Source organism: Sceloporus occidentalis, unplaced genomic scaffold, assembly GCF_023333645.1.
Source record: "Sceloporus occidentalis isolate IW3139 unplaced genomic scaffold, rSceOcc1.0.p SCAF_9, whole genome shotgun sequence".
NCBI lineage: Eukaryota > Metazoa > Chordata > Lepidosauria > Squamata > Phrynosomatidae > Sceloporus > Sceloporus occidentalis.
In genome coordinates, this window is record NW_028316989.1 from 34,273,655 (window position 1) to 34,338,331 (window position 64,677).

Sequence of the window (64,677 nt, forward strand, 5' to 3'; positions counted from 1 at the left end):
AGAAGGGCGGTATATAAATAAATTTTTTATTATTATTATTATTATTATTAAGTAAATTAAGGCAGTCCAAAGCCTTAACCCATAGCCATGTTTTTACTTGGCACCCAAAGAGAGGTCATTCCACAGTCAGGGTGCCAGAGCTGAGAAGGTACTCTCCCACATCCTCACACAATGTACTGACCTCATTGGTGAGACACATGGAATAGTCCTTGCCAGAAGACCCCAGTCATCGGCCAAGTACATTTAATCAAACACACCGGGGAACAATCAAATGTTCTTGGAAACACAGGCAGGCATTCACAGTTTTTTTGTTTTTGAAAGATGTCCAGGTTGATCTTTGCAAGACCAGCCTAACAATACTGTCTCGGAAAGCACACCTGTAGCTCTGGACAAAAAAAGCCGTTTCTCTGCCATTATACACGTCTGCTGGAATTAAGCCAGCTAAAGACTGTTGGACAGAGTTTCTGGCTGAACCAACCCACAAAAGATTTCCTATCTGTTAAATGGAACTGATTTATTCATTATGCGCCGGAAGCCAATTCCTGCTGCCTCGCTTACAAAAACTTCAAGCTGAATTTGCAAAGGGCAATGTGACATCTGGAAAGAAGGACTCCTCCTTGATATGAATGGTACTTTTTGGAGTCGTTTCCCCACCACCCTTTGCTTCAGTCAACAATGATGCTAAATCACCACATTTGCATTTAATACACATGTGTTGCAAATGGCTACAGCTGAAAGAAATCTTTTTTTAAAAGAATATGGGTTTACTGAGTAATATTCCTGATAGCTTCAGCAGCAAGAAAGTAAAGCATTGGAAGAATGCCAACTCTAAATGGAGAGTCTAATGTAGCTCTCACAACAGGAGGACCTTCTAGATAAGTGATTCCCAAACTTTAGTCCTCCAGAAGTTTTGAACTTGAGCTCCCAGAATTCCTAACTGTTGACCAAGCTGGTTGGGGATTCTGGGGACTGATGTCCAAAATACATGGAAGACCAAAGTTTGGGAATCATTGGTCTAGATGGTTTAGATGCTGACTCCCTGAAGCTCTAGGTGACACAGGAATATTCTGGGTAGGAGTCCAAGACATCTGGAGAGCACCTTCTTGAGAAGAGATTTTGAAAGGTTATGTTCTGGAAATGTTAAATGCTGGAAAAGGTCAATTTGCTTCTCACTATGAAAAACAAATTACCAGTATTCTACACTGGCTGCTTAGTTGCATACACATAATGCCTTATCAGCAGAATCGGAGCTGGAGAGTAGTGGCTTTCTCTGTGACTTACAGAGAACACTTCAGTTCTCTTCCCATGGGAGACAAAAGTGCATCTTTTGTCTAGCTGGAAAAATCCGTTTGACAAAAGGCCCATTTTTATAACCATCTTGAGTAAAAGAAAAAACTAAAACCTGAGGCCTTTCTGCCCACTGAGCCTTGTCCCACTCATGCCTTCTTTTCTGCAGAGCTCCAGCATTTTAAAGGGATGCGGGCAAATCTCACATCCCATTTCTGCCAAAAGGCACACATTTTGGGAACAGTGGTATTACCCTCCCTTAGCATGTCACCTGGTATGCTCCACACTCCCCTAATGACACCCCTGTTGATATGCTACTCTGGTTATGTTATTGTATATCTACAACAATTGTGCATGTGGAAATAGATCTTGCTACCGTCAGCTGGAGGCAAATTTCCCTGGAGACAAAGATGACTAAACTGAGGTTGTACTTTGGTCATATCGTGAGAGGACACGACTCATTAGAGAAGACAGTAATGTTGGGAAAAGTAGAAGGAATTAGGAAGAGAGAAAGACCACATGTTAGATGGATGGACTCAATTAAGGAGATCATGGAGATGAATCTGCAGAAACTGGGAAGGGTAATGGAGGATAGGGGGTCTTCAAGATGTCTTATCTCCAGGGTTGCCATGAGTCAAGATTGACTCAAGGGTGGTTAACAACAGCAACCATCAGCTGGATGTGTCTGTTCCGCTTTCTCTTCTTTAAAAAAGTAGCGCAACTTACAACTTTGTATTTCACCACCAAGATTCTCACCAAGCTCTGGTCCAATACATCTCTCCTTTGTTCCTCATCCAGTTAAACAAAACCCCGCTTCCTGATGCCGTTTCTTCTTGTGCAGTGGCTGATGAAAACAAAAATTGCTCTAATTGCTCAGAGTTTTAGATGCTCCCCATTCTAATGATACTTCATTAAGATTTCTTGTAGGTATCGGTTGGGTTTTTATTAAGTACTTTGGCGTTTCAGCACCTAGGCACTTTAATATTTTTTATGGCTACTCTACAGGAAGTATTGATTTGCTGCCTGCTAATCTTGGCTGGTTTTACAACAGGCTTGGGCAATCAGATAAACAACTGGGGAGAAAGGGAGAGGATGATTGCTTCTTTAGAACTCATCATCGGAAGATGGGGTGGGTTGAATACTCCTGATAAAGGGGAGACGGGAATTCAGGAGTAGGCTTCTTTAGGAAGCATGGTGTAGTGCCTTGAGTATTGGACTAGGATCCCAGGACCCCTTCACACTACACAATTATAGCACTATGACTTTAACTACCATAGCTGCATCCTATGGAATCATGGGCTTTGCAGTTTGGAGAGGGACTATAGAGTTCTCTGGTTGAAAATTCCAAATATTCTATCCCTAAACTGCAAATCTCAGGATTCCATAGGGCATTGTCATGGCAGTTAAAGTGGAATCAAAGTGCTATAATTGTGTCCTGTATAAGGACATCAGTAGACCAAGGCTGAAATCCCCACTCAGCCTTGGAAATCCACTGGGTGACCTTGGGCAAGTCACACGCTTTCATTCTTAGAGGAAAGAGATAGTAAGTCTCCTCTGAGTCAATTGTGCCAAGAAAACCCTATATTAGAGTCACCATAATTTGGGAGAGCCAGCGTGACATAGTGATTTGAGTGTTGGACTATGACCCTGGAGATCAGGGTTTGATTTCCAGCTTGGTCATAAAACCCACTGATACGACTGACCTTGGGCAAGTCACATGCTCTCAGCCTCAGGGGAAGGCAATGGCAAACCTCCTCTGAACAAATCTTGCCAAGAAAACCTTGTGATAGGATTGCAATGAGTCCGAAACAACTTGAAGGCACACAACACCAACAACAAAGTCAGAGTTGCCTTGAAGGCATTGAAAAACAACTTACACCATCACTTTATTTATCTCAAGTGCCATAGCCCAGGACTGCAAATATATTGGGGGGGGGGGGTGTCAAAATTAGAGGAATATTTTTAGACTTTGACTGAAGGACATACACTGTATTTCTGTTGATGGATTGGTCTGGTCCATTTTTACACTTGCATTTGGAGGGCCACAAAAAGAGTCATGGGGGGTGCATTTTGTTCACCCCTGTGGTTTGAGTGTTGGACAAAGGACTATGGGAGACCAGGATTCAAATTGTGGCTCAGCTATAGAAACCCGCTGGATGACTTTGGACAAATCACATTCTCTGAGCTTTAGAGAAAGGTAGCAATAAACCTCCTCTGGAGAAAGCTTGCCACAGGGTCCCTGTAAGTCAGAGTTTACTTGAAGGCAAATGATGAATAAAGCAAACATTCCCCCCCCCAAAAAAAACCCTGAATTTTATTAGTTATTATTATTATTATTATTATTATTAAACTTTATTTCTAAAGCGCTGTAATTATATAGTTCTCCAAAGGCACCAAGGACTCCAAATACTAAAACATAAATAGCTATCTCATTTGAAAAGCTCAGATTTGGGAAAGAGAACAAGTGTACAGCTCCACTGAAATACCTGAAAGAAGAGATGCTCGGGGAGAGGCATGTAGCAGTCCACAATTCAGTATAGCACAATTCATTCCCATTGACCTTCAAACCCTATCTCAGTTTCTTTATGCAACTATTTTCTTTGGCTCTAAATCAAATGTTAGTCTGGATCCCACTCTTCTGGCCCATTTTTTACAGTAGCAGCACCATCACCATCTGACAACCTCCAGACAGCAACGCACATCATCCCCAGCAATTCTCTCCAGTTATGAACAAGGATGGAGGCTAGCAGATTGAAGAAGGCCATTTTTAAGGGGTAGGCTTTAGAGGGAAAGCTTAACTGCCCACCCAGTCCTCTGCAAATGTATATTTCCCAGTACTGAATGCTAAACCTGTTGACTCTTTTTTTTTTTTTACTGCATATAGAAATGAAAGAAACTGTATGTACTCTTTAGTTCAAACTACAAGTACAGTATGTACCTTAGAGCATCATGAAAGACATAGGATCTATATGGCCAGCAGATTTCTCCCAGCTAGCCCCAGGAAGAGCTGCACATATTCAGTCTGGTATTTTTTAAAAACAAGAGGTGCAACAGAGGAATTTTTCACCTCTCCTTCTCAAAGTCAACAGGCAAACCCAATCAGAATTAATGCTCTCAGTTTCAGTGCTTACATACCAGGAATGTAAGTTATGGTAGAATGAGATGGCAACTCCACACTCTGTCTCAATGTATAATAAAGCAGAATATTAAATCTGTCACTAGAGCATTCAGTCTCAGCATCGGGTCTAATGTTGGACTATAATCCCCAACATCCCCAGCCAACACTGCCAATGATCAGGGATTATGGAAGACACAGTCCAACATCATCTGTGAACCCATCTGTCAGTTTTCTGTCATGAACTAGGGACTACATCAAGGATGGGGACTGGACTGCAACTCCCATGAACCCTGACCACTAACTGTGCCCAGCTACAGCTGTTGGGAATTACAATTTGACAACATTTGGAGAGCTGCATGATTCCCACCCTGGGCTAAATCAAATGTTAGTCTGACCAGAATACACCCATCAATAGTATTGGAATTTTCTAGACACTATATACGTTATCTTAGATTGATTTCAATGGGTCTACTCTAGTTGGGAACAAGATTGGTTTTAGCTCCAGATATCCTCCTTTTGCAGTCATTCTTCACCATAAACCAATGAGGAGTGTTTCCCTCTTTTGAATCTATCCCTCCCTGCAGTCCTGCCACTTGCAACTGGAAATATGAGGGGCTGAACCTGGGATCTTCTGCATTCAAAGCAGTTGTTCTGCCACTAAGCTGTTACCATTGTTGGTATCTAATTTTGCTGTTCCTTGCAGCAAAACCGTAACCTTAAACTTAACCCTTGATTCTGCATTTGCTCCCTGTCTTGTCACACAATCATTGAAGGCTGCTGTGATGCCCTAGAATTCATAATGAAAGAGCAGCTGACACTTCAAGACACTCCTAGCTTTTTCCACAAAGAGAAACTCTGAACAAAGAAGAAAGGACAAGTGATTCAAGAATGCTTCCCACTGCACAGAATACAAGCTTCATGTTATAGTTAGGGGTCAGACCTGGAAGAGGGTAGCAGATTCCTGACCATGTGCAGAGGGCATATCTGCTACCTTATGCACATTAACTGAAAAGTAAGTTCCGTACAACCAAGGAGGATAAATTCTGAGAAAATAGGCATAGGACTGGAAGGAGCTACACAAATGCCTGTTGCAGCTAAAATGAGCCAAAAGCAGTGATCTTTTTGTTTTTAGAAAACCACTGCGAAATGGAGCAAGTGGGAAGAAAAGACTGATGGCAAAACATTATGTTTCTTAGTGTCACGTTTTAGCCTTTTCAATCAGAAAAGTATAATGCCAGTACACTATGAGGGGGTTACAATTTGTCTTAAGAAGTCTTTTAAAAATACAACTCATTTGCCTATCTTTCTCAGTGCTATCTCCCATACGACAACTCCCCTCTTAATTCAAAATACAAGAAAAGGGATTCTACCTAAACATGAGGAAGAACATCTTGACTGTAAGAACTGTGTGAAGGTGGTGGAGTTTCCTTCTGTGGAGATCTTTAAACAGAGGCTGGATGTACATCTATCAGGAATTCTGTGATTGTGTATTCCTGCATGGCAGAGAGTTGAACTCGATGGACCTTGTGTCCCCTTCCAACTATTAAGATTCTATTATTCTAGAATGGAAACCTTTTCTGTTGTTGCTACCCTGATGATAATAATAGTTAGAAACGTCAGCTTGAGTTCCCACATCAGGGTTGGATTGTGCAGTGTAAATCTCCACATGTGGAGTTATACACTGGTTCTGCTATGCAGCCCTTGTGCTGAATGGCAATACTGTAATGCAATTAGCAATTAGGTAGCCTTCTATTGGAGCAAAGGTTCTTTTATTGCAAATTGTCATTACCTTGATGATAGATATACAGTGCAACAATGTAAGTAAAATAAGAGTGAATATTTCATAGATCGGTACTCCAGTTTCTCTTCAGATCGTATAAATCTTTCACAACAATGTAATTATAACCACCTGTAACCTATTTAACATTATAAATACAATGTATATCTTTAAGGGACTAGTTCACATGTAACTATGAAGGAGTACAGTGCACCCTTGCCTTACACGGGGGATCCGTTCCGGACCCCTCTGCATAAGGCAAAATAGTGCGTATGCTCGAGCCCCATCGAAAATAATGGGGCTCATGCATGACGCGCGATTCACGCACCATTGCAACCCTGTTGTGCAGCTTTCAGCATAAGCTGAAAGCCACATAAAAGGCGCCCGCATATGACGCGGGCACACTGTAGTACAAAGACTACCTGATTGCTAATTGCATTATAGTTACCAAACCTATACTGGTTTGTTGAATGGCAAGGCTACACAGTTAGATGTGCACTCAAATGCCCAATCCCATGTGCATCCACACACACAACAGCATTGCATCCACCACTCCAGTTCCACAACCTTGAACTGTATGTAGAAGTTCCACGTTGGACACTAATGCCCACCCTCTTTCACTTGGAGATTTATGCATGAGTAAGGCGGGCTATATTTCAGAAGAAGGAACTGGCAAAACCACCACTGGCCAAAAAAAACTTTATGAAATTCATGGGGTTGCCATAATAGGCAACTTGAAGGCACATATACACCAACGGAATCCTAGTCATCACAAACTGAATTTGAGATCTTCTGCCTGAAAAGTCTGCCACCCTGCCATTGAGCTATGGATTTTTCCTAGTTTCTGGAAGGGCCAGCCCTACCATTAAATAAAGTGAGGCAGCTGTTTCAGATGGCAAAAGGTGGGACGAAGTGTTAGAAGGAAAAGCCATGTACTCAAGCATCACGTAAGCTCAATTGCTGCTTTCAGATATAGTACAGGATGCTGTTCCATCATCTCCGATGTTGGAAGTATAGTTGTCTTTTCTACAAGGAAGCAGGGGCTCAGCATCTTGCTCTTAGCCTCAGCCAGTGAAATGGGTTGCAGGGGATTTTTTGGAAACACTTGTGGCTATGTTATAAAAAGTAGCAATGTGGGGAAAATACTCATCCCAGCCTTCAAAAGGGGGGGGGGGGGGGGCGGGATTCAAGTCATACTAGTTTGGAGAGGTGGAAATCTCTACACACAAATCCAACAAATGCTGAAGCAGTTCCAACCACTATGTTCCCTCTCCTTGGCATGACAGTTGTGGAGAGCATCTGGCTGGCCCACAGTGCCTCCTCCCCTTGAACAGTATGTCCAAAATTGCTGCTATTTATGTGCCCACACTGACAGCATGGCACCAAATCTGCAAAAAGGGACTTTCTGTGTCCCAACTCTGGGTGGGGGTAACAGAAGGAAGGAATCAGCTAAAAAGCACACTGGAGTCTTCCCTGATTCTAAGTCCATGATGGGAGTCCCAAGCTGATACAACCAGAACTATCCAGAGTCTATATTTAGGAATATGAATAAGGGGGAAATGGGGTGACTGAATCCAGCAAGCTGAAGCTGAGAGAGGTCTGTGCAGGGCTCTCCCATGTTTTCGACAGTCCATTGCTGAAAGAAGAGTCCATAGGGCAGAACCTGATTTGTCTCCAAGATAATCTCATTGATCTCCTGCTGTTCTTGTCAGTCAATTTCCTCTCCCATGTCTGGAAAGAAGAGAAAGGGAAAAAAGATGAAAACCACACAAATACAAAACAGATCAATGTCCTGCAGCCCAGAACAAGATGGGGTGGCAGAGGTATTTTCCAAAGTACAGACATAGAGCTTGAAAAAATTACTTTTTTGATGGGGGCGACAGTTCCTGGAATCCCCCAGTCCAGCATGGACACTGGGCATGTTGGCTGGGTAATTCTGCAAGTTGTTGAGTAAGCTCTGCCTAGCATTGATCCTTAATTTACTGATGAGGCTTGCCGGGGGGAAAATCTGGATTAGACAGATGGGGCTATGGAGCCCTAGTGAGTCAGTGGTTAAATGCCTGTACTGCAGCCACTCACTCACAAACCACAGTGTTGTGAGTTCAGTCCCAGCCAGGGGCTCCGGGTCGACTCAGCTTGGCATCTTTACGTAGGTTGCTAAAATGAGTTCCCAACTTATACTTTGTAAACCACTTAGTACATTGGTAAGTATAGAAATGTGCCTGCTAATATACTTGCCAATAGGTTTCAGCTATATTTTGTTTTAATTTTTGGTGAGTCACCTCGGGTCCAATACTGGGAGAAAGGCTAAGCTATTCTGCTTTCTAAGATAGACAGCTGCTTTCAAGCATGATGAAGTCTGCTCCTCTAGCATCCGTGCTGAAGAAAGACTCTAAAGAAAGAAGTATAATATTTCTTCAGCACTGTTGCCAGAGAAGCATCCTCCATCATACTTGAAGACAGAAGGTTTGCTTAGGATGCTTACCACAGGCTGTATGTCTTGCAGCTCCCAACTCCAAACCCTTACTGCCAACTTCCATCACTTGATGCCCAAAGCAACCACCTCACTCTTTTCTATGGCGAAGCTGGGCCTGCCCAAGCATGTCTTCTCCCCCAGAGTTGTAGCCCCATCTCTAGAGTTAGCTCAGGACCTGTAGAAACAACCATCCATCCATTTGCTGCAATGCAGAAGCCCAGCATGCAGATAACCACTCTTGGGAGGAAATGCCCCTCACCTTCTTTGATGTCCACACTCTTCAGAGGCTGCAGAGCTGTCAGGAGGGAAAAGAAACAGAAAGGCCATGAAGGCAAGGAAATGGACTGAAGAGAGCAACATGAAATTTTGGAGGATCTGAATTTCAAGGCACAAGCTTTAGACTTGACCACTGCAGGCAGATTTCCTACATAGCTGAAAGGGTCTGTCTCAGCAAGCACAGCAATGCCTCCTTCTGGACACTCCTAACTATAGCAAGTCAAGGGAATACCAACTTTGATTACCATTTCTTTTTATGGGCTGTCTGAGAGGACTTATGGCAGGTTATGATGCGACCCACGTGACATTTATTCTTCCTCCAATCTTCTGCACTCCATCAGGTAAATAAAAGGACCCAAGGCTGTCATCCAGAGAAGCACATGATGCTTAAATTACATAACTAAAAGAGGGGAATTGGACAAATGGATGAATGAACAGTCTGATCCGCAGCTGTCTGATCTGCTGGAACTGAGTGTAGTTCCAGGCCTCCCCAAGACTTTGCTTGGTACCAAACACAGATGCACATTAGTGCTCTAAGATAAGATTTATTGGTGGTAAAGGATGCAGCATATGGTACATAACACAAAAGCATTCCAGCCCTTTTGCTGAAGGGATCAAGCATCCCCTTAAATTCAGTGGTTGGATTGGGACCTTAAACAACTAATTCTACCCAAACTATCCCAAGCCAGACATCCAGTTTCCTCAGGGCTAGCTAAACAGGGAGCTGGGGATGCAAACCCCACCATCACAACCACCAGATGTAAGATGGATGCCCTAGCGCAATGGTTCTCAAATGTTTTACCCTTGGAATCCCCCTTTACATCTTCATGTCACCCACCCGCCCCACTCAACATCGTATATAAATAAAAATATTTTGTTTATTTAGTGTGCATATTTTCATGTATATTCATATTTTAACATTTTATAAGGAAAGAATGTAGTTCAAATGAGAACAGTTTTATTTAAATAAATTCAGCATTAAACTCAAGACATGTGTAAATTTTATATATTAAAAAAATTGGAAAGAAGAGGCAAAAGACGGATCAGGGCTTCCAAGTCTTGCATCCCCTTAGAGCAAGTCTTGTGACCCCCTGGGGGCCCTGCCTCACAGTTGGAGAACCACTGCCCTAAGGTTATATAGTGCAGAGGCAAACAAAGAAAATCAAAGTGCGCAAGCATGACTCATTTCCTCTTCTTTACCAGAACTGTGCAAACAGGTTATTAGCAGAGGAAAATTCACTCCCACAATCCATTCTTAGCCTTCCTAGCCTCAGATTGCTAAGCTAACGCAAAAGGGAGACCTTTGTTTTTCAAGAACACTCATCCAAATTAACCTTTTCTATACCACTGGACAGCTGTCAACATGTGATCATGATGCCAACAAGGACTCTAAAGCCCATCTACCTAGTGGCAGAGGCACAACTCACTACACCTCAGAACCATCCCAAGATACCTAAGGCAAAGAACAAGATGGTGGCATCTTCCACTCCATGTATAAAAGTCAGTTGGGCTGGCAGCAGAATCTTTCCTCAGCACTGTGGGAATGTAGGACTTCCCAAAGATGCATAACTGAATTACAAAGCTGACCAATTTGATTGACTTTCAAGGGAGATCAGCCAAATCCATGGAGAGTGGGGGGATATGGGACTTCCCAAAGATGCATATCTGAATTACAAACTTGTTTGTAATTCAGCTTTCTCCTTCAACAGCCTGTTGCCACCTCCCAGATGATGGTCTCACTTTGCCTACAGGTAGAGCTCATCCTGATTTACTTCATCCAGCATCCTTTTTTCCCCAGTGGCTAGCCAACAGGGTCTAATGAAGCCCACAAGCAACTTAGGAAGACAACCAATCTTCCTTTGTGTGCTCCACCCACCAGCAAAGGTACATTGCCCTTGAGTATGGAGGGTCCATCTAGGCATCAATGGCATAGTCACTGAGAGTCCCACTCTCCATAGATTTGGTTGATCTCCCTTGCAAGTCAATCCAACTGGTCAACTTTGTAATTCAGCTATGCATCTTTGCGAAGTCCTACAGTGGACTTTCTTTGCACAGAAAACAAAATGTTCTACTTGTTGTTGTCAGCTGCCCTTGAGTCAACAAAGTTAAAACAAGATACAATAAAAATATGATATAAAAGGGTTTGTTTTTTTTTAAAAAAAAACAAAACACTGTTGTGTTCTGAAATCACACTAACCTGTTTTGGATCCATCTCCTTCATCTTGTTCCTCTATCCCTGGAAGCATGAAGTAGGAACACAGAAAGATGGACAATAATAAATTAGACACACTGACTACCCATAGACTTTCTGTGATGGTTTATTAGTCCCACTTCTGCATCAGAGTAGATGGAATGCAGTACCATTGCATACATTCAGACTGTCAACATTTAGGTAGTCCCAATCATCAAATAAACACCCCGGACATATGAATGAGGAATCCCATATTTATTTCTGCTCTCCTGATTTTGGTGGGCAGTTGAAGTGAGGAGTCACTTGCAGATGTGGGGAACCCACTGACAGCTGGTGGCTCCCATGTAAGTGGATGGTGAAACCAATCTGAATTTTCCTTAGAATTTTAAAGGAGCTATCCAAGGAGGAACAAGAATCCTGCACCTTGAAAAACTTTACTGAAATCCAAAACAAGATTCAGTACTTCATTGACATGGAAGGCATCAACCACGATTGGGGCAGGTCACTGTATTTCTGCAAATATAAAAGCTATAGTGGTGGGGCAGAGCTTTTGGGCCATGAATCCTAGAATCCCCAACCAGCATAACTAGCCAGGATGTAAACTGTATTCAAGCATGGAAAATTTAATACACGTCTTCTCACAAATGGAGATTTGCAGCCCCAACTCCTGATGCCCCATTGCAGATACATCATTCCCCCTTCTGACTTCTGCTCACAAAATTATTATTATTAGTAGTAGTAGTAGTAGTAGTAGTAGTTAAGACATTTGAGACTAGGCTTGCAGCTCTCCGTGGAAGCCCAAAAGTTTGGGTTTCTGGTTTACATAGAACTTTATTAATGGATACCTATGTTTATAGAGGTTTATATACCATTGTCCTGCAGACCTCTACACTGCACTCACAGATGGAGAAAAAAGGATGAGATCATGTGCACAAAACTGGAAATAACACCACTGTGGCTCTGGTCTCATGTAGAGATAAGTAAGATTTGCACTCTGAAATGGGGTGATAGTGACAATCCAGTGCATTAAAGAAGGAAAATGAACAGCAGGTGCCAAGAGGCACCTTACGACAAGAGCCAACAAGGAGTCAGAAGTAGAACAACATTGCCTAAGGCAAAGGGATGGAAATAATATTTTAAAGAATATTTAGAAAACAGTTGAAAACACATGTTTTAAACATGTTGAGAAACCACCAACAGAAGAATCTTTAATTGACAAGAAGCTTCATATTTCTAAACTTTTTCTGTGCAAAACTTGCAAGCCATTGATTTGCACAAAAAATAGCATTTTCTTCACAGAGTTTTTTTTCCTGCACTAAACCACATGTGACTTTTGCAAAGAACGTGGCTCAAAAAGAACGTGGCTGCATTTTGAAGACTTTCTAGCAACAGGAAGAGCATTGCTAAAATTGTTTGCTGCTTCCTTCGAGGAAAAACTTAGAGCCCGAAGAGACAGGCCAAAATAAAGCTGCTTTGGGTCACTTTGGAGGTATGTTATTTAAATGACACATGCGTCCTAAGAGGCCAGAGGCTGCGCCAAAGCTGCGCTCCAATCCTTAGAACTGGAACGTGTCTTTGGCGTGGCTTCCAGCCTCTTAGGACATGTGCATCATTTAAACAGCATACCTCCAAAGTGACCCAAAGCAGCTTTATTTTGGCCTGTCTGTTTGATCCCTTAGTAAAGGCTTGCATCCCTAGCACAGTAGGAATGAGCAACTTTCAAGTACTGGAGATGACATTAGTGTAGGCTATGGAGAACTGTATCAAAAACCAAAACCTTTTTTTTTCTGGGGAGGTTACCTCCCACCTCCAAGTAATTTATTTTAGGATGCTGGGGAGCTCTGTGTGTGTGTATGTGCCTTCAAGTCACCTGCCAACTTATGGTGACCCCATCAATTTCATAGGGTTTTCTTAGGCAAGGAAAACTCAGAGGTGGTTTTGCCAGTTTCTTCCTCTGAAATTTAGCCTACAGCATTGGTATTTCTCAGTGGTCTCCCATACAAGTACTAACTAGAGCTGACCCTGTGTGGCTTCCAAGATCAGATGATATTTGGTGCCTTCATAGTATTTAATTCTCGCCTCAAAAAGACCCTTATTGAGCCACATGAAGTCCATTTGACATACATTCCTCAGCTCTGACCAACTCTTAGAAAAGATACTGTTCAGATCAAAACTCCCAGAATCCCCAGCCAGCATGGCCACTTTTTAACCAGAAGGGGTGAGTAGAGAAGATCTATGACTGGATTGAGAACATAACATGATGGCATAATTAAAATTACCAGCATTCTCCTTCTCTTCTTTACAGCTCTGGCGTATTTTCTTCTGACACACATAGGCCAAGGCGATCAAGAGGACAACAAGACAAATGGCCAAGCCTACAGTTACCCAGAGAGCCACAGCTGGAAAGAGCAGGTGCTGGCCTAGAAAAGAGAAAAAGGAGAAGAGAAGACATGGTCACTGTCAGCAACATCAAAGGAAGTCCAAGGCTTTCATAGCCGGCATCCATAGTTTTTTGTGGGTTTTTTCGGGCTATGTGGCCATGTTCTAGAAGAGTTTATTCTTATATAAATATATATTCTTATATATATTCTTATAAACTCTTCTAGAACATGGCCACATAGCCCAAAAAACCTACAAAAAACTAAACATCAAAGGAGTTTATCACTTGGCTTAAAAACTTGATTTACCTCTACCACGTTGAGTCTCTTTCGGGATAAAGTAGGGCATTATCACATGTAAAATGCCACTGATGTCACTACCTGGCTGAATCCCAGGTAACTTCCGGCTAGAAGCCACACTCAGCCAGCCTCTTTTCAAAACTGGAAAGCTCCCGGCTTTGCAAATCAGCCAGCTGAGTGCAGCTTCTAGCTGGAAGTTAGCCGGGATTCAGCCAGCATCGGCCATGTGATAAACTCCAAAGAAAATGTCCAAAGTGAAGTATGAGTGTCTAGAAAGGAACTGCCACATTGACCTCAGATGTGCTAATCCAGACTTTTCAAAGGACCCCAAGATGCTCTGAATATAAAATACAGACAAATATCACCCCAGAATAGGGCTCGGGCACATGCTGCTCTCTGGTGGTTTTACTATAACCCCCATAATCCCTCACTATTGGCCATGCCGGTGGGGTCAATGAAAACTGCAGTCACAAAATATCTGCAGCAAAGCTTTAAAAAGTTATTTTTGGACTATAGTTCCCAGAATTGCCCAGCCAGCATATTCAATGGAAATTTTCATATCTTCCTAGCTAACTGTATATTGTAAGACAGGGATAGGGAAAGTGTGGCCCATCAGCCACAATGCCACTATGATGCCACCTTTTGAGGGCCCATGCACACTTGTTGGGTTCCCCAAAGCCCCCTGAATCCCCCCAATTTTTTTTAATGGTGTGATTTTTCAAGAGCACCCAACGCCTCTCAAAGACATGCCAACATGCAAGAAAACCCTTCTGAACCCTATTTCAGAGCCGTTACCTTTCTCAAAATGGTGACAAGAAGCCACAGAACATCTCTTCAGGTTGCCATTTTGGAGGGGAAACAAAACAGAAAAGAAGATGTTTCCTTGCACTCCAGGAGTGGTGTGGTCCACAGTGGGATCTATGGGGGGAGAGAACTGGCCCCTGTGGAGCTGCCTGTACCTGGTGTAATACTAATCCTTATTTTCCTAAGTAGGGACAGCAAGGGATGGAGCAGTAACTGGACTCTTCCTGAAAAACGAGATTCAGTTATATACTTTCGGGAGTCAACCATCCAATGCACATGACTAAATGTCAGCCTCATTAGAACAGACAAGAGTCCAACGGTTCACTCTGACCCTTCCAAACTGGAGGTCTACCTATGCCAGCGGATACTTCAAATGCTGTCTTTTCATGGGTTCTGCAGAAACATCCAAGAAGACAGGAAAACAGCAGGTTGAATTGCCCTATTAAACACTTCATTAACCTTTAAATAATTATGCTAATAAATTCAAATAGATGCTGGTCCGTCACACTTTGCTCGGAGGAGTAGAGACTTGGCCAAAAGAACTTGAAACACAATGGCTTTCCTACAGAAAGAGTTCTTTTCAGTAGAGTGAGGGGAGGAAGAGTGCAAACTCATCCCACCCTCCTGTACTTCGCAAATAAAATAAAAAAAAACAGGGACGTACTTGCATTCCCAAATTTAATGGACATTTCTCTTTAATACTGGCAGTGTTATAATAATTGCTGCTATCACTGCTATAATGGGATGGTACCCTACTGTACCTTTGGGTTACACTGATGGGTTACTGCCATCAGTATGGATTCTATAGGAACGGAGGACAGATCCTGTGTCGACCCAAGCCGAATATTATCAACTCTGATAGGCAGTCATTCTCTAGGACTTCAGGTAGGACTCTTTCCTAGCCTTTCCTTGACAGACCTAGGGCATCTTCCCACTATGATAAAGCTAATTGCTGATCGGTTTATATGACCATTGTTCCCCTTTGAAACTAGTTCCTATCCTACTTTGATTGATTTCTGTCATGATAAAGTGAGGCAAACACACAAAAAAACCACAGCAGTTTTTCCAGGCACTAGTTTCCTAGTGGTTCTTTTGAAAAGAATCAATTCCTAAGTGTGTTCAACAAGTGGGAATGACAGATCTGAATTGCATCATTCTGGAGGGAAGGGACTAATGGAAGAGGGATATTTACCATTTCTCCTCAGTTTTTGGTAGATCCACCATCCCCCCCCCCCCCCCCAGCGCTGCCTTTGTGCTTATGGTGTGACCTATAGACACGCTTGGTTTTTTAAATAAAATTGATAGAAAATTTGATTCATTGATTTTGCAGCTACTCACTATTACTGAAGCAAGTAGTTGCAAAACCAATCAATCGAATCTTCTATCAATTCATTATCAAATTACCCTGGCTGCCGCTTACATCACTGATGACGCACAGATGATTGACATGCATTTTGAAGCAGTGTAAACTAGTGGGAATTACAATTGTGCCAAAAAAAGAAGCGATTACAAGCGGTTCATGAAAAGATCCACTTTCATAGTGGGAACAATGGACCTTTTGGAATCAATTTACCAACACGGAGCAAAGGAGAATCACACACCGGTTTAAATGTAAGTGGGAATGAGCCCCTAGCAGACTTTCCTCATTGTTTTCCATGCCAATGCTAACCAGGCCTTATCCTGCTTAGCTTCCAAAATCAAATCAGGTCACCTATGTGAAGGATGATATGATATGATATGATATGATATGATATGATATATGATATGATATTGGCTTAAATCATGGTGAGAGTCGTGTGACCTTTTAGATGTGTTTGGAGGGCAAATCCCAGTAGTCCTAACCAGCACAGCTAATGGTGAGAATTGCTGGGAGGTGCAGTCCAACAATATCTGGAGGGCTGCATGACTCCAATAGTTGGCTAAACCCAAAGTGTTAGTCCTAATTGGAATAAACCAGCCTTTTTCAACCCTTGAAATAATATTCAGGTCTGAGGGAACTGCTACATAAAACATTATTATATCTACAGTTCAGCAACAACAACAAATGCAATCACCATCTCTATTTGCCTCTTGTGAAATCCTAAGGTTCTAAGGAGCCTTGGTTGAGATACCTACCCTGGAGTAGACCTATTTGATCAATGAACAACATCAATGACATAAGGGTTGATTTAGCAAGTCCCTGTTGCTTCAGCTGAAGTGTAGGGACTAACAATTAGATTTAGGCCTTTGTTTCGGCTCTGCCAAAGAAAGGGTGTTGCAACAGGTGTTGTGGGCCCCAGTCCTACTCCATCACCATTCGAGCGGTGCTATGCAGTCAGCCAAAAGGTTTATGCTCCTTAAGAGACCCTCTTTCACAAGCCAGCAGTTGCTGTGCCAAGGATAATTAAACACTAATTAATGTTACCTGCAAGTGAACAAGGTTACAAAGTGCTTGAGGGTGTCTATAAAAGTTGAGATGGCGTGAAGACAACTGGAAGCCACTCCGAAGAACTAAGACAAGTTACCCAAATGGGAGTATAAAGTTTACAGAGTCAGGAATTATATATATATATATTAAAAAGTATTTCACTGGGAGATCATGCTCTGGCAAAAGTTAAGCCCTGAAGGCTGCAATATTCGTCTAGGAGTCAGTCCTACTGCATCCAAGGAGACATGTACGGGACCATGCTGCAATACAAGAGTGGGAATTGTACGGCTTCTGAGATCTTTTATACTGTAACTCCCAACATTCCTCAGCAGTGGCTATGCTGGTTGTTGCTTGGGAGAGTTGGAGTCGGACAACAGCTGGAGAGCAACAGAGTTTTCACCCCATTGTCATTCTACTCCTACCCATATTTATCTGGCACTAATTTATATGGAAACCAGCAAGGCCTTTGTTATTCTTGTTATGTGCCTTCGAGACAACTCCAACTTATACAGGCACTATGATTGGGTTTACTTTGCAAGATTTATCCAGAGGTGGTTTGCCATTGCCTTCCTTGATGGCTGAGAGAGTGTAACTGGCCTAAGGTTACTCAATGGTTTCATAACCTGGTCTCTAAGTCCTAGTTCAACACTCAAACCCCTACAACATATTGGCTTTTCAGCATGGCCCGCTTCTGCATTCATAGGACTGAGCTACAGGGGGGGAAAACACATTACTTTCTCACCATAGGTCATTAGGGAACAATGTTCTGAAAGAGGGCCCCGGATCCTTACAATAGTGGGTACAGATACAGTTAAAGAGCCAGCATGGTTTCACATCACACTCCTTCGGCCTCAGGGGAAAGCAATGGCAAAACTTGTCAAGAAAACTCCATGATAGGATCACCTCAGGGTCACCATAAGTCAGAAACAACTTGAAGGCAAATAACAATAACAGACACAGTTGTACTGTGAAGTGTGTTATTAAAGACATTTACAGAACCACAGGCTCCAGAGGCCAAATTCAGCTCTCTGGGGTTCCACAGGTGACCAAATCCTTTCCCCATGATGTTATTTTGTGATCACCCAGGTCTTGCGTGGCATTTCCTCCCTTATTCAAAAAAATGGGAAAATGCCTTTGTTATTGGCAGTGAGTGCTTTCAGCTAAAATATTCAGACTCCATCCATTTGCCTCTGGTCCTGCCCACTACTGAAACATGACCCCAAGAACCTTGAAATTATATTTGGACTCAGGACTATAAGGCTTTCTCCAACTGCTGTGGTATGACTGTGTAGGATATTTTCTACGTTGTTGCTTCCCAAGCTATGTGATGGAGGGGTCAAGCAAATATTATTTTTCTCAGGGAGCCAGGGACTGGCACTGCATTCATGTCTATTGGCTACAATTATTTCTTTCCTTCCTGGAAATTCACCAGGGACTGGAAGCCAGTGGCTTGTAGACTGGCACTAGTCCCTGTATCACCCCTTTTAGTACCACTGTTCTGCCTTAAGCAGTATTCTTCAGTTTAATGTCATAATATATACAGGGTAAAAGATGAAACAGGAAGAGGTGATAGATCAGACAGACAGACAGACAGATGATTCTGCCCTCCTTGGATGAAGCCCTGCCCTTGGCCAAACATATGTGACTCTGACCACTCCAGATGCCCACTAGATAATCTGGTTCTCTGTCTTGTAAAACGTTGCCTTGGTACCTATTATCACAAGTTGATGGGAAAACATTTTTAAAAAATCTTTTCTTTTAATGGCATTAATTACATTTAGGGTGAACAGAGGACAATTATTGGGTTGCTTCCAAATCAGTGTCCAAATTTACATGGAATTATCACACTTGACAGAATCATTATTGTACTCCTCCTAACTCCAGCCCTTCTCTCGGTTTTGAGCTTGTGAGAGAAAGAAACAGCTGACTCAGTTTTTTTGTGGGGTTTTTGGGCTATGTGGCCATGTTCTAGAAGGGTTTATTCCTGATGTATCGCCAGAAGATGCCAGCCACAGATGCTCACGAAACGTCAGGAATAAACTCTTCTAGAACATGGCCACATAGCCCAAAAAACCCACAAAAAACTATGGATGTTGGCCATGAAAGCCTTCGACTTCACAGCTGCAAGACTTTTTGAAAACCCAATTACAGAAAGAGTTAAAACTACATATGTGCAGAGAGGTAAGATGCAGAAAATGCACAACAGCAGTTAGAGAGGGAGGAGCGCAATTAATACAGAAGGTGGGCTAAATCCCTGTCCAATTCTCCAACCACCAAACAATGGATATAAACCCAATGAACCATGTTGACCCAAGCTCCTCGTAACCCCAAAAGGGACTCCCTTAGCATATGAAGAACCACCAGCATCCCAAATCAGAATGATCCAATACTCTCCCTTGCCACGATCAATATAATACTTGTGGAGCCCAAAAGGGAGGGTCAATATGTAGATAAATTGCTTTGTGACTGAGTGGGGGAAACAAAAGGCTACATCTAAGTAGCGTCAGCAAAAATAAATCACAGCAAGTGGGAAGAAGACTGGAAAGTTAATTGCTCTGTTTTTTTGTTCAAGCTGTAGCTATCTTGCCCCACCAAAAAGAGGGGAGAAAACATACAATACATACACATACAAAATAAGGTGGGCAGGATGGTATAGAGAAAAGCCACAAAAAAACCTCCAGCCAAGAAATAGGCATTCAGTGGCTTGGAAAACAGCTAATGGATGACAATGAGGAGGAAAGATCAAAACTGGAGGACAAGAAGCCAAAAGATGATGCTCAGAAAGATGCTAAAAAGCAACCAAAGGCCAGCCAACAAACAGATTTACTGACGCTCAGGGTGAAATAACTGAATGAAACTCATAGAAGGGGGACTAAACAAATCACACTGAAGAAGTTTGCCAGAGGCTTCCTCTTCTTGCTCTTCCATCCCCGTCTCCTGCCTTTGTTGCTGTTCCTCATACTTTGTACTGCTCAGAGCCACAGCCTACTACTAGAGTGAGAAACTCCACTGAGGACAGAAGGGATGGCGGGGAACAGTGGGGGAAACAACATAGCAAAATAAAATACCATGCCTTTACAATTTCTAGAAGAATATAATAAAATTACACTAAATGACATTGGGGGGAGGTACTTACACGGTGATATTATGTTAGTTATATTTTTACACTTAGGTTCAAACATAACTAATGTACTTAATGGTAGAATTCAAAGATATACCGATGTTAGTCTGTAGAATCAGTATGAATAGAGATCTTGTAGCACCTTTGAGACTAACTTGAAGAAAGAAGTTGGCAGCATGAGCTTTCGTAGACTAAAGTCTAGTTACTCAGATGCATTTAACAGAAATGTGCTGGTTCCAACCCTCCTTATATTTAAGGTCTATCTTTCCACCTCCCATCCCCAAATAGTCCCAAATCTCTTTGACACGCTTTGGACCAAAAAAGAGATTACACTCATGTGCCCCTCCAGATGTTGGACTACAACTCCCGGCACTTCCAGTGACGAAGAATTCTGGGAGTTGTAGTCCAACATCTTCTGGAGATCTACATTATTCCCACAGCCTAAATGCACTTGCTAATCCCAGCTACAATAGACTCACTAAATCCTATTGATTCAGTGGGTTTACTCTAGTTGAGAACAGCATTTGGATTACAGCCTTCCATTTCTACTCACCTTACCTGTAATATATATCTCTGAAGGCTCTTACACAGAACCAGCATCCAACTCTCTGTACAATAAACAGAATCCAGCAAAGGTCTGCAGGAGTTATTAATGCTCTGTTTTTGCATCTCCCTCTACCTCATTCTTATTACCGGAGCTTGTCCCCAGGCAGCTGAACACACAACAGCCATCAACCATCCGTTCCCAGGATAGCAGTACAAGAAAGAAAAAATCAGCAAAGACTTTTGATTAACCACCGGCAGATTCTTTCTGAAGGGCTGCAGAATTCTGGGAGTTTTAGTTCAAAAAAGAGCCTTTCCGCTTTCCCAGTTATGCACTGTGAGGAAAGATGGCAACACCACCATAAGTGAAGACCACAGAGGACATGGATTTGCACGATGTAACTTTTCTGGAGCACAACTCTTAGAATCCACCTACCAGCATGGGCATAATAGGAGTAGTAGTCCAGTGCCATCCAACCTTTACACTATCGTCCAATGCCTTCATTCCCCATAGTCAGATCCTTCTTAAACAGAGGCTCACAACTCCACTGTATCCAAGTCTTCACCTCAATTTTCCCAGGCTTTAACTATGGGTTATGACCTACAAAACCTGGTATGACATGATTCTAGGATATATGAAGGCATGTATTCTCCCTCACTGTCTAGGATCTGAGATTTTCAGGAAAGGCCCAACACCCGCAGAGGTACATTTGGCAGAAATATAAGACAAGGCCTTCTTGGTGGAGGTGCCCAGGCTGTGGGAATCTCTCCTTGTCAGCTTTCCACCAGAGGCAAAGATCATTTTACTCATACTGTACAGGCTTTCTGTTTGCTGAGGAAGGGGATTTTTACCAAGGTACTGTCCCTTTTTGACCAAAGTCTTCCTAAACTGCTTAGCATTCACTTTTAAGTTTTCCTTTTGTTGTTGTGTGCCTTCAAATCATTTCCGACTTACGGCAACCCTAAGACTTTGGGGTTTTCTTGGCAAGATTTGTTCCAAGAGGGGTTTGCCTTTGCTTCTTTCTAAGGCTGAGAGAGTGTGACATGCTCAAAGGTCACCCCGTGGGTTTCCATGGCTGAGCGGGGATTTGAATCCTGTTCTCCAGAGTCATAAGCCAATGCTCAAACCACTACACTAAGCTGGCTCTCACATTTTCAACATGTTTATTATTGCATTTATATCAGTGCTATTCAAAGTGGTGGTCTGTAAACTGATGCCGGGGCATGACGTGTTGGCTACGTATTGCCTATCTGCAACATGTTTATAGGAGAAAAGAAACAGTTCTAGCCAACGGGCACAAATATGGTGCCATTCCCTGGCACACTGGGACAAAAAAACACTGGTCCCCCATATTGGCCAGCTTAATAAGTACTGATTTATATCACATTTCTTCTAGGAAGCTTAAGGCAGCATGCACACAACTGTCCTTCTGCCCACTTTATCCTCCCTGGGATTCAGGGTCAGGCTGGGAGACTGAAAATAAGTGCCTGGTCCAAGGTTTCATGGTTCAGTGGAGACCACAACCTGGGTCTTCTGAGTCCCAATCCTGAGCTCTAACCACTGCACCACATTGGCTATCTCAATATTATTACTTGTGTGTGTGTATAGCCTTCAAGTCACCTGTTGACTTATGGTGATCCCATGAATTGTTTTTAAGGTTTTTTATAAAAACAAAATTTTCCATAATAATAACATATAAAACAATAATAGCATATATAAACATCATAAATTTACAGCTCCATTAATATCTTAAAAAATAACAAATATCCGACAACAACAAAAGCAAAACACCACATCAGCTAGTATTAAAAATACAAATGTATTACTTCCCACTAGTTTCCCTGGATTTCTGGGATTTGATATTCCTGTTTCATCACCTTCTGGATAAGTATAGATTCCATCATGTTATTACAGCACACCAAAAATAACATTTTACTATCAGTGCTCTAAGAGAATAATAATAATAATAATAATAATAATAATAATAATAATAATAATTTTGTTTTATAAGCCATTAAATTTTTAATTGGTCATGATGCTTATGTTTTATTGTGTGCCTGCTGTATTATTTTAGTGATGTTTTAATTTTGTAATATTAATGTTTTAGACTATACGCCGTTTGGCAGGTTTTTATTCTTATTTCATTTTTATTTCTACTATGCAAAATGCTGTGCAAATCCTACAGCACTCTATAAATAAATGATAATAACAATGATGGTGATGGTGATACAACTTTGTCACAATACCTGATCCCATGAATTTTATTAAACTCAGAGGTGGTTTTGCCAGTTCCTTCCTCTGAAATATAGCTTACAGCATCTGGTATTCCTTGGCAATCTCCCATCCAAGTACTAATCAGATGGGAACTGATGCCTTTAGGGTAGCTAACTGTGCTTTAATCTTCTACTGCCAGAGGTGTATCTTTCTTATTTTTGTCAAATGCCCCGAATCCCAGTTTTGGGAGAAAGACAAAATAGAAATCAAATTTAAAAAGAAGATAACCTCTCCCTGCATCCCCCATGAACAAACCTGTGATGGTGACCGAGGCATGCGTCAGCTGCTGTAGCAAGGGGTTCTTCACCAAGCAACTATATGTGCTGTTGGGTTCAAGTACCACCCGTAAGATGCTCCTCACATCAAAAAGGCCTTCCTCATTGGCTACCTGTGAGGTGGTGATGTTCTCCGTGATGTTGTTCCCTTGGCCATCCTGCCAAAGGACCGTCGCCTCAGGGTAACCGGAAAAAGTGTGGCACGTCACTGTGACCAGGTTTCCGGGCTTCAGGTTCTTGTTCGGTTCCATGTTCAAATTGGGCTGGGAGTATAAGGCTGAAAGAGGAGAAGAAAGAATTGGGTAAGTGTGCCACGAAGACTCAGGACTAAGGACACACAGAGACAGAGGACACCTAGGACAGACTATGGAGCAAGCTGGTTTTCTGTTGCTGCAGAGACTAGAGGAGAAATCAATGGATTCCAATTACAAAAAGAGAGAGATTCCACCTAAACATTAGGAAGACTTTTTTTTTTTACTGTAAGAGCTGTTTGACCAGATGGTGGTGGACTCTCCATATTTGGAGGTGGTAGAGGTTAGATGAACATCTTTCAGGGGTGCTTTAGTTGTGTATTTATGCATACCAGGAGGTAGGTCAGTTGGCCCTTGTGGTCCCTTCCGACTCTAAGATTCTGTGATTCTATGAAATTTTAGTGGGCCTAGGACAGAGGTGAGTAGAGTATGGCCCAATACACACTGGCGTTTTGTGCCAGCCTTGGGCTAAAACTAGGGCTTGGTAGCATGCATGTGGGGGCCGCCATGATTGCGCAGCCCCACCCACATGTTGCATGCGTTGGTAAAGTTGCAGCTGCGCAGCACCTGGAGATGCTTATGCGCGCTCCTTTTTTGCTGCACAGTGGTACTGTGCAATTTGGTTGCTGCAGTAACGCTGCACAGCAAAGAGAGGTGACTCCAGCCTGCCTTTTGCAAGTGGTTTGTACTGCACCTATAATCTGCAAGGCACATATGCTTGTAGATTATCTAAACCAGAGGCGGGCAACTGTGGAAGACTAAGGGGCTGTATATTAGCCCTCCAGGAGAGCTTGGAGGGTCATACCCTCTATCATAACCCCAATGCCCTCTGGGACAAGGGATTATGTTTCTAGGCATTTGGGGGCATTCTGAGACAATTTGGAAACATTTCAAAAAAATTCCAAAAATTTCATTTTGATCCAGGAGCCTCCAAATGCTCTCCACACACCCCTAGACATAAATTTTGGGCATATCAGAGAGAGAAAATTATTCTGCCAAACAAAAATATTTTGACCCCTGGAGTGGTACTCAAAATGGTGACTCCTGGTCTGGCGTCAGTCCTTCAGCCATTGACTGTCAGTCCCTGGAGAGTTTCCAGGAAAGAAAGAAACAATTGTAGTCAATTGCCACATATTTGGTACATCCCTAGTACATCGGAAATCCCCACCTCAGGTCTCCCGCATCAAACATTTCGGGAAGCATCCGCTTGTTTTTTTTCTGATGTCAAGTCACAATGACTAAGACGGGTTACAGACGGGCAGGGGAAGACGTCTTGAAGGTGTCTTCCCCTGAATACGGAGCCTCCAGACCGCCCGCCCCGGGGGCGTGGCTAAGGTGGATGGGGCTTCCACACTGGGGGTAGTGAAGGCGCCTCACCTGGGGCCGTTTCTTACCCACAGCTTTCATACCGCCGCCTTGCAGGACGCTGCAAAGAGAGAGGCAGCTTCCGCACAGGCGGCCAAAAACGCGGCTTTTTTTCCTTTTGCCGGCTGGTGGATGCGCAGCTGCGCAGCTGAGGCGGTCAGCATCGGCGGCAGAAAGCGTATGTGCACATTTAAAGCGCCCAGGCCCCTTTAAACTTTCCCCCCCGCCCTACCCAAGAACAAAGGTGGCCTCCTGCCAGCTGGTGTTGGCATCCTTGTCCGCTTGCACGTTGCCAGTGTCACCAGCATCATGGATGCCTCCTCTCCTTTGGTCCCCGCACTCTTGCTGAATCTGCAATGCACAGCCACAGCTGTCGCTGCTGCCACCGCTGTCCCCCTGCCATCCCCCATCACCTCCCTTGTACATATGTAAATATTTAAAGTTTTAGTGTTTTTTTATTGTTAGGTGAAAATGGTGCAGGAATGTGTGTAGGGGTTCACTTTAAATTCCAAACTTTCCACAATTCTAGCAGCGCATGCGTACATGTTGGTCTAGGGTTAGGGTTACAAGCATTAAAATAGAGTGCAGCTGTGCTGCAGCTTCCACATCTGCATGTCATCTGACGCTCTAATTAGAGCCTCAGTGCAAACTGCGCATGTTCCAGGACCCCGACTCATTATGCGACGCAGCTGACTCGGAGCCTTTAAATGGGCAACTTAAATTAGCGGTGTAACAATTCTGGCGTACCGGTGCAGCAGCTTACAGACGGAGATGCGCGGCTGCGCAGTATATAGAAAAGAAGCGGAAAAAAGCGGCACCTTTTTAATGCCGCTTCTTCCCGCTTGGGGCGTGCAGGAGGCGTGTTCATGGCGGCATTCAGGTAAGGGCCGTCTAAAGGCTATACCTTCATGATGTCATGAGCACACCCCTTTTTGCCCGTCTGTAACCCGCCTAAGACAGCTTTGATACACCTAGGAAATAATTTGAAAGAATCTAATACAGTACTTTACCTGCTCCTCAGAAAATTAACAGCTGAAATTTGCATATGTGCTTTCCTGAAATCCCTGCAGGCAGATTTCTATGTTATTTACAAGCAGAGACAAAATAACGTATTGCATGCATACAGTTTTATTTGGTTTACCATACAATCCTTTATAGATCCTGATTTTATGCATAAGCTAATATATAATATTTGCATGTAATTATTGTACCCATTTTAATTTATGTTCTATCGATAATGATTAATGTTTGGCCGTTTCTAACAGCCCCTGAAGAGGTCCATACATATAGATGAATTGCAGTGGACTATTTATAACAATAATCCGCTTTGTTGTTGTTGCTTTTTTACATCCTGAGATTCTGAATGTAAACACACTACATGGGGATAGCAGTTTGATACCACTGTAACTGTCACAGACAGGTTATTTTAACAGGATAGTTAATTTACCTGAGATCTTTTTAAAACAAATTGTAAGCTTTTTTTACTATTATGGTTTGTCAGCTGAGTTTGGTTTTCCGCTATGATGTGAGCAAACTTGAGTCTTATACTCAAGGATACTCACATCATAGAAAAGCACGATGATGAATATCTCTCCTATGGAATCTTGGAATTTGTAGTTTTGTGGTGTAGTTAGAATTCCCTGCTAGAGATCTCAAACACTCAAGGGAGAGCACTAGAGCTTCTCTGACCAAACTGCCACTCCCAAGATTTAATGGGAAAGAAATTAAATTGACATCCAATTGCTATAACCAGATACTAAGCATGTAAATCCTTCTCTATTTCTTCTTTGCAAGAGAGGATGAATAATCACAGTCGTTTTCTCCCATTGCAGGAGAAATCAAATATTCCTTTGCAATATTCTCCTCATATTGAAACATCTCAAAGTGTTTTAGAGGAATTAACCTGCAGAGAAAAACATATAAGATTTTGCATTAAAAAGAGCACAGTTTTCTGGGCGGAAAACTGGTTTCATGCACAGCTTTCTGTGCAGGAAACCCATTTTTCCCCTCTGCAACACACTTTGAAACGTTCAAATACCAGGAAAAATGGTTTAAAATTCTCACTGGTCTGTTATGGTGTATCCAGACTATTGGGAAAGTCTTTTTTAGTTTTAAACTAGGAGAGAATAATGACAAATATTCTTTCCACCACTATTCTGCAGAGTGGATACACTCTTTTGTGTATAGTTTTTTGTGGGTTTTCAGGCTCTTTTATATCTTTTACATTATGTGTTATGGAAAAGAGACAAGTATCTGGGTGTGTTTTTAAAAGAGATGGTGTTATTCTTAAAAACAGCCCAACGTATTTTGGTCTGGAAATATTTTTATAACCTTCTTTGCAGGAACACAACTATAAAATCAACCTGCAGCGATTCTAAAAAGAGTGTCTCCCTGGCTTGTGCCTGGCGACAAACCCTTTTTACAATCCCTGCAGGTTGATTTTAAACTTGTATTCCCCGGAAGAAGGTCATAAAAATGTTTCCATCCTGAAACACACTGGGCTATTTGAAAGAATAAAGCCATCTCTCTCTTTTTAAACACTCTTAGAAGCTTTGTCCCTTTTCCACAACATGTCTATTGTGTGTTAAAAGTCCTCTTTGCTTTTATTTTCTTCCTCTCTTTTACATTATGCCCGAGGAAAAGCAAACAACTGCAAACCCTGAAATTTGGTGGTGGGTTGAAACTGCTGATTCTTCCAAACCTAGTGAAGCCCTGAGATCTTCTGGAGAGGAGCTCTGGTGTCACAACCAACTACGATTCCCAGAATTCCATAGCATTGAGCCACGCCATTGAAAATGGTGTCAAACTGGATTATTTCTGCAGTGCAAATGCAGCCTAAGTCACTGCCCCTACACTCTGGGATTCCCTCCCTAGGCCGGTTAAAATGGCTCTCTCTTGACTGTCCGTCTCTCACCTGGCAAAGACTTTCTTATTCCAACAGGCTTTTGGAACTGAAGGTTTTTAAGGAAAGGGCTTGTAAGAGGGTGCTGTATTGTTTTAATTTGTATGGTTTTTAATTTTTTGTTTTAAAGTGTTTAGTTGTTGTTGTTGTTGTTGTGTCTTCAAGTCATTTCCAAATTATGGTGACCCTAAGGCAAACCTATCATGGGGTTTTCTAGGCAATGCTTATTCAGAGGCAGGTGCCTTTACCTCCACTGGGGCTGAGAGAGTGTGACCTGCCTAGGTCACCCAGTGGGTTTCCATGGCCAAGGAGGGATTGAAACCCTAGTCTTCACAGTTGTAGTCCATTGCTCAAATCACTACACCACACAGTTTCTTGCACTTTATATTCTTTTAAATTGTTTTAATATTGCTAATAGTTTGATTTTATTTTAATATTGACCCATTCTTGATGTTTGTTTTTTACTATATAATACAACCCCCATATATCCGTGGGACTGATAACCACAGTTTCGCCTACCCATGTCTGGGAGAAAAACAGATCTCTCTAGGCATTTGCAGGTTCTCCAGTGACTTTATGGTCAACTTCCAGAAGAAATATAGCATTCACTGTTAACTGTGATTTCACTTATCTGCAGTAACCACAGGAATAGATCCACCATGTATATACACTGATCATACTGTACAGTAATTCTGTTGTAACCCATTTCAACCATATTAGTATGGTTTCAATTTGTGAGCCAAATCACTTTACTCCACAATTATTCATCAAATATAAAAGAAACAAACATACATGTATTACTACATTAATGCAGACATCCACTTATGCATCCTGTTATCATAAATCTTACACTGTTACATGTTTCTATTCCCCTTTTACTCCAAGCCCATGTCAGACTATGTACTTTCTCTTATCCATTTTGTTCTCTTTCATTATCTCCTTCCTCTTATCCTCTCGCCTTTCGATTCCTTGTTCCTCCTTTCCTCTCCCTTAAGTTCCTTTTCTTTTACTCTCCTATATTCCCTCTCCTTTAATCCTTCACTTTTTCTGATTTTTCTTCTTTCTCTTTCTTACATCCTTCCTCTCCCTTTCTTACTTCATTCATACATAGAATGGTTTCAATATGAATGGTGAAAGAAATAAAATAAAGGTGCGGTACAGGCCACCCAAATGTGCCATGCTCCCGGTGATACTAGGGGTAGGGAGCATGCACCAATTGCACGCTCCCTAACACTAGTGTGTGTGGGGGGCACCATGATTACGTGGCCCTGCCCACATGTCGCACGCGTCGGTGACGTCACAGCTGTGCAGCGTACAAATGGCACTGCACAGCTGCAACATAACCATGCCATCCTTTGGTGCCTTGCTGCATCACAGCTGCACAGCAAACAGAAGCTGCTTCTAAGTGCTCCTTTTTTGCTGTGCAGCGGTACCACACCATTTGGTTGCTGTGGTAATGCTGCGCAGCAAAGAGAGGCAGCTCCAGTCCGCCTTTTGCATGCGGTATGTACTGGGCCAAAGTCACCAAATAATACCCATCACCATCACCCTACCTTGTCCACCTGGTTCCTAACTCACCTGCTACCTGTAGTATTACAGCAGCACTGCTGTAGTCCCGGACCCGGACAAAACAAGTGAAGCTCCCCTCATCGGAAATCCGTACATGCCGAAGCAGCAAGGAAACATTTCCCCGAGGCAACTGGTTGTAGAAAAGGGCCGTCCGGTTGGAGTAGCTGCTCTCTTGGTTGGAGAGCTGGTCCTGACCCTCTGCAAAGCTGTGCACCAAGCGTTTGGTGTCCGTCAGCTGCCAGATGAGGCTCAGGTCATCCAGGCTAAAGTTGGCATCCGGGGAGAAGGAGCAGCGTAAGGTGGCATCGTGGCCAAAGAGGGCAACCACAGGGTCATTGGGGACTGAGATTTCAAGAGCACCTGGTTAGGAAGGGTGGAGATGCATGGGGGGGGGGGGGGAAGACACACAAAGGAGTGAAAAACTACAAAATCTGGGACACACAAAGACAATTTGTTTGTTGCTAAAGCAGTGGTAGGGATCAGATGGGCCCTGGGCTATATCTAAACCTAAGACCATTTCAATGGCCCTAGAGCCCACCAATCTCTCCTCCCCAAATATAATTATTTGGCCAAAAAAAGGAGATACCTCCAAAGAACATGATTCTTTTCTTTCTAAAACAATGCATCTCCCAATTTTTCTTTTCTGCCCACTCTTCAAATTGTTTTTAGGAGGTGGCTTTCTTCAAGTAAATTTTTCCACTTATCTTGTTTTGCTGGGACAGTCTTTTTACAATTCATGGCAGGCCCAAGTGTCTGTCCATTTCAACCATTTGAAGAAGACCATTTCAGTCTTCTTCAAAGTATAAAGAATATTTACAAGACCCAGTTTTGAGAGCAAACCTTTGTCTCAACAATACATAAACCTCCCTATCTCATTTAACAAGGGCAATATTCTTATAAGCAAGGTTGTTGCATAAGTCATACAAGGACAGAATAACAAAAATACACATAAGTAATATATTATCTAAATAATAAGACAGCACCTGCAAAATAAAAAGAGAAAGAAACCAAACATGAAAGTTATACAGTTGGCTCTCCATATCCACGCATTCTTTATCCATGGATTCAAACATCCATGGTTTGAAAAAATATTTTTTAAAAAATATAAATTCCAAAAAGCAAATGTTGATTTTACCATTTTACATAAAGGGCACCATTTTACTATGCCAGTGTATTTAATGGGACTTGAGAATCCATGGATTTTGGTATCTATGGGGAATCCTGGAACCTGGATACCAAGGGCCCACTATACTTCACATATACAAATAATGTAAATAGGAGAACAAGACTGACCAGTAAGTAAAGACAGAGCTCAAAAGAGTCTGAAGAATAACAGACAGGTGGATGCCCTAAACACCCTAAAGACACCAGAAACCATCTGATCTTGGCGACTAAGCAGGGTCAACCCTGGTTAGTACATGGATGAGAGACTGCCAATGAATACCAGGTGCTGTGGGCTATATTTCAGAGGAAGGAACTGTCAAAACCACCTCTGAAATCCCAATGAAATTCATTAAGCTGGCAGGCCACTTGAAGGCACATACACACAAACCATGATAGGGCACTGCTGACCTCTCCTGTCCACCAGATGCAATTGCATCATCTCCTTGGAAGGGAATCCATTCTCTAAATACATCAAGGAGCAGTGGCATCTCTAGGGTTGGTGTCACCCGGTGCAGGAACTCATGGTGTCACCCTCACATTGACCTCCTTCCATTTCACACCATACAGGATCCTTAGTCATGCCTTTTTGCACTAACGTTACTCGTAAATTATAATTCCCATATGTCACTGAACGTACTGCTAATAGTTGTGACTAAATAACTAGCAAAATTAAAATTATACCTTCAAATTACAATATCATATGCACAGCCTAAATGTATTTACATGTACACAGTGAAGATTTGGTTAAAATGCGATGATTTTAAAGTGTGTGTGTGTGTGTGTGTGTGTGTGTGGATTTTGCTATGACTCATGGATCAGTTGACGGTAAAACTTAGGGGCGTATAGCAAAGGATCTAAAGGATGAAGCAAAGCAAAACAATGTCAAAAACTTATAAAATTGCAGCAGACTTTGTGCTCAGTCTTAAGGCTGGATGGATGAGAGATTAGAGGGGGCCACTGCTTCCAAGACAGATTGCTTTTCCCCAGGGGATGGTTCCTTCTTTTAAATAAGAGTACTTAAATTGATCCATGGATAAGTTGACTTATTGTATATACTCATGTATAAGTCTAGAAATGTTAGTCAAAAAATTGACTCCAAAAACAGAGGTCAACTTATCCATGGGTTCATGTTAGTACTGTACTTTAACTCTTATTTTAAAAAAGGAACCATGCACTGGTGAAAGGCAAAATATAATCAGTCCTGGAAGCACTGGTCTTCCTATATTCTCTGATCCATCCAGCTTTTAGGATGAATACAAACAGTTATGCCTTCTGGAATTTTGCAAGTTCTTTGGCATTGCTTTCTTTTGCTTCATCCTTTACTATCCTTTCTTACATAACCCTAAGTTTTACCCTCAACTTATCTATGGGGCATATCAAAATCCATAATTTTGGCCCAAAACCCTGCCCTCGACTTATACATGAGGTCGACTTATAGTCGAGTATATTCGGTAGGTTCTTTGGGTCAATTTTTGACCAAAATTTCTAGACCTATACATGAGTATATACAGTATATGCAATCCAGCCTTTGGATTGCAGCTGCATCAACTTTATTAAACTCTGAGAAAGGCAGAAGCTCCTCTATTCAACCGCTAGATGTCAGCCTTGGCTTCATGTTTGTCATTCCAGGGAATCTCCTCTAAAGAAAACAAGCCGCTTGCTCCTGCATTGCATCAGGACTGTTCCAAAACATTTTACAGCCCAAGACAGAGCAATGAACGGCTTGCCCAGGATGCTTAGTAATCAAATCTAACCCAGTTATTCTGGCACAAGGCAGAAAAATTCACACATGCCTCTCCCCATCCCTGCCGGTTAAAGGACAATACAAATTAATGGCTTCTTATTATGCTGCCTTTTTCATAACATTCAGAATCTATTGCCTGCAGCAGCTGTTTTGCTAGGCCTAATGGTGGACCTGACTCTGACTCTTATCACACATTGGAACATAAAAGAAAAACCAGCAACAAAACAAAAGATAGCTGTGCCTGTCTGTGCAAAACTAAAATCCTTGTCCATGGCTAGAGAATACAGGTTGAGTCTTCATTATTTGGAATTCCAAAATCCAAAATGCTCCAAAAACCAAAACAACAACAACAAAAAGAAATCATGGCTGGCTAATAACCTTTGCTTTCTGATAGTTCAGTGTACACAAACTTTGGTCCAAAACACACTGCCGAAACAATCCAGTATGAGATAGCTTTAACTGCCCTGGCTCAGTGCTAGGAAATCCTGGGAATTGTATTTTGTTGTGGCACCAGAGTTCTCTGACAGAGAAGGCTAAATGTCTCACAAAACTACAGTTTCCAGAATTCCCTAGCACTGAGCCAGGCCAGTTAAAGCAGTCTCTAACTGGATTATTTCTGCAGTGTGTTTTTAACCTTTGTTTCATGCACAAATATTAAAATGTTGTATAAAATTACCTTCAGGCTATGGTTATAAAGTGTATATGAAACATAAATGAATTTTGTGTTCAGATTTGGGTCCCATCTCCAAGTTATCGCATTATATACATACATGCAAATACAGATATTCCAAAATCTTAAAAAATCTGAAATCCAAACCACTTCAGGTCCCAAGTTTTTCAGATAAGAGAGACCTCAGCCTGGATGTGGAAATTTAAAGAGTGTTTACATTCGGGGGGAAAATTGATCAGGCAGAATCTCACAACTCAAGGCAGAATTAAAGCAGACATATGTTCCAAAAGTGATATTACTACTTACCAGCCAGGGCTGATAGTGTAAGCCTTAAAATCAACAGCTGAAAGTACATTTTCCTTGGGATGTGGTGCCTTTGAGAGACAGGAGAGGTTCAGCTGGGGCTGAGATGCAAGATCAGAGGTCGCAATCTTCTTTATTTATTCCTAGCAGGAAAATAAAACAAGTCATGACCTGAATACATATTCCCAAAAGTAGAGAATGGACAGAATCCTGTTAGTGACACGTAGATACATAACTCTGGGTTATGCCATATATTTTCTTTTCAATAGGGTGCAATGGACTCTCCACTAGTCCCTTATACCCTGTCCAAAACCTTTCCCCTAGGCAGCAATCAAACCCTGGGGGACCACTGCATTGGTTGTGTATTTGTGGAGCAGAAGGACAGTAACTCAGATAAGAAATAAACCCCTGATCTGGGCTTTGAAGGGAAGAGAAATGAGGGCACACTCTGCCTTGGACAGCACCCATGTTTCTCATCCCCTTAAAACTGAGACCAGCCACTTAGAATCATAGAATCATAGAGTTGGAAGAGACTGCAAGGGCCATCCAGTCCAACCCCCTGCCATGCAGGAAATCTAAATCAAAGCATTCCTGACAGATGGCCATCTAGCCTCTGCATAAAGATCTCCAAGGAAGGAGACTCCACCACTCTGCGAGGGATTGTGTTTCACTGTCAAACAGCCCTTACTGTCAGGAAGTTCTTCCTAATGTTGGAGGGAATCTCTTTTCCTGCAGCTTGCAGCCATTGCTCCAGGTCCTGTTCTCTGGAGCAGCAGAAAACAATTTAACTCCCTCCTCAATATGACATTCCTTCATGTATTTAAACAGGGCTATCATATCACCCCTTACCCTTCTCTTTTCCAGGCTAAACATCCCCAGCTCTCTAAGTCATTCCTCATAGGGCTTTATGGTTTCCAGACCCTTCACCATTTTAGTTGCCCTCCTTTGGACATGATCCAGTTTCTCAACATCCTTTTTAAATTGTGGTGCCCAGAACTGGACACAATATTCCAGGTGAGGCCTGACCAAAGCAGAATAGAGTGGCACTATTACTTCCCTTGATGCACTATACTTCTATTGATGCAGCCTAAAATCGCATTGGCATTGTTAGCTGCTGCATCGCACTGTTGATTCATGTTCATCTTGTGGTCTACATGGACTCCTAGATCCCTTTCACATGTTGTCTCATTCAGCCAGGTGTCACTCATCCTATATCTGTTCATTTCATTTTTCCACCCTAAGTGCAGTATCTTACATTTCTCCGTGTTGAATTTCACTTTGTTAGCTTTGGCCCCGCTTTCTAGTCTATTCAGGTCATCTTGAATTTTGATCCAGCCCTCTGGGGTATTAGCTACTCCTCCTAGTTTGGTGTCATCTGCAAATTTGATAAGTATGTCCCTAATTCTGTCCTCCAAGTCATTGATAAAGATGTTGAATAGCACTGGGCCCAGGGCAGAGCCATGTGGGATCCCACTGGTCACTTCTCTCCAGGATGAAAAGGAGCCATTGTTGAGCACACTTTGGGTTCAGCTGATCAACAAGTTACAAATCCATGTAACAGTTACCTTGTCTAGCCCACATTTTACAAGATTGTTTGCCAGAATGTCATGGAAAACTTTGTCAAAGGCCTTACTGAAATCAAGATATACTGAATCCACAGCATTCCCTTCATCTAGCAAGCTAGTAATTTTATCAAAAAAACTTGCCAGTAAACAGCTATAGCAGGTGACCTTTGGGGCTTGACCAATGCTGGAATGGGGGAAAAGACACAAAACAGCACAGAGCATTATACTTCATCTGCTTAATCCAGGATCTCAACCTCAGTTTTTTTGGAATGGCTTGTTCCCTTCTGATAAGCCATGGCACAGTAGGGGGTTGGACTGGATGGCCCTTGTGATTCTGTGATTCCAAACTCCAAGCTACTTGTAGTGAGGACAAGGGTGAGCAAAATCCTAGATGTCCGAGGTCCATTTTTCCAGCCCCAGGACTTGCAAGGGGCTGTGCCTTTCTTTTGGAATGAAACCAGAAATTAACAAAAAGTAACTGGCCTTTTTATAAGGTTTCATTGTTTGCTTCAGCAGCAAACAAAATTCGGGCAAGGGTAATAGCAGACATTGCAGTTGATTGTCAGGGGGATGACTTTATCTAAACTTTGAAGCTGTTTTTGTTTTTTTTAAAAAATGTTTTTAATGATTCTTAGGTGGATGATCTTATCCAAACCTTGAAGTGGTTTTTTTTTTCTTTTTTTTTTCTTTTTTTCTTTTAAAGTTGTTTTATTTAATTGATTGGAAGTATATTATGTATTAAATCTGGATGCTATTTGATGCTATTCGATGGAATATTTTATAATTCTGAATTGCTGTTATTGGTTTTATATTTTATCATGCGAATGGCCTTTGGCTTAAGCATTAATAAAGATTGAATTGAATTGAACTGGCCTTTTTAAAAAGGCACTTCCATTTTAAAAAGATGACTAGATTTGATGCTAAAATAAAGTTATACATCTTGTTTTGAGCTGGGATGGTGTACAAGTCACACTGTCTCTGTCTCAGAGGATGACAATGGCAAACCTTTTTTGAACAAACCTTGCCAAGAAAACCCCATGATAAGATTTGCCTTAAAGGCACCTTAAGTCAGAAACAACTTGAAGGCACACACTACCAACAGCAATAAACACCTTGCTTTAGAGAAGAATTGTGTCCCTACAAGCACAGGTATTTTTCATGCATGGGGAAAAAATTCTTGTAGGACCACAAAACTGCCTTGGGGGTCCCAACCCAAGTAAGAGAGAAATGCTGATTTTTTCTTAGTGCAAAAGTTAAGGTCTGTAAAGCCCAATCCACATTGATGGCCCTCTTTCAGGCTTCTTATCTTATATGTAGTCATAGGACATTATCAGACAAGGGAAATTGGAAGTATAATCCAATGGCAATCCGAACGCAATCATGGGGTTTAACGTTATTGCGTGATAGACTACCACACGCAATTTCGGGCAATGGGAAGTCAGTCCGAACGCAATCGTGGAGTTTCACGTTATTGTGTGAGAGGTGATCACACACAATTTTGGGCAATGGCAAGCTATTTTCAGGCAATGGGAAGTCAGTTCGAATGCAATTCGAATTCGCGTGAATGCGTTCTGGCCCCACTTTCTTCTCATTCGAAATTAAGAGAAATTCCTCTCATGTGATAAACTCCATAGAACTTGGACAAGTTCATTTTGGGGATACATCTTTCCAAAAAAATTCTTGTAGCTATCATCCAAAAAAGGAATTTTTCCAGGTTCTGAAATGGAGTATTTAATGTACACCGGATTGTTCTGTTTTTGCCTCTCTGCTTGGGGATCTCCAGACAGCTGGGGAGGAAGGACTTCCCTTTAGAGAAATCGCAGCGGTGCAGAATTATTTCCAAATGGCAGGAACTGGGCCAAGTTCCAAGGCAGACTGAACCCTGATTTGGATGTATTGCAGAACAAAGGAATCCCCTTGATATTTGGATGCTTCCTCCATAACCACAGTATCCTCTCCCTCCACAGCAAATAGGAAAAAGAACCACAGAACTGCAGCAAATAGGAGGAAGAACACACCAGGTGCTGTGGTTTCCTGAGCAGAGATTCCCTTCCGAACCTTTTCCGTCTCAAAAAATCTAAAAACTAAACACTGAGATGCTCCAGCCCAAGAACGGCTGCAAATATTCACAAAGAGCAGATCCACCTACAGTAGGGCAACCAAATGCCGCTCAAAAATGATCGAATATTCATGCGGTTTTAGCAAAATAATGTGTTGTGGATAAGACAGAGAATGGGAGCAAGAAAGGGAAAGATTTCTTTTAGGCATCCCTTGGGGGCGGGGGAGAAATGTTTCAACACACACGGGGGCTTTGTGGGGTCAGACAGTGAGGTCACAGGGCTACACATTGTCCATAGACTGTCAAAGCGCTCTGGTGCCACAGAAAACTACAGTTCCCAGAATTCCATAGCACTGAACCATAGCAGTTAAAATGGTGCCAAACGGGATTATGTCTGCAGTGCAGAGGCAGTCACAAATAAAAAATGAACTTTTAAATACTCTGCAGCCATAATACCCCACTTCTACAGTAGGAGACTGGCATTGGCCATGCTTATAGTATCTCAAAAAAAGCTTAAGTGTGTGCCCAGGAGTCTACAAATGTCCTTTAGGTGTTATATAAGAGACACAGCCAACCTTCATAAGAACTACAGCAAATCCAAATAGAGCCATTTAGTTTCATTCACTTGCATTAGCCCTGGGCTAAAAACTGAAAACCATTTTGCACAGTACCAGAAGCCTTCAAATAAACAAATATATATATACCCGTCCCCAATACAGAAAATCCCAAGTATATCCTCAGGGCTGAACCAGATGACAAATCAAGGACATGGCTTCCATTCAATTTATGTCATGTTTGTGCCTGTGCCAAAGCTAAGGGAGTTCCTGACTCCCTAATATGCCTGTTGTCATTACATTTAAGGAAAAATATAATTCATTTACTTGCTAATATGAATCAGTAGTTGCAGCCTCTTATGAGCAAAAAATGGAGGGGGGGGTGGAGGTTGCAAACATTCACAGAAAATGAACAATTTGAAAAATTCAAGTACCACGTCTTCATCTTCAGCAGATTCCCCACACACATACACACACATATGAAATGCAGAGTCTGAAATGGGAAGGTACGTCCTTGCATTTCCCAGAAGAATGGCGGCAAGCACTAAGTGAAGTGAAGTGTACTGTGTACAGGATATAGATAGCTTGCTTTTACTGTAAGGTCCTTTAACACTGTTTTTCCTCAGTGACTTGGAAACAGAACTGAAACGGTAGCATCGTATGAAATTCAATATTGCACTCTTTTATCTGGTAATCCTCACTCCTAGGCCCAAGGTCTTACTATAATGTTTACTCAAAAACAAGTCCTGTTCAGCCAGGGTCTCCTACACTATCCATTAGAAGCTTCCTTTTTATGGCTACTCTGCACCAGTGGTGCCAGTCCAATCTCTCCAGGAAAGGCATTCTAGGGCTTGGGAGCAGCCACCAAGAAGGCCCTCTTGCACATTCCCACCATTTATGCCTGTGAAGGTGGTGGGATGAGCATAAGCGACTCCTCTGAAGTTCTGAAGACATAGGCAAACTCATATGGCAGAGTATGGCCATATAACCAGGACACGTGCAATATAGGGCTAAATTTATAGGTCATGATCAGCACATGATTGACTGCTCCTGAAGGCTTCTTGCAAAATCAATTCACACTTTGTGAAGTCGAAGGCTTTCATGGCCAGCATCCATAGTTCTTTGTGGGTTTTTTGGGCTATGTGGTTATGTTCTAGAAGAGTTTGTTCCTGACGTTTCACCTGCATCTGAGGCTGGAATCTTCAGAGAATTCACATTTTATTTTATAAGGAAAATGGCAGTTTGGGGTGAAATTCGAGTCAATAATACCTGACAGTGAAACCCATTACAGTGGGCCCTTGGTATCCACTGCGGTTTGGTTCCAAGTCTCCCCATGGATACCAAAATCCGTGGATGCTCAAGTCCCAGTAAACACAATGGCATTGTAAAATGATGTCTCTTATATAAAATAGCAAAGCCAGGGTTTGCTTTCTGGAATATTTTCAAGCCATGGATGCTTGAATCTGTGGATAAAAAATTCATGAATATGGAAGGCTGGCTGTATTATTATCATGATCATCACCATCACCATCATCATCTCTGTTTTCCTCCTCCTCTCAAAACAGAGCTGAACTCTTGGCTTAGAACAGGAATGGGAGTCACACAGTCTTCCACATGGTTCTAGTCCCAGCAGCCCCAGCCAACATAGCCAATAGTCAGTAGTGCTAGGGATTGCAGTCCTATGCATGGCATAGTGGTTGAAGCGTATGATATAAGGATGATGGTGATGGTGATGGTGAGAGCGAGTGCAGAGTAGCGGTTTGAGTTTTCAATTATGACTCTGGAGACCAGGGCTCGATTCCCACTGGGTGACCTTGTGCAAGTCACATGCTCTCAGCCTCAGGGGAAGGCAATGGCAAAATCTCCTCTGAACAAATCTTGCTAAGAAAACTGTGTGATAGGGTCTCCATAAGTTGGAAATTACTTGAAGGCACACAACAACAACCATGTGGAGGCCTGGACTTTGCTCACCCTGGCCTAGAATCTAGGCATTAGACATTCCCATTCCAATTCTATAGTGCTAAGTTAGCCGTTTTGCAAAATGCGCTGTTAATACTGACGTAATTCTTGCCATGGTCTTTTTTTCCTGCCTATTCCTGGTACTTTAATTACCTTGCCCATTGTGATGCATCTCTTTATTTTAAAATACCCAGAAACTGTCTATTTATAGTACCCTGTCTGTGTTTATATTTTTAGCCTCGTGATGATGCCTCTTCCACAAACACACACTGATAGTTGCCAAGTCTACAATAATTGCTGCCAATATGATGACATTGTCTCCATGTTGCCATCCTACTCTCAAAGATGCCTGCTGTGTTACACCACAGGCAGCACAACTGAGCATCGTAAGACCAAAGCAAGGACAGCGAGCCTTTCCACAGCAAGTTATAAACACTACGGCGGAGCTGGGAATTCTTTACACACTGGCATCATTTTATGTAACAGCAAGGATAGCACAATCAGAGTATCAGGATGTTATTGTTGTTGTTGTGTGCCTGCAAGTCGTTTCCAACTTATGGTTGGAAAGGCAAATGCATCATGAGATTTACTTGGCAAGATTTACTCAGAGGAGGTTTGCCATTGCCATCCCCTGAGGCTGTGAATATGTAACTTGCCCAAGGGCACCTGATGGGTTTCATGGCTGAACTGGGAATTGAACCCTGGTCTCCAGAGTTATAGTGCAACACTCAAGTGATTATTCCATGCTGGCTATTATTATTATTGTTATTGTTATTATTATTATTATTATTATTGACAATGATGCCATCTCTCACTCACTCACACTGGATTCCCTGTTCCCTCTCAGTTTAGCTGAAATCCTAACAATAGCTGTGGTTGGGCAAATCTTCGCCATAACAATATGCAGTGGCAGCTAATGATTTTGGTAACAGTCATACTGCAGATCTGTCCTGGGTGTTAGTCCAAATTTCATAAGGGATTGTAACTTGCAGCTCTCTGAAAGCATTTCAGGGGGGGCATCTTTTCTCCTCAAATGCATATGCGGGTAAATGCATGTGCATGCATGCTATGTCACCATGCACAGAAACAGCCTGGCATCTCACACCTGCCATTTGTAGCCATCAGACAATTATTGTGATAAATCCATTCTGGGTTTTAGACTGTACTTCCAATGAGCTACTCATGGCACTAAACTTTATATTCAAAATAAGTTCAGCACTTTGAATAGCTCCTTTCAACTTCAAACTAAAACCCAGTGTGGATTCATCGCTCCCAATTTGAGGCATCCCTGCTCTAACGCAAAGCATTTTAAGGTGACTTGTATTTCAATAAACAATTACGATCCATTTGCTTTACAAAAGACCCGCTCCTCCTTATGGTTTCATTGGAGTGAATCAACACTTGTCCTCTTAGGTTGCAGCTATGCAGAATTTCATGATGAGCACCAAACACTTCAAAACTTTCACCACACCACTGGCTAACTTCAAGATTGGACTTAAAATGACATATCTTTATTTTATTTCTTTTTAAAAAACAGGCTGGCAAAAAGTCCATGAGGATAGCTAACAAATTTTATTGTGACATAAAATTCCACTTTAGCAAATGCCCAACCGATTACCCCCATTTGGCACACTGCCTATCTTCTATATAAATGAAATCACATTGCTGTCCTTTTGACACCACAAATAACCATGAAAATGGCCAGGTGGATTTTTACCATATCTGCAAGGTATTTTATATATAAAATTATTCTAGTGGGGGGAATCCCAATTATTCTTCATTCATTCAGAGCAATGTATTTGTTGGATGATAAGAAGAAGCATGCTCCCTCAACAGCGACTGAGACTCATATGCAACTTGAGAAATGTTTGAACAGCCTAAAAAAGTGAGTACTCGTCCCCCAGAGTAGTTGAAGCTAAACAATCATTAACAATGGTTAATGATTCTTCTCAGCAAGACTAGGTATTATTAGTACTATACAGAGCCAGTGTGGTGTAGTGGTTTGAGCACTGGACCATGCCTCTGGAGACCAGGGTTTGAATACAAGCTTGGCCATGGAAACCCAATGATAGGGTCACCTTAAGGTTGCCATAAGCTGGAAATAACTTGAAGGCATACAACTATTACAACTACTACTACTACTACACAGATAGTTATAATATACTGTATATACTCATGTATAACTCTAGAAATTTAGGTCAAGAAATTGACCCAAAAAAGCAGAATCGACTTATCCATGGGTCAATGTAGGTACTGTACTTTAACTCTTATTTTAAAAAATGAACCATCCCCTGGTACAAGGCAAGAGTGTCATTTGCCCTGGAAGCACTGAACCCCCTCTATTTTGTCATCCATCCAGCCTTTAGTATGAGGACAAACAGTTGTGCCTGCTGGAATTTTGTAAGTTCTTTGGCATTGTTTTCCTTTGCTTCATCCTTTACATTCTTTGTTAGATACCCCTAAGTTTTACCCTTGATTTATTCATGGGTCATATCAAAATACATAATTTTGGTCCCAAAACCTGTCTTTGACTTATTCATGAGATTGACTTATAGTTGAGTCTATACAGTATAAGCAGGTACTATAATAAAATGTTGCAGTGCTGAGTGCTACTGCTCAGGATACCAGCCACTTCATACCATTCCCTTCTCCCTGCCCTTATTTTCACACACACCTGTATTTATTCCGCCTTTCTCCCAAAGTAAGACCCAAGGCTGCTAACAACATATATAAAACACATTAAAACAACAATGCTGTAAATCAGCATTCTGCAACCACTGCTTAGTCTTCTATGTGGTTAAAATTGGCATTTCATGTGATCAATGTATCCATAGCTTATATTTTACAGTATAAAAATCCAAAGAAACCAGCTGTTTAAAATCTAATTTTGTTGTTGCTGTGTGCCTTTGACTCATTTTTTACTTATGGCGTCCCTAATCATAGGGTTTTCTTAACAAGAAAGAGGAGGTTTGTAGGTTTGTTATTGCCTACTTCTGCAGCTGAGAGAGTGTGACTTGCCCAAGGTCACACCCAGTAGGCTTCATGGCCAAACTGGGAATCGAACTCGGGTCTCAAGAGTCATTGTCCAACACTCAAATCACTATACCACACTGGCTACATATGGTAAATATGGAGGGGGGATAGGAATGTGTCACAACTTCAAGCACAGTCATTGGTTTCCAAATTATTTAAGCCACAAAACGTAAGGCGTGAAAGAAGGCCTTCGATGTAGAATTCAAATCTCTATGGGATACAAAGACTACATTCACTTCATCTAGCTCAAGATGTTGTATCAAGAGGCTGAGGGGGGAAAACTATTGGACTACAGCTCCTATCTTGGCTGGAAGATTCTGGTGTTGAAGTTCACCAAAGTACCTTTTCCAAATTCTGACTGTATCTCTCTAGCCAACTGCAGACCTGATCTTTGGAGCTCTATACTATTCCTCCCTTCTAAGCTTTTTTCCACTGGGTACCTTCCATTATTCCAGGCCACTGAGAATTAGCTGTTCGAATCTTGGGCATTTAATAAGTCAAAGGAAAGTAAATTGCCTGGGCAGCTCTCCCACAGATCTATTGCCCCCTGCCCTTGCACAATGAGACCTCTGTTTGGGATCCACTAGGAACAGGCACGCAGGAGGGTGGTAGAAATTAACTGGAAGCTTCTAGCCAAAGCCACAAGCAGAAAGATTGATTTTTCTGTGCAGCTTCAAATCCTCCAGGGAAATCAATGGGGACATGATTTATTGGGTAAATAACTGGACCATTGATTTTACCCTGAAGATGTGAAAAGAGGACACGGTCCAGGAGCTGCTAAGCTCAGGTTGCCACACATTTGTTGCTTACAGGAAAGGATGTTCCCTGGAATGCACCAGCTTCAGAGTCAAGCTGCCAAAGCCCATTTAAACCTGCCAACCCAACTTAATTTAAGGCCCTCTTATGGAGACAGCCAGTCTCAACAATATTTCCACCTTTTTCAACTGAACCACATGAGGCCTGGTCTGTTGATATGTACCTTTGACTTATGACAACCCCATCTTAAGGTTTTCTCAGCAAGATTTATTCAGGGGAAGCTTGCCATTGCCTTCTTCCGAGGCTGAGAGTGTGACATGTCCAAGATCACCTATGAGTCAGGGGTTCAAACCATGGTCTCCCCCAGTCCCAGTCCAATAGTCAAACCACTACACCATCTTGGTTTAAGCAAGCATCAAGGCAGGTTTGGGAACTGTGCAGTCCATGAGTTCCACAAAAGCATTTCTCTGGGAGATCATGCTCTGTCAAAAGCTGAATGCATAAGAGCATGCCATAAGACTAGACTGTGAACTGTGCAACCTCTGAGAACTTGTTGGACGACAATTCCAGCATTTCTCAACTCTGTCCTGGATAGGGCTTGTGGAACATGGAGTCAGAAAACATCTGTAGGGCCACTTCTCACCCCTGCTGTCTGACTATAACATTATTAAAATATTGTATAAAATTACCTCCAGGCTATATGTATAAGGGATGTAGGAAATATAAATGAATGTTGTGTTCAGACTTGGGTCCCAGCTCCAAAATATGCACATTTATGCAAATACAGGTATCTCACCCCCTTGCAAAAAAAATGAAATCCCAAACACTTCTGGTACCAAGCATTTCATATGAGGTTGAATCAACCTGTATTTTGTTCTAGTTCCATAGTGAAAGAAAAGCTGGATGTAAATAAATAAAATAAGATAAAATAAAAAGATTCTAAGGGATATCAAGAGGTGCAGTCCAGTCTGTGGGAACATGAGTTGCCCCCTTCTGATGCAGGAAATCAGCTAGAAGGCCAATGCTCTGATTTAAAATAAAGCAGTTCACCCTCTTCTTATGAACTCAGACCAGGAAGGCAGAGGTCATTTTCTAGAATGGCCACCATGTACTTTGCTTTATGCTAAGCATCAGTCATCCCGTAACATAGCTACTCTGGCTGAAAGCCCAGCACCACAATTAAAAACTTCCTAGCACTGCCCAAGCATCTCTGTCTTCCCAGCAACACCACACTCTTGAGTCCCACGCTTCCAAAACATCAAGGCATCATGATGCATCACTGTAACCGAAATTACTCTTGCATTTGTCTCCATAAAGCAATAAGTTCTGTTAGACTCTTCTTTAGATGGAGGCAAAAAAGTGCTTGGTAACCATATCCAGCAAGTTATGGAGTTCCTTGTAACAATGAGGAACAAATGAAAGTGAGTATTTCAAAACAAAGGCAACAAGTGGAAATGAAATTATTAATATGGTCTGGCATCTTGTAAATGGCATCATTCGGTGAGCCATCATCCATTGAGACTTTCAGAGGGTTACAGTTGATCTCAGCTGATGATGTTGTTGGGATGTTTCTGACTTCAAGGATATAGTCAGAACTTTTCTGATTTTCACCCTCCACTCTCCATCACCAACCGAATGACCATGGGCAGGATACAGCAGTTAAACACTGAGTCCAGAGCACGTTTAGAGCACAGCTGTAACAAAATTCTGCACAAAGAGATATTAAATTACATACAAGATCTCGGCCATAGCAAGTAACTATTTTCAATTATTTTCTAAATTTACTTATAATGTACAGCTGGGAATCATGCTCCTCCAGATATTGGACTGTAGCTTGGCTAGGCTGGCTAGGACTAATGGGGTATGAAGTCAGTTGATTTTTCTTAAGCAGGGTAGGGAAAAGCCAGTGTGATGTAGTGGTTTGAGTACTGGACTGTTAATCTGGAGACCAGGGTTCAATCCCACTGAGTGACCTTGGGCAAGTAACACACTCTCAACCTCAGAGGAATGTAATGACAAACCTCCTCTGAACAAATCTTGCCAAGAAAATTCCATGATAGGGTCATCTTAGGGTTGCCGTAATTTGGAAACAACTTGAAGGCACACAATAAAAAAATGTGGCTGTCAGATCCCTCCAAGTGCCCCCAGGCATTCCCAAAGCCTTCAAACCCCAACTCCACCACCACCCTAAAACCTGGAAAAATAGGTGACAACTCTTTCTCTCTCACACACACACACACACTGTGAAAACTGCTACAAAAGCACTCTGATTTAGCTTGCTTCACTCACCATGAACCTCCAAAACATTCTGCAAGCAGTCAAAACCGAAACCAGAAATGTCATGACATCACTTTTATGTCATGTGAAAGTACAATTGGGACCTATCAGAGACAAAAAAAATTGCCACCACCTAAGACACCCACCTTGGTTTTAAAATAACAAGATGCAACAGAAAAACAAGTAACACACGTAGTACAGGGTGATTTAAAAAGAATAGTGCAAAACAGAATAAGAATGGCTTTGCATCCATTTTTTAAAATACCTTGTACAGTACCTGTCACTTGTAACGACTGCAGAAAGTAAAATGGCAACAAATTAATATTTGAATTCTCCAATTAATAGGGAATGAATTACTTTTTCAAAGTAACTTTCCAAATGCTGATCCAAAATGGGCTCTTGGGATTCCCGACTGCTGAGTCTGGTTCACAAAACAACAGGACGATCATGAGCTATCTCAAATTTCCCTCCAGTTGGGACTTGGATCTTGTAGAGTTTTTGTCTGCAGCCTGGTCTGATCAGGTTCAGCAACAAGTTAGCCAGAACTTCCCTAATTTGATACCCTCCTGATGTGTTGGGAGTACAATTCTGCTATTCTCCAAACAAAACAACCATCATCTTGAAGGCACTGAACTGGGAAATGCAGGCTGCCAGCATACAATGTAAGATCCACATTTCTTCTGTTGTCCCATATGTCATACTTGGTGTTGGCAAGATACACACAGACAATAGGGGGCTTGTTCTGTTCTCCCTCTTTACTTTCCGCTCTCTCTGCACCAGATGAAATTACATAATTATGCAGCCTTCCAGATGTTATTGAACTACAACTCCAAGTTAGCCCTAGCTAACTTTTATATCTCTGTGCTGTTTTATCCTTTGCCGATTTCCCTTTGCTTTTTTCGCATGCCATTTTATTGTTACTATTTTATTGCTGACTTGCATTTTATGTTTTTAAATGATAAATACATAAATTATAAGTATACCAAGAAGAGAACAACAGGTCTCAGAAGGTTCAAAACAGTAAGGAAGCAATAAAGAAATCAGGACCCAGAGTGGTTCAAATTCTGTCACATCAAGATATTTCTCGCCAGCTTCTTGCTCTGGGAATGGGTTTAAAAGCATTGAAGACCCTGCATACTTCAGCTCTCTATCTCAGAATCTCATAAAACTCGCTTCTCATAAGAGTTTATCATTCATGTGACCCAAGAATGTGTGCTAATGGTTCAGATTCTACATTCCAAGGACAACATAGCAAATTTATCCGCATAGGCTGAAAAGATGCATATAGATGCACAGAACCTTGAGAACTAGTGGTTGTCCATTTGTACTAAATCTGGGTTTTAGTCTAAACTTGAAGAAGACTTCCAAAGTGTCAAACCAAATCTCCAAAACTGGTTCATAGCATCATAGATACGGAAGAGTCATCCTGTCCACTGGATAGTTCCTTTAAAGTCTGGGATAAAACCCAAACAAATCCAGCCCTGACATGAAACTACCACGCTTCCCTGAAAATAAGACACTGTCTTATATTTATTTTTCCTCAAGAAGACACCCTATGGCTTATTTTCAGGGGATGTCTTATTTATAAGTATGGTACACCAGTCTTCATTTATTCAAATATAGTTAAGTCATCTGCTTCTGGAACATTGTCATTACTCTCCAAACCTGGAATTCCATCCTGAACTTCTTGCGACTCCATTTCCTTTAGAACCATTGGCCCCAATCTTTCTGCTCCCTTCCTGCCACCTTCTGTTCCACGCTGGGCCTATAACTATGTTTTATTTTGAGGTATGGCTTATATTGCACAAATGCTTAGAAATCCTGCTACAGCTTATTTTATGAGTATGTCTTATTTTGGGGAAACAGGGTACTTGCTACCCCTGAATGAGCTAGTATGGATGCCATGAACTATACTAACTTTACGACTCAAGAGCAGACTGTTATTTTTGCATGCTCTTCCATGTACCTCAAATGCACAGAAGATGCGAGATTTCATTGGTGCGATTAGGCTTTCCATCAATACAGATCAGAGTGATTCCACATCATTGCTGTATTCCTAATTGTTGTGAGCACCTGGGTGCCAAATCTCTAGTGATGACCCTTCCTATACACAACTAGAATGGCCTTCAGATTACTCATACCTGAAGCTTTACCACCTTGGTAAAATCCACCAGTTTGTCCTCCATTGGCACAGGTTTTGAGAACCCAAGGTCATCCCCATATTATAACAAGGTGATAGAGAATAAATAATTTAAACCACTCCCTGCAAATAAAAAATCAGCAAAGAAGAAAGGTTCTAGCCAAGTACCTCCCTATAGGCTCATTTTCTACTTGCAAGAAATACTGTTTGCATTCTGAAACAGTAGGATCTGTTCAACTACAGTATCTTAACCTATTTTAGCACAGCATAGAAAGATGCCTTATACTAAATGTGACAATTTGTTCACCTTGCCTAAGATTCCATATTCTGGTTGTCGGCAACAAGTGAGATCTCAGGCTATGGTCTTCCACAATATCTGACTCTTTATTTATGAATAGAAACATAAAGGATTAAATCTGGAGCCTTTCTCCATGCAAAATTGTGTGCTTTACAACTGAATGAGGGTCACTCCACAATCATATATAGCAGAGCATGTCTCACTTAGCTACAAAAGAGAAGAAATGGAAAGCAAGTTTCATTCTACCAGTTTAGCTGAGGCTGCTGCCAAACTGCCAAATTATTGCAGTTTGACTCCACTTTAAATGTCATAACACCATCTTATGAAATCCTGGGATTTGTTGTTTGTTGTTGCACCCAAGCTCTTTGAACGAGAAGGTTAAACATCTCACAAAACTACAAATCCCAGAGTTTCATAGCATTGAGCCATGGCAGTTCAAGAGATGCCAAACTGCATTAATTTTACAGTACAGATGCAACCCCAGTGACCATTTCATTTGGCTCTTCCTCCTCTCCATGAATTGTTTCCTTCCCAGAAAGTCAGCATAAGAACTTCATGACTTTAAGAACTGGTGCCTGAATTAGTATGTTTTCCTGAGTCTTCCACATCCATTTCTCCTTTTGTATCCTACATTTTTTGGATTGTAATCGTTCAGGCTGGGATGGTCTTCTTGCTTGTTACTGATCTGACTTAAGACAGTCTGAGAATCTTTTAAGAGCGTAAAGAAAATGACCTTTAAAAATTACCACCAAAACTAACAGAGATTGCCAGGGTACAATTATATGTCAATGTGGGAACACAGTTCTAATTTGTATGTTTTGTTTCGGCTGTAATAAATTGGTGGGGGAAGTGGTGGTGGTCTGGAAGTTGGACTTAACATCAGAAGGATGAAAGAGCAGTTTTCAAACGGACCGAGGAACATCTGATTTGGGATTAGTCATCTCCCCAAAAGCGATGATATAAACATTTCAGGTCCTCTTCCTGGGAACAGGGTAGAATTTGGCAGTGACCATACAAAAACAAATGACAGATGTTTAAAGATTCAAAAGAACCACAGAAAAATCCCCCATATGAGACCACAGAAAAATCCCCCCAACTGATATAAAGCAGTTTATCCAAAAACCAAGACCCAAAAAAGAAAGACACCTTTTTCAAAAAGAGAAATGGCCAGACGATATGTGGTTCAAAAGAATTAAATTCTAAATTTTCCTGGGGCAGTGATATTGGATATATATGTGTATTTTTTTCCTGTCTAAATAGCTTAGGTGGGAGCCAATGTAGCCCAGTGGTTTGAGTGTTGGACTACGACTCTGGAGACCAGGGTTCAAATCCCAGAAAACTCCATTCCATGGATGCTCAGTAAAGGAAACTCATTGGGTGACCTTGGGCAAGACACACTCTCTCAGCCTCAGAGGATGGTAATGACAAACCTCCTCTGAAGAAATGTGCCAAGAAAGTTCCATGTTAGGTTCGCTTTAGGATCGCCATAAGTTGGAAATGATTTGAAGGTACACAACAAAATAGCTTATAGAGAGATGCACAGAATTATATATATATATATATATAGGATGAAAAGTAGACAGAGTGAATTTTTTTATCTTTCTCTCTGACTCAGTTTCTCATAATACTGGAGGCAGTCATCCCTGGAATCTACTGGGATTTGTTTCCAGGACCCCCACCCAACCTCCAAATAGATACAAAAATTCATGGATGCTCAAGTCCCACTAAATATAATGCCATAGTAAAATGGTGTCCCTTATATAAAATGGCAATACAGTGGTCCCTCTATATTCACTTGGATTAGGGGAGAACTGCCTCTGTGAATGTGGAAAAACCGCAAATAAAAAAGGACTATTCTTTTTATGTTAAGAGAACACGTCTCTAGGAATCTCCAGGTTCTCCAGTGCAACTCTATGGTCAACATCTGCCAGAAATTGATCATAAACTCATGCTGGAGGTCTCCAGCACAACTATATGGTCAACTTTTGGCAGAGTTATGCTGGAGGACTTAAGAGATTTCTAGAGAGAACATATTAATCAAAACTGCAAATAATCAGATCCGCAAAAGTCAAAGCTGCATAAAAGTTTGCTTTTTGGAATTTATAGTTTTAAAAATATTTTTAGTCTGTGGATGGTTTAATCCATGGATGAGGAATCCATTGATAAAGAAGGCTGACTGTAGTTGTATGGTGAATGATTTGAGACAACCAAGAGGAAATACAGTATTGTCTTACACAATGCATGGGTACAGAACCATAAAATGTGGTCCTGGCCACCAGATAAAATAATCTCAAACACATCCTTCCAGGATAACACTAATAGTGGTTAATAACCATGATGGCTATATGCTAATTCCAAGGTTGGAGGCACCACAGCACCATATTCCCGTTGCTGCAAAAACAATGGGAGAGAGATGTCATGCTCACATCTGGCTTGTGACCTTCCTGTAGGCAGCAGGGATGGCCACTGTGAGAAACAGGATGAAGGGCTAGCCGCTAGACAGGCTTTTGCTCTGACTCAGCAAAGCAGTACTTACAATTTTACCACGACAAAACCTTGTAACAACCTTTGCTGTTGTTGTTGTTGTGTTCCGACTTAATGCAACCCTAAGGCAAACCCTATCATGGGGTTTTCTTGGCAAGATTTGTTCAGAGGAGGTTTGTCATTGCCTTTCCCTGAGGCTAAGAGAGTGTGACTTGCCCAAGGTCACCCAATAGTTTTCCATGGCCAAGCTGGGAATTGAACCCTGTTCTCCAGAGTCCAGCATTCAAACCACTACCTCCATGCTGACTCCTATGGATATTTATCAGGGCTTGAGAGAGTTAGTTTTGGGGACCCCAACACCTAGAGTTCCTCAGCTAGCATGGCTAGTGTGAGATTCTAGGAGTTGCAATTCACATCCCAGTGTTTATTCAGGTGCAAGTCCCACTGCTTTCAATGGGACTTACCCCTCAGAACAGAGGTGGGAAATATGTACCCCTCCAAACAGTGTTGGACTTCAACTTTGTTATGCCTCATTATTATATATGCTATCTAGGGCTGGTGGGATTTCCAATCCAACAAGGCTTGGAAGGCCTAGCATTCCCACTTCTATTTCTTAGAAAGTGCACTTAGCATGGCTGCCTTGATGATTATTCCAGCCAGTTTCTGGAAAAGCAACCATTCCCAACTCTTGGTATCGAAGCTCATAAATGGATCTTGCATTTTAAAAAAACTAAATATCCAACTTCTTTATAGAATGCATTTAGAAAACCTAATTAGATTTTTCTTTTTTTCTATTGTCCTGGTAGACTAGCTAAAGAGAGCCAATGCAGCATAGTGGTTTGAGCATTGCACTATGACTGTAGAGACCAGGGTTTGAATCCCCACTCAGCCATGGAAGCCCACTGGGTGACTTTGGGCAAGTCGCACCCTCTCAGCCTCAGAGGGCCGCAAAGGCAAACCCCTTCTGAATGAGTCTGGCCAAGAAAATCTCTGATAGGGTTGCCTTCTCCATAAGTTGGAAGTGACTTGAAGGCACACAACAACAACAACAACAACAACAACAACAAGACTAGCTAAGCATGCCTAAAATACTATTTTAAAAGTAACAACATGGAGCATCTGTGTATCATGGTTGGACTGTTGGACTACAGCTGGGGAGATCAAAATTCAATTCCTTGCTCAAGCATTAAAACCCACTTGGGCAAGTCACACTCTCTCAGCCTCAGAGGATGGCAATGACACCCCCCCTCTAAAGAAACTAACCAAGAAAATCCCAGGATTCCCAGCTTGGCCATGAAACCCATTGGGTGAACCTTGGGCTAGTCACACTCTCTCAGCCTCAGGGGAAGGCCAGGGCAAATCCCCTTTTAAAGAAACTTGCCAAGAAAACCCTATGATAAGAGTGACCCTAAGTCAAAAACGACAAATTGGGAGGCACACAACAAGAAAGCACACCAACAACACAAATCATCCACCAGTTTTTGGAACTCTTTTAAGGGAGTGGAAGGAGAGGGGAAGAGAGGAGGGGAACAAAAGCAAACCTTGGCACATTATTATTTTTTAAATCAGATCTACCCAGACTATTCCACTGACTGAGAAGTTCTGGCTCACCCTGGCCATGCTGACTGAGAAGTGCTGGGTGCTGGCATTAAAACCAATCATAACAACTTTACCAAATGCAGAGCAAAATCTCAAGAGTCCCTTGCGTAAAGCAGAAAGGGATCTGGTTCTCTTGGGTGCTTTTCTTGGCACCCTTTTCTCCTCCAGATCCCCATTCAGATCCCAAGCCAAGGGGGCACTTACTCTGCCCAGGCGATCCTGGCTTCCTTGCTTGGTTTCTTTGTTTCTTTCCTTCCTTCCTTGGTTTCTTTGTTTCTTTTCCCTCTTCCTCCTTTCCTCCTCCTTCTTGCCCAGGGCGGATCTCTCCTCCTTGCCTGGCCTGGGAGGGGGACTTTTTCTCCTCTTTGCCTCTAAGTTGGCATTGCTTTGGCCCCCTTGGCACTGAAGCCAAGCACTGGGCAACCTTGGCTAGGAAATCCCCTTGCCCCAGAGGGGAAACTGCTGGAGGGAACAGAAAAGAAGGAGGAGAAAAGTCCCAGCCCATCCAGCCTCCGCCTTGCTTTGGGATGTGGCTTGGATGGGGTGGATCAATTCCTGGGATCCCCCCCTCTTTCTCTGAGTCAGATTGCATTTCAGAGGCAAAAAACACCTCTGAGCCTTCCTTGCCTAAGGCAAACCTCTGGAAAAGTCCTGGGGTCCAACTGGAAGACACATGCCTACTGAATGCCATGTGGCTGCTTAGAAGATCCGTGGCATGGTTTTAATTTGTTGCCTGCTACTGTATATTTTATTTATTGTCTTCTATGCTATATCTTATTGTTTGAAGGTAAAGATGTGTTAATGTGTATTTTATATATATAGTTTTTTGTGGTTTTGTAGCCACATTCTAGAAGAGTTTGTTGCTGACGTTTCACCAGCATCTGCAGCTGGCATCTTCAGAGAATGCTGGCATGGAAGTGAGTGGGGTGTATATGTGTGTGTATACACACACACACACACACACAGTTGCCCCTCCGTTTTCACAGACTTGAGATCTGCAGTTTTGATTATTCACGGAGGGGTGACCTCCATTAAAGTTAATGGTGCACGTGCCCGTGACACATGCACATTACCGCACGCAGGAGCACCTAGGATCCAACATTGATCAGAATGGTCAAATTCAAAGATATAGCCATGTTAGTCTGTAGAATCAGTAGGTGGAGAGTTCTTGTAGCACCTTTGAGACTAAATGAAAGAAAGAAGTTGGCAGCAGGGGCTTTTGTAGACTGAAGTCTGCTTCCTCGACAGAAGTATGACAGCCTCAATTGAGTCATCTTGGCTTCTAGAGAAAGTTCAGATCTGATTTGCTCTTGTACCCATTTGTTTGTCTTTTCAGCCATCCACTGTATCCTCAGCACTCTTCTCCAGCACCATATCTTTTTCCTATCAGCTTTCTTCGCCATCCAGTTTTGCACACATATACAATGATGGAAAATACGATAGCATGAAAAATCCTCACTTTATTGTTCAGTTGTATATCTTTGCACTTCAGGATCTTGCCTAGTTCTTTCACAGTTGCCCTTCATAGTCCTATTCTTCTGATTTCTTGACGGCAGTTTCCATTCTGGTCAGTGATTGATCCAAGATATGGGAAGTATTTGATTATTTCAATGTCCTCAGCACCCATACTGGCAGCTCCCATGCCAATGTGTTATTCAGGGAGCTATTCCTAAAACAGGCTTACCACTTTGAATGGCTAGAGTTTGGACCTACAGCGGATTCACTGCTTCAGTGACAGAAGAACACCAGACATTGACAGAACTATTAAACAGAATACAGTGACACACTGGAAATTAAGTCCAGGACTTAAAGAGTCATCTGAACATCTTTCCTGAAAGCTGGGTTGTCTTGTTGTTTTGTGCCTTCAAGTCATTTCCGAATTATGGCAACCCTAAGAAGACCAGGGTTTGAATCCCAGCTCAGCCATATAAACCCACTGAGTGACCTTGGGCAAGTCACACTCTCTCAGGATGGCAATGCCAACCCTCTCTGATGAAACTTGCCAAGAAAACCCCATGAATAGGGTCACCATAAGTTGAAACAACTTGAAAGCGCACCACGACAAATACAAAAGGCAACTCTATCATAGAGTTTTCTTGGCAAGAATTGTTCAGAAGGGGTTTGCATTTGCCTTCCTTGCCACGCTGGCTCTTGAAAGCAGGGTCAAGTGAGTCATAATTCTGGAGAGGGTGCATTCTACCGTTTTGGAGCGATACTAGGGAAAGCCTTTTCTATCCTGGCTTGTTTATATTTGGATTTCTGTTCCTATAATTGGACTTATTGTGGGTGGAGAAAGAAGAAGCCGCTGCTAAGTCCAGGCAACAAAACTGCCCTGGGTCTCACAGAAGCAGCTGTCAAAAATAACACAGCAATCTGGTGCATACACAAGGAAACTTGTGTCTTAGGATTTTCTCTTGCCTATAGGACAGAGCAAAGGGGCTGTTTGATATGATCTCACCAGGATTCCTTTCTGCTGAATCTGTCATTGGCTGGATTGTGGTTTCCCCCTCTAAAGAGCTTCTATGTCCGCCCTCGGCTAAAGAGTTCTCCAAAGCCTATGGGTTGCTACTTCAGACCAGGCAAAGTGAAATGACTCCTATTGCAATCCATTAAACATCCACTAGAGGGAAATATCTTTATCAGAACTGACCAAATATGTACCCCATTTTTTTAAACTTTTATTTTTTTATTCAAACCAATTCTATGCAAAAATAAAAATAAAATATCAATATCCATTGCATGTCCTTTGTTGGGTTTCATTCAGTTCTCCATATTATCCACAAATCTAATCGGAAATGTTTGTTCATGTTTGGAAGTGTGCTTCTTGTAAAACAAAAGTATGCTTTCATTCTGATATACAGAATTATACCTTCTTTCATTAAGCTCAAATGTTTTTCTAAGATTTTTAATACAATGTAATCCTAATTTTCTATATATTCTACTATCTATTCTCATTGCTAAAGACTGATCTGCCATCTTTGATCTTTACGCTTCTTTGTGTTTTACTGGTTTGTGTGACTTTCCCTTGAGTTTTATCTACATTTGTTCTTTTTGTCTGATCCCTATATGCACATCTTTTAAGGCATGCTTTTGAAATCAAATTTTCTCAAAGCTCATAAAAGAATCACTGTATGGGAGTGAAAGTTGTGGTGGATCTCAAATTAAATAAAAATTAAAACCCACAGAATCCCTTGTAATGAAGTCACTAAATATCAGTAATGGGTCATGGACCATGCAAGGAACAGAAACAACCGCAAAATCCATTAGCCTTCAGAATGACAGCTCTCTGATACAGAACACATGACATTTTGCAGCGAAGTATCTCTGTTCCACATTATGCTACACATGAGCCAAGGTGTTAATATAGTCAACAGTGCACAACCCAGTCTAGATTTTTTGTTGTTGTTATTGTTGTATGCCTTCAAGTCATTTCCATTGCCCTAAGGTAAATCTGTCATGAGGTTTTCATGGAGATTTACCACACTTTTCTACTATCTTTCTGCCAATTACTTCAAGATGATTTCCAATGTTAAATAGTTGTTGTACTTGTTGTGTGCCTACAAATCATTTCTGACTTATGGTGACGCTAAGGCAAACCTATCGCGGGGTTTTCTTGGCAGGTTTCTTCAGAGGGGAGTTTACCATTGCCATCCTCTGAAGCTAAGAGAGTGTGACTTGCCCAATGTTACCCAATGGGTTTCCATGGCTGCACTGAGATTCAAACCCTAGTCTCCCAATGTCCTAGTCCAATGCTCAGACCATTATACCACACTGGCCCCTCCGGGCCTACCATCTAACACTGTGATAGGAAAAGAACATGGGTTTTGGAGGGAATAAAGAAACAACCAAATCCAAGCTCCCATTGGCTTTGTTTTATGTCTTTGTATATTAGTTATGGGGATGTGGTGGCCTAGTGGTTAAGATGCCAAGTCTGATGATCAGAAGATCGACAGTTCAAGGCCTGAGAGCTGCATGATGGGGTGATCTCGTGTCACTAGTTCCAGCTTCTGCCAGTCTAGCAGTTTGAAAGCATGCAAATGCAAGTTGATAGATAGGTACCACTTTGGTGGGAATGTAACAACATTCGATGCAGTCATGCTGACCACATGACCACCGGATTCATCTTTGGACAACGCTGGCTGTTCAGCTTAATAACAGAGATGAGAACTGCCCTTACAGTCAGTTACAACTAGACATTCATGCCAAGGGACTACCTTTACCTCTAGATTAGTTATTTTTCTTTCTCACCTTACTTCCAATAAACATGAGGCACTGTACTGGTTCTCCTCCTAACAGCCCTGTGAGGTAAGTCAGCAACAGGATTGCATTCAGGTCAATATGTCTCAAAACTACAGAAGAGTCAGGTTTGAACCTGCACAGAGTTCCATAGACACAGAGCTATACAAGAGTTCCTTGTTACTGCAGCTGTGATAGAAACAGATTTTTACATACAGCATAGACTGCATATGTGGTGTAGCAGTTTGAGTTTTGGACTATGACTCGAGATCAGAGTTCAAATCCCAGTTTGGCCATGTAAACCTATTGGGTGACCTTAGGCAAGTCACACTCTCTCAGCTTCAGGGAAAGGTAATGGTAAACCCCCTCTGAACAAATCTTACCAAGAAAACCCCATGATAGGTTCGCCTTAGGGTCACCGTAAGTTGGAAATGACTTAAAGGCACAAAACAACAAGAGAGATTGGACCAGGCAGACAGAGTTTGAGATATCCTACCCTCCAGCTGTTTTGATTAATCCTCTGCCATCCCACCTTTCTGGCTGCTGTTAAAATGTCCCAGGTTTTCTTTCCTCCTTTCACTTTGACCCATTCCCTCAGCTTATTTCAGCTGCTGCAAACTGAGTGCAAAGTGCAAAAAGAGTTTACAACCAGTTTACTAAGCAGGAGGAGAGCAGAGGAAGGCCTGGGTGTTGCCCTTCCCAGTCCACTCAGCAAAAGCAAGCAGCTGCAGCCTCTCCCAGATTGTGTTTTGTTCCTCATTAATAATTTTTGCCATTTTGACTACACTCTGACGTTGCTTGGCCATGCATGCTCCAGTTTTAATATGTGAAACGCTAGAGGGCATGAAATATGTCCAAACTGCAATGTGCTTTCTTTTATCTTCTCTCTCAGAAAAAAGAATATTTTCCTTTACACTAAGAGCACATGTTTCTGTGCCCCCATTTCACCAGTGGGGAATTATTTCTCTCCTTGCGTATATTCCCCCCCCCCCCCAGCTTCTAGAACTAGCGGGCGAAGCTTATATAAAACCTTTAGCAGCATGGCTTACCATTTGGATTCTGTCTTGGAGACACACCAGCTGCCCAAAACAGCCTCCAGCGTCATGTCCCATCGCATTATGGGAAGCAATTGCAATTATTGCAAGGGTTATGAATAAGCTTTCTTTTCCATTTATATTCTTGACATTTATATTCAGTAGAGTGGCGTCCCACTGCATTATTCAAGGGACGTGACGGATGCTGTCTTAGCATACACACTGCAGAAATAATCCAGTTTGACACCACTTTAACTGCCATGCCTCAGTACTATAGTATTCTAGAAACTGGAGTTTGTTGTGGCACCAGAGCTCTCTGACCGAGGAGGCTAAATGTCTCACAAAATGGCAATTCCCAGAATTCCATAGCATCGAGCAATGGCAGTTAAAGTGGTGTCAACTTATATTATTTCTGCAGTGCAGATGCAGCCATAGTCCTTGCTAGTTAAAAATCCTGAAGCTTTGACCTGGCAAGCCCTGGTGCCCTTTGAAGACTATAGTTGGGTGAGGTGTATTCTGCTGAGTTTCCAGACACTAATTCTTGATGGGCAAATTCAAGGCCCTAGGCTTTCCCTTTTCAGACAGAATTATGTTGGTACACTATCTGATCCAAGCAGCCCCCTTTTCTAATGCCTTATGTCCTTGGCAGCCTCTGAGATCATAGCCTTTTTCTTTCTTGTCTCCACTGCCTATGCTGACCCTGGCATAGTACGCCAACCATCTTCCAGCATTAAGGTTTTTTTGTCTTTAAATAACACATGGATGTGACAGCCTAGCATATACAACACCTGTTGTTGTTGCATGCTTTTCAGTCATTTCTGACTTATGGCAGCTCTAAGGTGACCCTATCATGGGGTTTTCCTGGCAAGTTTCTTCATTGCCATTGCCATCCTCAGTGGCTGAGAGAGTGTGACCTGCCCAGGGTCACCCATTGGGTTTACATGGCTGAGACGGGATTGAATCCTGGTCTTCAGAGTCACACAGTCCAGCACTCAAACCACTACACCACCCTGGCTCTCATATAAAGGACACATTCAAACAAAGGACTAGAAGTTAGCATCATTGCCTTTTGGATTCCTGGCTGAGGTGTGCTGACTGGGGGATTGTGGGAGTTGTAGTCCAAGGGGTACCTTTCCCAAGCTGTAAAAGTTACTTTCCCAAGTTCTACAGAGATAAGAGCCAGTGTGGTGTAACAGGTTGAGAACTGAACTATGAGAGACTAAGGATTCATATCTGCTGAACCAAGGAAACCAATGTAGTTGCCTTCGGCACATTACACTCTCTCAGCTTCAGATGAAGGCAATGGCAAACTACCTCCCAATGAATCTTGCCAAAAGAACCCTATAAATCAGAAGTCACTTGGAAGGTGCACAACAACAGAGAAAACTTCAAACAAATGGCATTGAGGAAGGATACACAACTACTCAGTGCTAAAATATTTGCTTGCTGAATTTACTTGGTTTATGTAAAACTGGGCAGTCAGCCAAAGGGACAGAAGCATGCAATATAATAATCCCAGCAGCAGGGATGCCTGGAAAAGTCCTTTCTCCTCTTGACTCATCCTGGCCTATTGCTTTAACATCTTCTATAGGAAAATATACAGGAGGGGCAATGCTGATTAATCATAATAAAAGAATATTTGGTAGCTTATTCAGAGCGGCATGGGCAATAATTTAGTGGGTGTTTGAAGAAAGGGAGAAACCCAGTGGACGATATGATGCATTTGGGAAGAGGCATGTGGTGGAAAACTATGTCATCATAGAAATTGTTTGGTGGCAGGTTGGGTCAATATTATAAGCACATACAATATCCCTGTAAACTGGAAGGAGAATCATGAAGCTCTCCAGATATTGTTGAACTGCAAGTCCCAGCATTCTTTACCATTAGCTAAACTGGCTAGAGCAGCTGGGAGTTGCAGTTAAACCACATCTGGAGGATGAATTGCTATTAAATTGACAAGAGTTTGGGCTAAACCAGGCACAGGGAATCTAGCTGTTGTTAGGCCTTAGGATCATCCTCAGCTGGAAACGATTTGAAGGCACACAACAACAACAACAACAACAACAACAACAACAACAACCCTGTGTTTTACACAGTTTTAATCATGTTTTCAACTGAATTGTCATTCAGTTGCCTGTTTTTCTAACTTTTGTAGAACGAATCTTTAACTGTACTCTTTTTAAAAATGTTTCTAAACTGCCTTGGATCCTGTACAATGAGAAAGGCTGGATAGAAATTAATTAATTAAATAAATATAACAAACTTGGATGAAAGTTTTCTGCCATTACAAGATATCCAAGATATGTTATTCTGAGTTTTTGGAGTATTTTCAATTTCTTCTCCAAATTTCCTCTTAAGAATGTGGCATGCACAATAGGATGAGTTTTTTTCCCTCCCCATTCAGAGCATCTTGACACATTTCTACTATAATTTAAGCTGTTTTGTGCCATTTTGTCTCTCTTTTAGGCTACATAAATCCACGTCTGATTACAGAGAGGTGCTGATGAGTCCAAATTGAGAGTTGTAGTAAAACATTTGATCCCAATCCATCAACTAAAAAAACCCTTCAAAATGTCTCTGTTTCCCCCCTCTAAAATGCACATTTATGGACCAATTTATTCCAGTCTTGATGTTTACACCGACGTTGAAATCCTGAACATTTTTGTCCAAGTTGCGGACACACCGGTAAATATTCGCTTTTGGGGAGTGGACAAATGGGTTTGTTTTGTATGGAAATTTGTGAGACCCAACTTTTAGGTACCACTCAGAATGTTGTTTCATCCAAATTATAAGTGAAACTGTCAATATCAGTTCAGACAAAAAAAAAAGGGATTGCCTGGTTCCTTAGGAAAATATAGGAAGAGTCATGCGGGATCAGAACAAACTGTCCAGCACTCTGTTCACTCAGAGGCCAACCCATTGGTCATGGAAAGCCATGGAACAAGACATAAATCTAAAAGCACCTTCCTAATAACACCCTCCAGCTATTGATGCTGCAAGTCTACCGCCTCCAACAGTGGAGGCGATATACAAGTACACTTAAGTTAGCAAAGTATATGTGGTCCTGGGCATGGCTTGAGCCCGAGTTACTTGAGGGACCGCATCTCCCCACACAATCCGCCCCACACACTCAGAACATCCGGGAAGAATCTGTTGGAGATTCCATCTTCCAAATATGTCCCCACATCCCAGGCGGCCTTTTCAGTGGTGGCCCCGCGGATTTGGAACAGTCTCCCCAAGGAGCTCCATCTCATGACCCCCCCCCCAGAAACATTTAAAAAGAGGCTTAAAACCTCTTTTTTGCCAAGCCTTCCCCCCCGAGGAATGAAGTTGCGCGCTCTTGATGCCATCGATTCTCTGCCTTACCCTGTGAATGATTGTATTTGTATAATTGTATTACTTGTTTTTATCTGTTTTATGAGATGTTTCTAATAGTTTTATAGTCTGTAAACCATTTTGATCTAGGGAAAACTGTATACAAATAAAATTTTTATTATTATTATTATTATTATTATTATTATTATTATTACTCGCTTACCAGAAAATGTGATGCTAAAGGCAGATATTACGTGGATGGGGATAGGTTTCTACGCTACCGAAAAGAAGAGCATCGTCTTTCTGCAAATGTTTTATCCAAAAGTTACAATATGCCCATGTGAAGTCAAACAACCAGGTCAGGGGAGCCTTGCATAAGTAAACAAAAACATGCTGAACCATACATTTTGTCATCTTTTGCCAGTCTCCATGTATGATTTTCATGTGGTCGCAAAACATATAGAGCCATGCTTCTGAATCAGGCTTAATTGTTCCCCCCTTTTCTCCCTGTTTTGCTGTTCATGCATGTTCAGTAAAGGATTTCAGAGACAGCTGCTGTTTACCTAGCCTCTTGTAGACACACAGCTATAGGAGGACTGGCTGGAGGAGAATCCCATTGTTTCCCATCTTAAGCTTTAATGCATTGCTTATTGCAGACAGACTGAAATCTGTCTTTCTTCATCCCTCTTTTGCCATCCTCCCATTGAATACCTCACCATACTACAAATCCCAGGATTCCACAGGATAGTGTTATGACAGTTCAAGTGATGTCAAACTGCTTTATTTTTGCAGTATGGAAACCAGGAGAGTCACCTTGAGGGCACTATATGTTGGAAGAAACTTGAAGACACACAATAACACAACAGCAACAAAAAAACAAACCTTAAGACAGAGTCACAATAGATGAGAGTCAACCTGAAGGTATCTAATAAGAACCACCAATGTAGGAAACCCACATAGCCTTTGCATCAAATTCTCCCTTCATTCATGCAGCCATACATGTGAAAGAGCTGCCCTTGGGTGCTTTCCGGGTCCATATTTTGATGGTCTGCAGCCAAGACTGGGGATTCAGTTCATGAGAAAAGAGGGAGGAATGTGTTTTCAATCCTGCAATGTCTGTCTGAGTCATTTGCAGCTGACTGATTTCAGAGCAGTGGAGCAGGAGGAAGAGACCCTGAAGACCCCAGAATGTGGAAGTTGTGCTTTGCAAGTTGACCACATTGTGGGTTGACTCACTAACAGTCACAGCCTGCCTGGAACTTCAGTTGGTTGTGAATGATGAGCAGGCAAAAGTATGTACCTTGTTCTTGCATGCCTGTCCAATTTATTCAGATCGTACAAAGAAACTGTGGATTTATTCTTGGTCTACAAAATAAGCCGTAGGGGGAAGGAGTAATTTGCCAGGTTTGCTTTGTCATGCTTTTAAATGTCTTCAGTCTCAAGTTCTAGCCATTACATTTCTAGAGTAAAAAAATACAATTTGGGGTTTTGTTTTTTTGTTTTTGTTTTTTCGTAAACAGTGCTTTTAAATACTAAACGAAAGAAAATTCTCCAGTTTTTATAGTGGCCAAGTTCAATAGGTACAGCTAACCCCAGTGTGGAACAAAAATTATTCTACCTGCTTGCCATCCATGTAACTGTTAAAGATAAGGAGCTGCCAGAAAGACAGACAGGCAGAAAGAAAGAGGAAGGAAAATAAATTTCTGGCAAACATAATTCAAAGCTGCAAAAGCCATCAAAAACATAGGGTCTGAAAGAACCAAGTAGTCAAAATGCTCTGCCTGGAAGTGTGAATGTGTCAGTTTTACAGCAGGCCCTTGTTATCCGCTGGGGTTGAGTTATCCCCGTGTATGTAAATGAGATCCCTTTTGAATGTAAATAAAAAAAAATTATATATATATTTTTAAAAGTCGTCGAAAGAATGAGAGTCCACCATCTTCTAAGGCAATCTCCACTGCTGAACCCATCCCTCATCCGAAATTGTACCTTGTGTCACACACTGGAACTGACCTGGATTAAATTTCATTACAGCCTTATGTCACTCGAAAACCCACTCAAGGAGGAACCTGGCAGGATTCTCTCAGGAAGCCCTTCCATATCTGAGCTGCCAGAGGTTGTTGTGTCCCTTCAAGTTATTTCTGATTTAAGGCAATCCTAAGGCAAACCTCTCGTGGGGTTTTCTTAGCAAGATGTGTTCAGAGGGGGTTAGCCAGTGCCTTCCTCAGAGGCTGAGAGAGCGTTACTTGTCCTAGGTCACTCAATAGGTTTCCAGGATCAAGCAGGCATTCAAACACTGGTCTCTTAGGACCTGAACAGACAGCTAAAATAAAGCTTGTTCGGGTCACTTTGAAGGTATGCTGTTTAAATGCTGCATGCATCCTAAGAGGCCAGAAGCCGTGCCAAAGCCATGCTCCAGTCCTAAGGACTGGGGCGCAGCTTTGGCGCAGCTTCTGGCTTCTTAAGATGCATGTGTCATTTAAACAGCATACCTCCAAAGTGACCCGAAGCAGCTTTATTTTGGCCTGTCTGGATGGGCCTCTAGAGTCCTCGTCCAACACTCAAATCACTATGCCATGCTGGCTCTCAATCAGTTCATATTACTGTGGCTTGTATCCAGACATTTGGGAGAACATCTCCTGGAGCCAATGCAAATTAACTGATAAAACATACATTACAATTAGGCTTCAAGAAATATAAACCTGGCTCTCTCACTCGGAACGCAGGCGTGTCCGTCCTGAGCATTGCCAGTGAGGCAGATACAACAGGCGGATTGGCAGATGACAAATCCAATACAAAATAGCAAATAGGCTTTAAACGATCCATCATTGAAATGGCTGCCGGGAATGCTTGCTGGAAGCTCTGTAATGACTGACCGGCTACAGATACTCTCTGACGCTCCTGGCGTGTTTGTCTTTATTTCATTGTAATTAAAAACGTTTAGCAAATGTATTGGCATTTCTGGTTGACCGGCTCCGGCGCAGTCCGATGGATGGTTAGAAGATAGGGAGAGTCAACGAAGTGACTCGCATGGCTTTAGCTCAGTGACACTGATGTCCTCGTGAAGTTGCAAAACCTTCTTGCATACTCCTGGATTTTCCATACCAATTGGCCTAATTCTTAATCTCTGAATCAAAAAGCAGCTCCAAACGTGTGATACTGTCCTCTGAGCATAAGAAGAGCCAAGTGGGATCAGAGCAGTCTTGGTCACACTATGGCTAATCTGTTGCCTGTGGAAAGCTTGCCAGCATGACATGATGGTAAATTTGGCCTGTTACAGACTGCCAAAATAAAGCTGCTTTAGGTCTCTTTGGAGGTATGCTATTTAAATGATGCATGGGTCCTAAGAGTCCGGAGGTTGCGCCAAAGCCACACTCCATTCCTAAGCACTGGAGCGCAGCATTGGTGCAGCTTCCGGATTCTTAGGGTGCATGCATCATTTAAACAGCATACCTCCAAAGAGACCCGAAGCAGCTTTATTTTGGCAATCTGTAATAGGCCTTTGTTTGGGGTTTTAGTCTAAACCTGGAGCTACTTAAGGTGCTGTAGTCTTACCCCAAAGCAGGTTTAGCACCTTGGCTGGCACCTTTAGGCTACATCTGCCATAGACTCTACTGCTAACAGTTGCAAGGAGGAGGCAGAGATGATGATGATGATGACGACGATGATGATAGTTTTGCCCATCAATGAAAAGGAGCACTGCAGGAATGGATGGAAGAAAGTAGCTACAGGAAAGACATGGCATGTGTGTGATAAGGTGCAGCTACAGATACTACTATCCTTTTGTAATTCCATTTTGGGAGCTTCATGTGATGATGATGATGATGATGATGATGATAATAATAATAATAATAATAATAATTTATTTATGTATACCCCACTCTTCAGCCAAAAGGCTATCAGAGCAGCTTACAAATTGTTAGACATTTCCCTGTTCTTACAGATCTGGATACAAGTCTGGAGAAGAGAAGATCCAAAGGTGATAGGATCAGTCTTCTTTAAAGATCTGAAGGGTTGTCATGTAGAAGATGGAGTGAGCTTGTTTTCTGCTGCTCCAGAGACCAGGACAGAAACCAGTGGATCCAAAATACCAGACAAGAGATTCCACCTAAACATTACGAAAACAAAAAATCCTGACAGTGAGAGCTGGCTGGAAAGTGCAACGGAGTGAGCTC

General features: G+C 42.0%; 1 protein-coding gene across 2 annotated transcripts; it reads right to left on the minus strand.

The window, feature by feature from the left end:
* Positions 1–6,863: 6,863 nt before the first annotated feature.
* CD276 (CD276 molecule) lies at positions 6,864–52,387 on the minus strand. 2 transcript variants are annotated; one of them, XM_089538677.1, is made up of 8 exons: positions 52,125–52,387; positions 33,200–33,339; positions 29,325–29,675; positions 23,209–23,505; positions 13,405–13,545; positions 11,132–11,170; positions 8,918–8,953; positions 6,864–7,913 (listed from the first exon to the last, which is right to left on the minus strand). In XM_089538677.1, the coding sequence occupies exons 2-8, from the start codon at positions 33,246–33,248 to the stop codon at positions 7,891–7,893; spliced, it is 936 nt and encodes a 311-aa protein (XP_089394803.1). In that variant the 5' UTR covers positions 33,249–33,339; positions 52,125–52,387; the 3' UTR covers positions 6,864–7,890. The 2 variants fall into 2 exon arrangements, with proteins under 2 accessions (XP_089394803.1, XP_089394804.1); XM_089538678.1 differs by lacking the exon at positions 52,125–52,387 and adding an exon at positions 47,541–47,576.
* Between the last annotated feature and the right edge of the window lie 12,290 nt (positions 52,388–64,677).

Bases quoted from the DNA above. Each gene is read 5' to 3' on its own strand.
- CD276 (XM_089538677.1), bottom strand. From the start codon at position 33,248: ATGTACTTTCAGCTGTTGATTTTAAGGCTTACACTATCAGCCCTGGCT. The intron at 23,506-29,324 runs GTGAGTTAGGAA...CTCCTCTTTCAG, and splicing joins TGTAATACTACAGGTAGCAG to CCTTATACTCCCAGCCCAAT. The intron at 8,954-11,131 runs GTTAGTGTGATT...CCCTCCTGACAG, and splicing joins AGGAGATGGATCCAAAACAG to CTCTGCAGCCTCTGAAGAGT.